At 41.1% G+C, this 72089-nt stretch overlaps 1 protein-coding gene and 1 long non-coding RNA gene across 2 annotated transcripts; one reads left to right on the top strand and one right to left on the bottom strand.

The window, feature by feature from the left end:
* The first annotated feature begins 15224 nt into the window (after positions 1–15224).
* LOC309864683 lies at positions 15225–20858 on the top strand. Its single transcript, XR_014311684.1, has 3 exons — positions 15225–17889; positions 19605–19648; positions 20535–20858. It is a non-coding gene; the product is annotated as an uncharacterized lncRNA (long non-coding RNA).
* Positions 18738–43523, bottom strand: WRNIP1 (WRN helicase interacting protein 1). The gene is made up of 7 exons (XM_082730386.1): positions 41936–43523; positions 39579–39770; positions 38080–38321; positions 25041–25270; positions 20865–21020; positions 20064–20143; positions 18738–19475 (listed from the first exon to the last, which is right to left on the bottom strand). The coding sequence occupies exons 1-7, from the start codon at positions 42755–42757 to the stop codon at positions 19200–19202; spliced, it is 1998 nt and encodes a 665-aa protein (XP_082586512.1). The 5' UTR covers positions 42758–43523; the 3' UTR covers positions 18738–19199.
* Between the last annotated feature and the right edge of the window lie 28566 nt (positions 43524–72089).

Genomic DNA, 72089 nt, shown 5'->3' with positions numbered 1-72089 from the left:
TTACTGAGATGTAATTGAACATAACGTTGTGTTAAATTTAAAGTATACAATGTGTGGATCTGATACAGTTACATATTGTAAAATGGTATGTTAACCAGGAAAGCTGGTTAACATCTCCACCGCATCACATAATTATCATTTCTCTTTTGAGGTGAGAACCATTAAGACCTAGTTTTAGCAATTTTCAAGTATATTATATAGAATTACTAACTATAATCACCAAGTCATTCATTTGATCCCCAGAAATTATGTATCTTATTACTGGAAGCGAGTATCGTTTTTTTTTTTTAAGATTTTATTTATTTATTTGACAGAGAGAAATCACAAGTAGTCGGAGAGGCAGGCAGAGAGAGAGGGAAGCAGGCTCCCTGCCGAGCAGAGAGCCCGATGCGGGACTCCATCCCAGGACCCTGAGATCATGACCTGAGCCGAAGGCAGCGGCTTAACCCACTGAGCCACCCAGGCGCCCCGGAAGCGAGTATCTTTTAAACAGCGTTTCCCACCCCCCAAACCCCAGGTCCTGGTAACAACCTCTCTGCTTTCTGTTTCTATGAGTTGAGCTTTTTTAGGTTCTACATAAAATTGATAAATTTTTTACTTTCCCGGACTTATTTCACTTAGACTAATGTCCTCAAATTCAATCCGTGTTCTCTTAAATGGCAGGATAACTCTTCTTTATCGTGGCTGAATATTATTCCTAGATTGATAGGTAAATAGTCAGATAGAAGATATCTCACATTTTCTTTATCCATTCATCTTTCGACTGACACTTAGGTTGTTTCCATATCTTGGCAATTGTGAATAATTCTACAGTAAACATGGGCATACAGCTATCTCTTCAAGATCCTGTTTTCACTTCCTTTGGATATATACTAAAAAGTGGAATTGCTGGATCATAGGGTAGTTCTATTTTTAATTTTTTTAAGGAAACTCCACACTGTTTTCCAGAGTGGATGCACCAGTTTGCATTCTCAAAAACAGTGCGCAAGTGTTCCTTTTTTTCTACATCCTTACTAACACTTGTTACCTCTTGTCTTTTCGATGAAAGCCATTCTAACAGGTGTGAGGTGATTATCTCCCGGTTTTGATTTGTATTTCCCTGATGATTAAGTGATTCAGCGCAGCTTTTCATGAACCTATTTGGCTGTGTGTGTGTGTGTGTGTGTGTGTGTGTGTGTGTGTTTTAAATGTCTACTCAGGGGCACCTGGGTGGCTCAGTGGGTTAAAGCCTCTGCCTTCAGCTCAGATCATGGTCTCAGGGTCCTGGGATTGAGCCCCGCATCGGGCTCTCTGCTCAACAGGGAGCCTGCTTCTCCCCACACCCCGCCTTCTCTGCCTACCTCTCTGCCTACTTGTGATCCCTGACTGTCAAATAATAAATAAAATCTTTTAAAAAAAATGTCTACTCAGTTTCCCCACCCATTTTTAAATTAGATTGTGTTTGGTATTGAACTGCTTATGTATTTTTTAAAAAGATTTTATTTGAAAAAGCGACCCAGGGCTCCACTTGGGTTTTTAAAATATATTTTAATATATTTTTAATATTGTAATATATTATCGTATATTTTACATATATCAGATTTTCAAACATTGTCTCTCATTCCCCAGGTTGCCTTTCCATTTTGTTGTTTCTTTTTCTGTACAGGCTTTTTACTTCTGTGTAGTTCCACTTATTTATTTTTGCTTTTGTTGCTTGTGCTTTGGTGTCATACCCAGAAAATCTCTGCAGAGGCCAATGTCAAGGAGATTTTCCCCTAAGTTTTCTCCTAGGAGTTTTATGGTTTCAGGTCTTATGTTTAAGTGTTCAAATCTATTCTGAGTTGATTTTTGTGAGTGCTGTAAGTTAGGGATCCAATTTTGTTGTTCTGCCTTTGATTACCCAGTTTTCACAGTACCATTTTTGACTAGACTAGCCTTTTTTCATGGAGTATTCTTGGCTTTCTTGTCAAATACTAGTTGACTGTATATGCAAGGGCTTGTTTCTGGGCTCTTGATTCTGCTTCATTGGTCTATAGGTCTATTTTTATGCCAGTACCATACTGTTTGGATTATTACATCTTTGTAGTATAATTTGAAATCAGGAAGTGTGATATGTCCATATTTGTTCTTATTTGTCAGGACTACTTTGGCAATTCAGGGTCTTTTGTGGTCTCAAACACATTTTTTTTTTTCTGTTTTTTTTCCCCCTATTTCTGTGAAATATGCCATTGGAATATTGAATTTTGATAGCTCCAATGATTAAATCTATGGATGGCTTGGCTAGTATGATCAACCAATTGAACTATATAAATTCTGATCCACGAACATGAATATCTTTCTACTCGTTTGTGTCTCCCATTTTTTTCATTAAAATCCTGTAGTTTTCAGTGTACAGATCTCTCACCTCCTTGATTAAATTTATTCCCAGGTATTTTATTGTTTTTGATGCCACTGTGAGCGGGATTTCCTCTTCAGATACTCTGTTGTTAGTGTATAAAAATGCAGCTGGTTTCTGTATATTGATTTTTTATCCTGTAACTTGATTGTTGTCATTGATTAGTTCTAACAGTATTTTGGTTGAGTCTTTAGGATTTTCTCTATATAAGATCATATCACATACAGACAAGGATAATTTTCCTTCTTCTTTTCTGATTTGGATGACTTTTTTTTTTCTTGTCTTGTTGCTCTGTCTAGGACTTCCAATAATATGTTGAATACAAATGCTGAGAGTGGGTACCCTTGTCTTGTTCCTGATCTTAGAGGAAGATATTTCAACCTTTCACCATTAAGAGTGATGTTAGCTATGGGCTTCCTACATAGTTCTTATTAGTTGAATATCTAAGTGTGTTGAAGATATTAAAGTTGTTGAAATATGTTGAGGTGAAGTTGTGTTCCTTCTATACCCAATTTATTGACTGTCTTTATTATGAAAGGATGCTGTATTTTGTTAAATCCTTTTTTTGCATCTATTGAGATGATCATATGATTTTTTACCTTTGATTCTATTAATGTGGCATATCACATTTGATATGCTGATGTTATCCCTCCTTTATCCCAGACATAAAATCTACCTGATCATAGTGTATGATCCTTTTACTATGATATTGAATTTGGTTTGCTGATATATTGTTAGGATATTCACATCTATGTTCATCAGAAATATTGGTCTGTACTCTTTTCTATAATTAAAAAAAAGATTTTATTTAATTATTTGACAGAAGGAAGTAGCAAGATCACATGGAGGCAGAGCAGCAGAGACAGAGGGAGAAGCAGGCTTGGCACTGAGCAGAAAGCCCATGTTGGGCTTGATCTCAGAACCCTGGATCATGACCTGAACCGAAGGCAGACACTAACTGACTGAGCAACCCAGGCACCCTTGCAGGTCTCCTTTCTTATAGTGTTTTTATCAGGCCGTGGTATTAGGGTAATGCTTGCTCATTAAAATGAGTTTGGGAGCGTCTCCTCTTCTTAAATTTTTTGGGAAGAGTTTCAGAAGAATTTGCTTTAATTCTTTAAATATTTGGTAGAACCCAGCAGTGAAAACTTCCAGTCTCGTCTGTAGGTGATTGTTCTAAGACAGTGTTTTCCAAGGGCTCCTGGGCCATGGCCAAGAAGGGATGGAGGTGGTTCATGGGCCATTTGAGGGTCTGCTGTGGGGACCAAGGTCTTGCTGCCTATTACTTAACTAACAGATTGGTGGAACTTTTCCTGGTCCCTTGAGTATGGTCCTGGATCCCAAAGCTCCAACAAAGCCACTTTTGTTTGTGAATAGATGCTGATTTTTTGTTGTTGAGAGGGGGACAAAATGAGTGTCGGCTTGTGCTGCTATGATGCTAATGTCACTCCTCTCCTATGTAATTAAAAATTTTTTTAAAAATTTATTTGACAGACAAAGATCACAAGTAGGCAGAGAGGCAGGCAGAGAGAGAGGAAGGAAAGCAGGCTCCTCTGTGGAGCAGAGAGCCCGATGCAGGGCCCAATCCCAGGACCCTGGGATCACGACCTGAGCCAAAAGCAGAGGGTTTAACCAACTGAGCCACCCAGGTGCCCCATCTCCTATGTAATTTTAATATGCAAAATTTAATTACAAACAGAAACAGAGACCTGGATGTAAGAGCTTAAAACAAACAAACAAACAAACAAACAAAACAAAACAAAACAAAAAACATCTAGACTAAGATATAGGAGCAAATCTTAGTGATATTGTATGACATTGAGTTTGGTAAAGTATCTTTAAAAATACATAAAAAGATCAAATTATAAAAGAAAAAATTAATATACTGGATCTTACCAAAACAAAACAAAGCAGAAAAATACTTGATTTTCAAAAGCAAGCCACAGACCAGGAGAAAATATTTGTAAGATACATATTTGACAAAAGACATAATCTAGAATATATAAGGAATACTTGGCACATAATAATAAGACAAAAATTCAATTTTTTAAAATAAAAGATTTATATAGATACTGTGCCAAGAAGATATGTGATGCCAAAAAGCACATGAAAAGATGTTCAATGTCATTAGTCATTAGGGAAATGCAGATTTAAACCACAATGAGACACAGATGCAGTAGATTGGTTAAGTGAAAAAGATTCATCATACTAAGTATACACTACTGATGGTGATATAAACATCACACCATTCTGGAAAACAATTTCTCAAAAGGTTAAATATGTACCTAACATAGGACCCAGCCTTTCCACTTCTAGGTATTTACCAGAAAAGAAAGCACATGTCCACACAAAGAGTATATGCAAAAGTCCATTGCAGTTTTATCTGTAATAATCAAAACCTGAAAACAGCCCAAATGTCAATCAACAAACAGATGAACATACAAGTTGTGGCATATCCATATGACAGAATACTACTCAGCAAAAAAGTATCAAATTATCGATACATTCTGTAAGGTGCATGAGTCTCAAAATGACTCTGTTGAATGAAAGAAGCCAGATGAAAATCAAAGCACACTCTGCATGATTCTGTTTCTATAACATTCTAGTAATTGTAAACTGATCAAAAGTGACAGAAAGCAGATCAGTGGTTGCCTGGGGACAGGACTAGGGGTAAGGAGAGAGAGAGATTGCAGAAAGAATGAGGACATTTGGGAGGCGAAGGGATACATTCACTATCTTGATTGTGATGGTGATTTCCCAGGTGTTTATGTGTGTCAAACTCAGCAAATTATACCCTTTATATAAGTGCTGTTTATTGGATGTCAATATAACTCAATAAAGTTGTTTAAAGTCTCTCTCCTACAGCCATTCCTTCTTTCCCACTCCCAGCAACACCACCTATGGTCAGGCCCTTATTATATTTTGCCTGCTCTACAGTTACACCTTCAGAGTTCTCCCTGTTTAGTACCCTCCAACCAACCCATTCTTTGATATTAAAAGATTTAAAAAAAATCAGCTAAGAACCTACCAACTTCTGCTCTAAAATCCCATGACCAACCGACTTAAGGAACAGTAATAACTATGTGCCAAAGACTTGACATACATTATTTAATCCCTAAAATAATCTTTCAATGCAAACATTATTACCTTCATTCCTACTTTCAGACAAGTCAAAGGATGTGACTCAGTTCAAATAGCAGCACAGGATAAAAACTGTAAATGTATGTATGGATGTGTGCATCTGCACGGTATAGAATTTATGTATCAGGATTCTCAACAGAGATGATTTTGCTCCCCATCCCCAGGGATATGTGTCATTATCTGGACACATTCTTGCTTGTCATGACTCGGGGGAGGTGTTACTGGAATGGAGTAGCAGGAGGCCAGTGAGGCTGCCAAACGTCCCAGTCTGCACAGGACAGCCCCCCCACCCCGCAACAAAGAGTTGTCTGACCCCAAACGTCAATAATGCTGAGGTTGAGAATCCCGGAAGCAGAACTGTGAGTGCCCCTTTCTCTTTCTGGAATGCTGATTTTTACTCTATGTACCTGCTGAAATACTACTTAACCTTCAAGTCTCCTGTCACCACTCCCTCTGCCACCTGAACCCTTCCCTGGTGATGCCATGTTCTTGTTCACATCCTCTCTGTTGCTCTTCGTGTGGACCTCCTTTAACACTTACCAGATATATCTTGGAATGATTGCTGGTGCACTGTCTGAAAGCTGCTAATAGACTATAAACGCCTTGAGAGCAAAGACCCGCTTCCTGCTTATTTCTTTATATTTTCTTCAGATCATAGTAATTTGGCTAATACATAAAACAGAACCCAGGAAGCACTATCACACCAAAGATGCTGTACCAGCCCTGTTGGAGTGTGAAGAAGAGAAAGATCAGTTTAGACAGAGACACATCCAGGAGATCAAATCCAACCCAACTTGCCTGTTACTAACAAACTGACTATCAGATACAAAGTATCAACTCTTTTACAGTGATATGTGAAAGTTATTCAATTGCGTGTGTATTTATTCTGCCAGGTTAGCTTTGGAGTTCTCTCACTGACTTTTATATTCCCAACATCCAACCTTTGTTAAATCAGTGAGGGAGGAAATGAATGAATGAATGAGTGAGGGAATGAATGCATACAATCAGGTGCCCGTGTCCAGTGACCAGACAGGGATTTAAATGGAGATGGTACGCTGCTGCCAGGTGGAGATTCTGAAATGATGTGCTGAGCTCCCACTTCTTCCTTTTATGTTCAGTTCAGAGGAAAACTGACTGTTCTCCAGCAAACCTGGAACATGCACAGAAACTGGAGAAATGGAATGATGTCATGGCATTTGTCTAAGTGCACAGAACCTTGCTGGGGTTAACTTGGCCTGTTAAGCACATACTGAAAGGAGTATGTTTCAATAGTAATAGTATGTTCCTCAAGTAAAATTTTCCATAACGACAGCCTGATCTTATTTTTTTTTTTAATGTGCTCTATTTTGTTTGCAGGCACAAGTATTATTAAGATGACTAATTAGGGACTGGTGTTTACTAGGTATGTTAATGGGACAGTTATGATTGAACTGATCCATCAAAATTACTGATTTTGATCTTTTCTTTTTCTGCCACAGTCAAATGTCTGTCACATGGGCTGTAGGACCTGTGTTAAATGACTCAGAAGTTCCTTTACAGTCTTATGATGCTGTGTGAGACAGCATCAATTATCTATAAGTGATCTATCCTTTTTAAAAAAGATATTTTATTTATTTGAGAGAGAGAGAGAGAGAGCACAAAAGGGCAGGAGGGAGGAGGGGTAGAGGAAGAAGCAGTCTCTCTGCTGAGCAGGGAACCTGTCACAGGGCTCGAACCCAGGACCCTGAGATCATGACTAGAGCTGAAGGCAGATGCTTCATGACTGAGCTCCCCCCAGGCGTCCTTATAAGTGACCTATTCTTAGGGCTGAAACAGAGACTGAAATGCAGCTTGACTTATATGTTCTAACAACACAAGGAAAAGGATCCCCAGAAGTAAATCACAGAGGGGATGTTGGGCACACCTGGCTTCACAGGTCAAAGGGAAAATCATATCTGGACTGGTCCCAGCACATGGAAACAATACTGGCCACTTTTGAAAATACCCAGGAGCAGGAAAAAAAAAACCAAAACAAACAAAAAAAAACTTTACTTTCAGAAAGCGTGTTACATAAGGGTTTTTCAAGATTGATAACGAAACACCTTCTATATGCCAGGCATGTTCTAGTCATGACTTTGACTTCTCTCTGGCCATAGAAGTAAGTGTGTCATTAGCTCATTTATACGAGTGAAGAGACCAAGGTCCAGAGTGTAGGTCTAATGAGCCAGGATTCGAACCAAGCTTGACTCCAAACCCCAGGCTCTCCTCACCACCCCTCTGCACCTCTCAGCAAACAACTGTGGTAACAGGGCATAGGGTAGAGACAGATGGACAGGTCTGGGGCGAAGACGGACAGGTGTAAGAGGGGAGTAGCAGACAACCTTGGCTGCTTTTGATCTCAAAGAATTACAAAGGCCAAGGAGTTCCTACCAGAGTTTGGTAGTTCTTGGAAGACACTTTGCCTCCATTTCAAAATAAAGTTGGAGCTTTTTCAATAGGAAATCCGAAATAGCAAGTTACCAATAAAAATGGGTGTGAGATTTCGAGAGCCGCCCTCGACCTACCCGTCACCCACTGCCTTCTGACAGCGACTGAGTCACAGCTGAGTAAGGCCTCCACTCCTCAGTACCTCCTCCCCAGCCCAGCTCTTGAGCCCAAGGTGTCCGTGAGTCACCAGGTTATAGAAGCGCAACCTGAACCGGATGAAAATGAGAGAAAGTGGGGATTACTGGCAGTTTCAACCCCAGAAATGACAGAGGTGTGGCTGCCCTCAGGAACATACTCAACGGGGCTTCCAAGGCTCTGGGCTTGTCCCTTTTCCTGTCTTTCCATGTGTCATTCTGATTTCCTCATACTGAATTTCTTCATAAAGCAGGAAGCCCATTTTCACATCTCTGAGTGTCATGGCCGAGGAAAAACGGGGACTCACCTCTCTGGTCTCTGAGCAGAACCGGGGCCTGGCTGTCAGGCCCTGAAAGTCGGGCACCCAGTGAAGCCAAGTGCACGGAGCTTGGCTCCTGGGCCGGGGCGGGTGTGGAAGCCGTAACCTCTCTTCATGACACATGCTCCAAGCAGAGGAGCAGAATGTCCCCAAAGAAAGTGATGGCTGGTCTGTACACACAAGATTCTAGGTGTCCACCGTCACTGCCCAAGAAAACCTCTGCCAGTGTCTTCTGGGCACCGCTAGGGAGAGGGGGCACATGGTTGGAAATCAGGCGGTAGCTATCCATACTGTAACTCCTTACACTCAAGGATTAAAAGCCAATCCAGGATTTTATAGGAATTTTATGTTCAAAATATTATTTACTTACGCACTATCTCACAAGTGTATCCTTACAGATTTACAAATATCTATTTAAAAGTATCTTTCTGATGCTGAAAAGCTGAACGAGGATATTTAAACAAATTTAGATGCAGAGGAGGGGTTCCTTTGAAGAAAGTGAGACTTGAAACCACAGTGGAATCTGATTTTTTAAAGAAGATTTATTTATTTACTTTTGGGAGAGAGAGAGAGACAGAGAAAGAGAGAATTCTGAAGCAGGCTCCCTGCTGAGCACAGAGCCCAACCCAGGGCTTGATCCCAGGACCCTGAGACCATGACATGAGCAGAAATCAAGAGCTGGCCACTTAACCGACTGAGCCACCCAGCTGCCCCTGGAATCTGATTTTAAAGGAAACACAGGTCCCTCCACTTCTCCCAGAATTGCCTGCAGCAACACGGGAAGGATCAGAAGAGGACATCCTGCCTTTGATAAAATTGAGTGATGACTGGAATGTGCGCCGTGGGTTCAAGTGGATGGCTTCTTTGTGTAAATCTGAGCGAACCCTCCCTGCTCCCTCGGGTATAGATTGTACCCTGGAGGCCTCCAGGGGCGCTGGGCACTAGGGACCGAGCCGTGGAGGGTGCTGCTTGTGGGAACTTCCCTGCTGGCTGCTTGGGGTGGGGAGGGCAGAGGACGGACGAAGAGCTGAGGACACATTCATTCTTGGTTCTAACATGCGGTTCCAGGGATGTGTTTTGGCTCACTCCGTCACTGGGGGCCCATCCCTTCTCTCCCACCCTCACCAGCATAGGGAGCTTCGGGGGGCTTCTGTGACCTAGAGAATGCCCTTGTGGATGAAGGGGGCCAGGTTAAACCATGTCCGCAAAGTTGCCAGACTGGGTTGAGTGTTGAGCTTCTGGGCCTTAGGGCCCGAGAGTCACACCTGGCCTGCCTCCTCTCACCTCCTTTTTTCTCCTCACAGGGACATTTTCTCAATTCACAGATACCACGAATGGCTCCAGCTGGGCTCCCTCTGGTGCTCGGTCCTGCAGACACAGCCAGCCCCATGCCAGCCTCATGGGGCCGGCACGGGCGCTGTCGCATATGGTTCTTTCCTCTGCCTGGGCCTACTGGTGTCTTTCCCCCAAATCTAGAAGGAATGGGGTAATAGGGTGAGCTCTAGACATACCAACATCTGAGTGAGGTTTTTACTGTTGAGGGACATCCAGCCTTGGTGTGGCCCAGACATATCCTTCCTGGAAGAGATTTGAGGTTGTGGAAAAGGAGGGATGAGACGAGAGAGGATCTGCCAGGTTTCCGGCCGGTGACTGGGGGTGGGTGTGGGTGGGCGGTGGAGCCATCTGTCCTCTCCTTCTCCCTGCCCTGAGGGCTTCCAGGGCAGCCCTGCATGCTTTCTGGAACTGTAGACTGAAAAGGGAAGTCCCCTGGAGGTTCCTGAGAAATTAGAGAAGAATTTGGAGAACCTGATTGGCTATTTGATATTACCTGACTGTTCTAAGTCACAGTCCCTTTCTCTAGTATTATGGGACCAAAGTCTCTGAGAATAACTTAGAACATTGTTTCTTAAAATTTAGCGGGCACAAAAATTAGTTGAGATTTTGTTAAAACACAGACTCCTGGACCTTAGCCTTTCTGCTTACACCCTAAATTTCTCGCATGTTTGTGGGGCTGCTGCTGAGTTCAGGGAACCCCATTTTGAGTAGCGCTAAGAAGAAAATGCTCGTTGTCCCGCAGAATCCTACAAGACTCGTCATCCACCCCAGAGTCAGATGGCACTCCCAGTTCAAGCATGACTTGGGAAAATTTGGTAAAGATTTCCTAAACATCAGATGTTGTAACAACAGCTGTTCTGCCCCCTGTGCTGCTGGGACACTCGTAGGACAAGAGAAACTAGAAGAGAGGTTCCTGATACGATGCTCAGGTCTCATCTTCCTGAGTTCCACACCATCACCAGGTTCTGATTCTGGGAAAGGGAAGGTGGAGGCAGATGGGCAAGGAGAGATTCCGCTCATGTTGCCAAGGGAGACAAGGATGAAGAAGAACAGAAATTCATTCCTACCTGTGGCTGCTCAGGGCCGTTAGGGGAGAGGAAGTGGTTGAGACCGCAGGGTGACTGACAAGGAGCCCAGGAGTTGGGAGTGGGGGCATATTTATCAGTTTTCTGGAGTTCCTTCCATTCCTGTGTATTAAGCATGCTGGTGAAAAAACTCTCTCATGGCAATAGATCTCTGAAACTTGCTAATATTTTTTAACACTTTCATCTATAAGTGGACAAAAAAAAATAGTCCCTCAATTTTAGACTTTATTGACAGTTGATAAAGTACCCACGTGAACTGTGTTGTCTTAATGTCTTGTGTAAGAATTGTCCAAAGAAGTCAAAATGAGCACAGCAGCCACTGTTATGCTCACTCTAAAGCTGAGAAAACAGAGGCCCAAAGAATGCATGTGACTTGCCAGAGACTGGACAATGGCTCTGTCTCCAAATCATTTCCCTGCCATTGAAGAATTCTAGAAAGATCTAAAATGTACACTTTGAGGGACTCATCAGCAAAAGAGGGACTTTAAGTGGTTTTATGATGTGGATAACAAGCATGTATCTGCAAACTGCCCGAGTTTTTAGAGATTATTATAACCTACCCTCCTTCCAGAGATAAGGAGACAGAGGTTTAGAGAGGCTGATTGATATTCTGTGATTCCAGAAGTCGTCCAAATGTGTTTTATGAATTACCACCTCAATTGTGTTAGTTTTATAGTTTTATTCTGCCCCACTAAGACGTCACAGAAAGGTCAAGAACACTGACTTTGCAAACAGGTTATTCCTTCAATAATGATATTGCAAAAGGGACATGGACTCTGTTTTTAGTGCAGAAATGGAAAATTCATACCTTATCCTAAAGGACACCATCCCTCCCAGGCATTTACACAAGCCCAGAAAGCCAGATGCATTGCCCTGAGCTAGGACAAGCACCCTTGGTGACGGGAAGATGCCTCCTCTTGGATATCACCATCTTCTCTAGCAAGAAAGTCAATGAAACAGATGCTTGGCAAAAGCCTGCTAGGAGCCGGCCAGATGTGAGGCTAACACGACCAGCGCTGTGACTGCCCTCAGCAGGCTTTTCATCCACCACCCAAAAGACAGACTGTAGGCAGTGTTGGCGGGCGGGTGTGATGTAAGCGGAGGGAGGAGCAGTGGATTCTCACTGGTTGGTTTAGCGAGGACTTCATGTTTTTCATGGCTCTTGGGGCAAGATTTCAAAAATATTAATGGAAGAGATCTACAATTCCAACTCAAAGGCTAGCCGCTTTGGAAAATAATTGTGTGATTGTAGGCTGCCGGTTACATAACTTCCACTCACAGTAAAGCAACACCAGCCCTGGGAGTTTGCAGGTTGCCCAAGCAGATGGCCCCATGGCTGCTGGTTTCCTCAGAGCTGCTTTTAACCAGGGGCACAACCCCACCTGAGGCACAAGGCCCCATCCGCCTGTGCTCACTTCCTATATCCGTGCTCAGTTCTGACTATCTCCATGCTCTTGGCCCAACGAGAGACTCTCTTATCACAATAACTGTTTCAGCTCGTTGTAATAGTGAGGAGGTGCCCGGCTGAGTAGGGAACCTCCTGGCTACAAGATCAAGTCCATACATCTCGTTCCTCAGGAAGGAGCCAAGTCACGGAAAAAAAACGTGTAGAAGCTCAAAGTTTATCAAGATAGGCAAGAAACACAGCAATCATCTTGCTCCCAAATCCATCTTCCCTCAAGAGTCTCGCCAGCCCATGTGGCACCTCCCTGAGAATCGGAATCGGAGGCCCTTTCCTCTGGATTTCGGCTGCCCTGCCCCTGGGCTGCCAGGTTGGCAGGACGCCCAGCAGCCCTGTTTCCCCACTCACGTGCCAATTTCAAGTGTGGAGGACTTCACCCAGCCACGCCGGCTATATGAAGGAGCTGAGGCAAAAGTGGGAAGGGAGGTGGGCCCAGTTGGCATGGGGACTTTGGACAGGCCTCGTGGCTTCGTAAGGCGCTGACTAGAGCAACAAAGTCAAGATAAATGGGTATAGGTTGGGGGAAGACAAACATGGCAATTTTACCCTCAGTTTGAAAAAAGTGTGTTTGCCATTGAAAACCCTCTTTCTAGAGTCTTGATGGCTGGGAACGTGGCATGGTGAGGTGACTGTCCAAGTGTGGCCAGCACAGACCAGCAGCGACAGCTGCTCATTAGAAACAAATCTTAGGGCTCATCGCAGACGGACGGAATTAGAAATTCTAGGGTTTAAACAAGAACAGCAAATGGCTCTTCTGAGGCACACAAGAGTTGAGAAGCTGGCCAGACCACATGGGTTCCAAGCCTAGATCTGTCACTCTGGGACTGTCACTTAAGCACCCAAAGTCCTCTTTTCCTTTCTTCCTTCCTCCCTTCCTTCCTTCCTTCCTTCCTCCCTTCCTTCCTTCCTTCCTTTCCTCTCTTCCCTTCCCTTCCTTTCTGATTTCATTTTTATTTGCAAGGGAGAGGGAACATGAGAAGGAGGAGGGTCAGGGGGAGCAGACTCCCCGCTGAGCAGGGAGCCTGATGTGGGGCTCCATCCCAGGAGCATGGCATCATGACCTGAACTGAAGGCAGATTCTTTTTTTTTTTACCTTTTTATTTTTTATAAACATATATTTTTATCTCCAGGGGTACAGGTCTGTGAATCACCAGGTTTACACACTTCACAGCACTCACCAAAGCACATACCCTCCCCAATGTCCATAATCCCACCCCCTTCTCCCAAACCCCCTCCCCTCTCAGTTTGTTTTGTGAGATTAAGAGTCACTTATGGTTTGTCTCCCTCCCAATCCCATCTTGTTTCATTTATTTGAAGGCAGATTCTTAACTGACTGAGCTACACAGCCCCCCCCACCCAATTCCCCAGCACAATGTCCCCTTCTATATTTAAAATAGATGCAATAACAATAATAGTTCAGATAGTTATTTTGGAAATTGAGATCGTAAACGTAAAAACACTTGGAATAGTGTCCAACACATAGCAGTCAGTACACATGTTTGCAATTATTGACACCAGCCAAAAATAAGTGTCAAGTGTCCTTGGAAGATTGCAACCCTGCACTGCCCCTGGGCTAGTCTCCCTAGCTGAGTGCGGGCCCTTCAGGGAAGGAAATGGAAGAGGATGCCAGTGGCCTGGGCCCAGTCACTCACGTTGCACGCCCAGAGGAACAGAGCAATGTCCAGCTGGCCCGTGGCAGCCCTGGAAAAGCACAAGTGCCCACAGAGCGACAGGTGAAAGTTCCTGGGCAGTGGGAGCATCTCCTAGACCTCACTCACCTGTAGGATCTAAGGGCCTTCCAAAGACAGCGATGTATCAGCTGAGATCAGAATGAGTGACGCTCCTATCTAGCTCTTTGTGACACCCCCCATTGCTCTCAGCAATATGTTGTTAAAATCAGGTGATCCCTGCCCTAATTAGGTAATATTTGCTTCCCTATTTTATAGAGGAGAAAAGTGAAAAGGATGAAAACTCAGGTCACAGAGTGGAGAAGTGGCCCCGGGTAGAATTCGAACCCAAGCAGACAGGACACTGGGCCACGCTCTTCACCCTGTGTTGCTGGTGGAGATGCAGGGTGGGGGCTACTGGGGCAGGATTGTGGGGGAAGTGGAGCTGGGGAGGAGGTCGGGCTCGGACTATGGACTTGTTTTCACACCAGAGCAGAGAAACAGCGCGGCAGGATTGCAAGCACTAGGCAGGAGGGGCTGAGGGCGCGGGAGCAGATGGTTGCCTTCCTTCCTTCCCTCCTCACCGGACCGCACAGCCCGGGGCACAGGGGAAGGAACGTGCTGAGGTCCAGGGAAGGCCCCGGGACAGACAGTCCAGGGCTGGCAAGGGACACCAAGGAAGTGGCTCGAGGCCCAGAGAATAGGTTTCTCTGGTGGTTGTTAGATCCCCATTCTGAGGTGCCCACTGTGTCACAGCCTGTGTGGATGGTACAGCTGGTGTCGTGCGGCGCAAGGCATGTGTGGCCCCCGGGGGCTCTGTGGGCAGCCATGAAAAGTTAGATGCTAAGAGACTAATTTAGGGATGTGAAAAATCATATGGTGAGGTGAGAAAAAGCAAGCTGTAGAGCAGATGGTGTATGTTCCCAGTTCTCACACATGTGCGCAAACACACACACACATACACATACTGGAAAATACCCAGAGGGCGTCTACTAAAATGTTAACACCAATTATCCCTGAGCAAAGATTAAAGTTGATTTTTACAATTTTTTCTCTGTGCCTGTATATGTTTTTTTGTTTGTTTGCTGTTGTTGTCTCTCCTCCTGTATCTTTTTTGCAATGATCCCGGGCTACTTTTATAATCAGACAAATAAGTTCTTTTAAAACCCGTTTATTAGTGTATGAGGCTATTAAACAGTGAGCGCACCCGTCCCAGTCCCAGGGGAGCTGGGAGGAAGTACTGAAACATGGGCTCATCTGTCACAGCTGAAGCCTGACTCCTGGTGGACAGAAGTATCATGGACAGACTTCTAGTTGAAGACACATACATAGTTAGGTGAAAGTTTTTTTATTCACTCATTTATCATTCAACAAATTTGTAGTGATCACATTCTAAATGCCAAGCATGATGGGAATATGAAAACAAGTTTAATTAGTGTTTATAAGTCATATTTATAATAAAATTATGTTGCCGCTCCTATTGTTCAACTTTTCTCAATCTCAATAGTATGGCAGTTTCTTCACTCTGGTCCTGTTCCTCAGAGACTAAGGCTGTTACTGAGAATGGGATATTTTTCTTGGTATCTTTTCTGACTACAGTTAGTTGTCCAGAATCTACAAATTTTCATGTACTGTTAACATTGAACCATTTTCCTAGACTCCATTGTTAATTTTTCAAACTATTCTTTCTGGTTCTCAAGGCATATATATAAAATCATGCAGAATTCTCTTTTCAAATACAGAAGTTATCTCTTATTTCAGAGATCTGGCCGTTCTAAGTTTTCATCACTTATTCCTTTAAATCGACTCTCCACCTGTCTTGCGCTGCTTCTTAACCAGGGAAACTTTGGTAAGTTCGGCCAATGGGAGGCACCAGCAAGAGATCAGAGGGCAGGAGAAGGGTTAAGCTATTCATTTTCCTTTCACGTATTTTGTTCCCCTATGTCTGCCAAGAGGTACAGTAGCTGCCGAGCTCTTCCGCTTCTACGTACAGCCACCATCCTGGTCAGAAGGCAGTCCTAGCGTTTCCCCTGACGTCTCTCCCCTTGCCTCCTCAGGTCTTGAGTTGGAATTGCTTCCTGTGGTTGTAAACTGTAAATAGTTTTATTAAATTTAATATCCAAATATTCATAAAGATGATGGATTAAACCTACATTTAATTTTTTTCTCAAGGACCCCCACTCCCTCCAAAAACTACGGTAATTTTTAAAAGTCATCAGCTGTTAAAATGATAGAGAACAAGTGATAATGGCAACACAATGTTGGAGGTTGTGAAGACAACGGGCAAATGGTAACTGACTTGAGAGATCCTGGTGGGGAAAGGCAAGAACCCACCTGATCCATGTGGCAGATGTTTCAAAAGCTTGGGCAGTGGCAGGTATGCTCTCTTATTCCAGGCGATTGGGGAATCTCTGAACTAGACCCAAAGAGAGTTGGGGGGGGGGTGTTGCTGGCTACTGATTCATATTCAGAGATCAAGGGGACATAGACATACTGATTGCTGTATGATGACTACCTATGTGGCACCCAGAATGCAGGGACCCAATCTCGACCTACTCAGCGGGAGAAGAGAAGAGTTTCTCTGGGGCCCTAACCAGCTTAAAGATGCGGACTTCAACGATTTCCAACAAATAGCTCAGTAAGGATCGAAGTCCACTCCCACCAAGAGCTCAGAGCTTTCAGTCGGAAAGAGACTAAAACAAACAGAAAATAACATGGAAGAGAGTATGTAGGGAGAAAATTAAAAACAAATATCCTTAGGGAGATAAGATAAGCAGTCATCACACGAATGAGTAAGCAAACACAGGCTACTCCCCCCAAAATAAAGGGGAACATTAGAAGTGAGCTCTTGGAGATTTAAAATGTGATGATGGTAAAAATGAAGGGATGAAAGTAAATTTTCGGAATCTCCCAGGAAGTAGAGCAAAAAGACAAAAGGATGAGAAACGAGGGAAGACAAACATCAGTTCAAGAGGGTCAAGCTCAGGGAAAATGGAGGTGAGGAAGTGCACTCTCTCTTCAAGCATATTCCTAATCACACCACTCCTCACCATGCCCGCTCCCACCAATCCTGTCACCTCCTCCACCGGAGCACTGCAAATTCTGATGGCCCTTCTCCTTGCTTTGCCCTGCTTTCCCTCAACAGTGCAGCGAGTGCTATCCTTACAAAATGTAAGTGCCACTGGGACACTCCTTTGCTAGAATCATTGAGTAAAAGCCAATCTTTCCCAGGACTAGGAAGGTGCCACATTAATCCAAACCCCCATCATCTCTTCTCCACTTCCACTACTTCTTCCATCCCAATTAGACTCACCTCCTCTGTAGCACTGAGCCAGCCAGGCACCTTCCTTCAGGGCCTTTGTACTTGCTGTTCCCTCTGCTTGGAACGCTCTCCCTTATCCTTGAATGGCATAATCATGTCCTCTAATTCTTGACTCAAATACTCTCCTCTTGACGAAGTCTACCTTGGCTACTCCAAATAAAATCTTGACTTCTCACCCTTTCTAGCTCAGTTCCCTGATTATTTCTCTCGTGGCACTCATCATCAGCAGACATATTAAAATACGATTTTTCATACTATCTTTTTCATGAGCACAGGATGTTGTTTTTCCTTAGCTGATGTGTTCCCAAGAGTGCTTAGCATGAGGCAAGTACCCAACACTTAGTAAATGAATAAAGAAACTTTCCCCAAACTGAAAGACATGAATTTCTAGACTGAAAGGATCCACTCAGCACCTGGTAAAATCACTGTGAGCTTTTTAAAAACTAGGATCAAAGAGAGAAGATTCTATCAGCTTGCTGAGGTCACAAATCAGAATGTCTTCAAATTTCTCTATAGCAACATGGGAAAGAGGAAGACAACTGACATGTAATTTCCAACCTAGAATTTATTCCCAAACTATCAGGTAAGTCTGAAGGTAGAATAAAGGTATTTTTAGACTCTTAACAGCTAGAAGTATTTTGCCTCCCATGCATCCTTGTTCCATAAAACTCTTAAAGCATGTGGATCCCCTCAGGAGAAAAAGGCAAGCATTGGACCCCACAACTAGAACACGTGAGGCAGGTACAAGGGAGATGCCCAGACAGAGGAGGGGAGTTAACACACCAGGCCTGCTGAGTGCGTCACTGTCGCTCCAGCCTGCTCAAACTAGTAAAGCCTATGTTGTACAGAAATGCTGGGATGAGCCGAGACGGCTGGTATACTGTGGAGAAAACAGGAATCCTTGTGTAGGAGAAAGGCAGCGGAGTCCCTGGACATCAGCTGTGCAGCGGTTGGACAGAAGGAAGTGTGTTCCTGGAGGGATCACACCAGGTTGGGGGAGAGGGAGAAAGAAACAGAGCTGACTGATTACTTGAAGGGACGATTCTTGTGGATGACTATTAAGTAGTTTGGGAAGAATTAGAAACAGCTGCAAAGGAATCAAAGCCGTGTGTGTGCACGCACGTGTGTGGTATTTACGCTTAGGAAATCACAAAAGTAAAACAGGAATGCATCATTTAGAAACACGGAACTGCAAGAAGAAACTGGAGGAAGAAGAAACTACTGGATTCTTTCATAAGCCATTTACAACTCTAGCATATTCCTTTAAAACTTAAAATGGATTTTTACAAAGATCCACAGGCTTCTCATTAAGCTTCCAACCTTCTTACCTACAGGCATTTTTCTTTCACAGTATTTACCTACCAACATGTGAGGGTGACCGATATTGGCAGCTAGGACCCCAGGTGGGAGAGACGTGAAAGAACTGAAGAGTACTTTGAAATAGTTTTATTGGCTCATAAGACCTTTGCATATAAAAAAAATACCCAAAACACTATGCAGTATTAAATCACAATTACATTTTTTTTTTTACCAATTCAAACTACCCTGAATATACATCTTTTAAAGAAAAAAAAATCCTACAGAACTGAATTCTGAAATGACATTATGACTTAAATACTATGACAAAATAGATAATTCCTTATAACATTAATTCATTGCACAAAGCTGCCAGATATTTTCATAAGCATAACCGTTGCACAGAGTGCAAATGAACACAATTTCAATGTTACACATTTAGCTGAAGTACGTGTGCCTCCACCTAAGGAACTCTGACATTTCTGGCACAAAATGTTGGTCTCGTTTAACTTCCACGGGCAACTGACTCCACAACTCTGTTACTCTCGCTCTCCTTAAAAAACAGACACATCCCACTGCTATCAGAGCCTATGAGAGTCAGCACCGCCTTTGCTTAAAGAAGTCGACTCCTCTCAATTCCTCCGGCAGGTATTCCTGATCCACAGGCTCACTGTACATGGGATTGTACTTGTAGCCCTTGCCGTAGCCCAAATCCTTCATCAGCCTGGTGGGCGCGTTCCTCAGGTGCAGTGGGACGGGGGGCAGGGGCCCCTGGTGGTTTCGCAGGCATGCTTTGACGTTGTTGTAGGCGCTGTACACCTCAATGGACTTCGGGGCTCTGGCAAAATAGACTACACACTGGGCCAGAAGCACCTAGGACAAAAAGAAAACATTACTGAAGGTGCCAGAAAGTTTCTGTCCTATAGACTATTTTATGACATCCCTACTTAATTCGGAAACAATTCTCACTATGCTTTTATTATCCTCCTTTTCTACCTACAGCCAAAATAACCAGTTATGATGGAGAGAAGGAATTCCTACAGGAGGTAAGAGGATGAAAAGATTTCTTTCTTTTTTTTTTTTTTTGTTAAAGAGAAGAATTTTTATTAAATGATTTTTTTTCTTAAAACCCCAACATATAAAACATAAATATGAAGCTGCTGGTTATGGGTGAACTTAGAGAAACTTCCTGTTCAGCGCTTTCAATACTTCTGCCCCAGGAAAGGGCTGAGCACTTCCTTTGAAACCACAACTACAGAAAAGTTTCAAAACATGACCTTGTTTATACGTAAGGTCTCCCCTCTAGAGTGTAAGCTTCTAAAAAGGGAGTTGAAAAGCCAAGCAGCTTCTTTGGTGGGCCTGTACATCAAAGGTGATGGCAGGACATATGTTCAAATCCACAAAGGGACATGGCACAAGAGAAAGGAAGTGATTTGCGAAGAACTGGGCTGATTACTTTACCTCACATTCGGGCATGCCTATAAAATGACAGCCTTGGTAGGCAGCAACTGCTTGTGTTAATGCAGAAGGGTCTGCCAGACCTGTCACACACACGGAAAGACAAAGGAAAGTTTAAGTCATAATGCACACTCCCACCCAGACCTGTCTATGAGCTGATGCGACCAGAGATCACCACTGCCTGTAGATGTTACTGACCAGAAAAATCCCATTTATCAGAACAGATTCTCCTCTGATCTCATTAATTTATTTGAGAAATATTTACTGAGTGGTGTCAAGAATGGTTTTTTCATGGATAAAAACTACATCTAGTAGGAAAAATATGAGAATGTGAATGACAAACATGAGGGGCTAAGGCCATACAGACAGTCACAAGGACAGACACATTAAAAACAAAACATTTACTATATCAAAGAAATGTTTTCCTAATGTTTTTCATTACATAGTGTCCAGAATCTTCCCTTTTTATTTCAGGAGCTGTCCAATGAAACCTGAACATGACTGCAAAGCATTTAAAACATTTCTTCTATTTCAATACCCATGTTAGGTAAAGCACTACTGAAGAGGAAACAGATAATGATGACTTCTTCAGAATATAACCACTCAAAAGCACATACACGATGCCAAGAAATAAACCAGTCAGTTCCTATTTATCTTCTCTTCTCCTTACCTGTCCACATGGTCCCATGAAATTCCTAGGCTCCAAAGTGGTCAGCATTTCTGAATGCCCCCTTCCCCGGCTCCCATACATAAAAAGCCACACTCTGGTGAACACCAGGGTCTGGTCCTTCCCAGAACACTCACCTATGTCCTCACTGGCAAACCTCACCAGCCTCCTTGCCACATAGAGCGGGTCCTCTCCTCCTTCAAGCATGCGCGCAAGCCAGTAGAGGGAGGCACTCTGGTCTGAGCCCCGCATGGACTTATGAAGCGCAGAGATGCAGTTGTAATGCTCTTCTCCTAGGTAACACAAAAAGCACGTGCTCGATTATGGGCAGAAGAGGAAATCCACAGAGCCCAAAGGAGGGTCATCTAAGCCATAGGTTTGTTCCACTTGGTTGATTTTAAGGAAGCCTGAATAAGGGACTTAGGAAAGCCTGGGGAAAGGGAGTCTGACTGCTATCCTCAAGCTGCTCAGCAGGAGGCGGCAATGGTACCAGTGCAGGATGCTGGAGACCAGAGGAGCTCCCTCTGGGGTCTGTGGGCTTGTCTCATAACCCGGTCAGCCTCAGCGCAGGAGGCTGCTGGAGTACCTGTGCTGCCCGTGCTGAACACGAGCAGAGGCCTGGGTTGGGGACAAGGAGAGCAGCACATGGAGAGCTGGTTCTCCTGGACCTCCGCGGATTGCCACAATGAGAGGTGCAGGGAACTAATCTGATATTGTTTCCATGTGCCCCCACTGTCACTTTGAGGAAACTGTCCCCAGGCCTGGTTGGAGACATGAGGGTGGAGAGTCAATGACAAGGACAGCTGTTACAGATGGCCCCTTTGTTCCTCAGTGTCCTTTCCAGCTGTCTTTCTGGTATCTAAAGGCTGTGGTCGCTTAAATCTGGTACAGGGACATTCATGTGGCAGGATCTCAGAAGGGCTGAAACATGGACTAAGAGCTCTCACCTTGAAAGCACTATAGCCCCCCACTCACCACTTGGGTTTCCCCCCACTTTTCACCCAGGATTCACATGTAAACAAATCAGTGAAATATGCTTTAAAAAAACAAAAATTAAGAAGAGAATTTTCAGGATTTTCTGACCATCAACTCTTCCCTAAGTGTGAGGAGAGAATAGTCACTTCATAAAAAAGGCAGGGGAATTCTTATTTGCATTAGTCCTTCCAGGGAAGCGCCAAGGTGGACAGAGAATCCATGACCTACTCTGCACAGCATTGGGGCCCCAAGGGCAAGTCCCCCCCCCACCCCAGCTGACCATGCTGGTAGGACCGTCTTTGGCCTTCCTCTGAAGACAGCATGAGACAAGACGCTGGCTTGTCAGGGAGGAAAGACCCAGGAGGCTGACTGTAGGGGCCCAAATACCTCCCATTCAGGCAGAGGGCGGATCAGTGGTTTTTAGTCCAGCCAGCAGATTCCTGTGGACAAATGGACTTGCCATCTATCTCTGGGCTTCCTAGCTAAGTCACATTGTCAAGGAGACTGGTGGGAAAGGGTTCTGGGTGAAAACCACAAGGTCCTGGCCCCAGTCACAGGCCTGGCCACCTTGCAGATACGTGGGAGATGAAAGAAGCTGCTTCGCACCACTTTCTGTGAAACGTAAATGAGGTGGCAATCAATCTCCCTGACAAACTTGCTCACTGACTCAAACCTTTACTGCAGGTCAAAGATGAGAGGCTAATTAACAGGGAAGAGCATGGGCTCTAAAGCCAGGTAGCCTGGATGTGAGCACCAAACTTATTAGCTACGTGACTAAGAACATGTTACTGATCCTCTCTTTGCCTCGGGCAGTTCATTTGTAAAGTGGGGATTAAAGACTAGCTGGCTTTTAGGGTTCTGAGTCTTAAATAATGTACGCCTGGTATGGAGTAAGCACTACAGAAACATGGAAGTGTTAGATGTTACTCTACGCTAGCTTCCATTTTTGCTTTGATCATATAAAATTTTTTAACTTAAAATTTTAACATTATTTATGTAGAACCCTGACCTCAATGCAAGGCAGAGAAACTGTGTTCATTTAGAAATTTCTTCACTCTGATACCTAAATATGTGAGCTAGTTAATGGATCCTAGAAGTGGGTAACTATATACTAGAAGACATGAAATAATTAAAATCTTGGGGCTGGGGATTTTTGTCTCACCAGAGTTATAAAAAGGCCCAGGAGTATAAGCTAGCAGGTTTCCAGGGCAATGCTTCTATCATCCCTATTTATGGAACACAGCTTGGAAAAGAACAATTCTCTAGGATCTGAACTGTATTTATGAGTATCTATAGATTCACGGTTGTGCTGCTACACTCCAGTGGGGTAGCGGCAGGGCGGGCCACAGTCACAGTAAGCGTAGGACTTGTAGAATGTGTGGGTTCTCAAGGCCTGACACCAGGCAGCCTCCACTGTCCCCAGCTCTTCCACGGGTAGTGCAGAGCTGTAGAGAAAGTGATTCCCACGGCGCATGGCTCCCTTGGATGGAATGTGAGCCTCGAGAAGTAGAAATCCTAGGACTAGACATGTCTGATATCCACTGTGTGCATATGGGTGTCTGTGAGTGTACTCACGTAAGTGTGTGTTACTGTGTGTGATGAACATGCTCTAGCGGGAAACTGGTGATGTCAGGCCGGGGCTGGCAAGGAGGCAGCACCGCCAGTGGGGAAGGACGTAGTCCTAGGAACTAGTCTTATACCTGTGATTGAGAATGAACTTTATCACTTGCTTTGTGAACTAAGGCAAGCTTTTTATCTATAAAATGGAGATATTATTAATAACTACCTCCTAAGGTTATTTTAAGACTTAAAAAAAAAGGAACAACATATATAAAATGCTCCAATATTCAATGTTAACTAATGTTATGATAAATGGTACCCTTTTGATTTTTAAATGACAGTCTGATAAAACGTGAAAGAACAGTTCCAGTTCATCTAGTCAAAATGAAGAGTCTCCTTTAGGCCACATATAAGGGAGAACAATACCTGTTGCTGGAACCCCCCAAAACGATGGAGAACCCAGCATGTGGGAATATTTTTACCTCTTAAAATTTTAAATTTTGTTCATATCCCCCATTCTTGTATTTGGCCAAAAGAAAGCAAAGCTCTGTATCTAGAACACTTTACTTTTCAGACTTTCCCAGCATCCCATGACATTCAGGAGCACAGACAGCTGGCCACCGGAGATCTTTGGGTTGTGCTAGGAGAAGTCTTGCCGAGAAGCATGTTCACATCAGAGAGGAGACAGGACTGTTTGTTAAATGCCTCTAATGAGTCCCTAACTAATGTGTCCATAGTACTTATTAGTATTTCCATGCACCCAGCTCCCAATCAGTTGAGGCACACTAAGGCTGAAGAGCTTCTGCCACTTGTCCAAAGTCAGTGTTCTGCTCATCAGGAGGTAATGTCCAGAACCCAAAGTCATTCTTAAGCTCCTCCACCCCACTGCTCTAACCAGTAAGACATATTCTCCATCATCAAAAAGCATTTCAGAATATTGTAGACAAGGTGCTATGTGATATCTGGAATGTTTAATGATCAGCTTCCATTTCTTGCATTACTTTTAGAGGTATGGGATTCCAGTCACTGCAGATTCTCTATCCAGAATCACAAATACTCAAGCCCCAGAGTCCAGCCTAATCTACCATATGCTAATCTTCACCACCCATCCCTTTTATATAAAAAGATACAACTGTGCTGTGCTTATGACATTTAATATTGCTGGATCACAGATCTAGTAAGAGTCTATTTTAAATGTTACCTGTAAACGCAGTTCTACAAAAGTACCGGTGTATGCAGAAAAATTGTTTAAAAAAGCTACCACAACCAAAAACATCACATCCAGGTCCACATAAACTTCATTTTTAGTTGGGACTCTAGAAATTATGGACTTTACTTCTCATTAAACTAATAGAACTAAGTCACTTATTGCAAAAGTCTTGTTATTATTGCCATTATAAATGATCACAAAAATTACTGTCAACTGTGAACGTAGGGGCTTTCAAAATGTTTTTATCTTAAAAGGCACTACAGAGAGTAATGGAAAAAATACCTACCTACCTTACAAAGCAGGTCTGAAGCCTGCAATTTTAACACGAAAACTCCTCTCAGTTATCAGGATAGCTTCTGCTCTGTGCCTCTCATAAGAAAGATCAATCAGGAAGCTAGGTCTTTGAACAGGCTCTGAGTTGGAGGTTTAATTCAATTACCAATATGGAGATCCAACTGAGAATGAGGTTCATGTTCTGAACTCAGCTGAAGCCAGAAGTCTAGGATGGGAATGTGTAGATACAACTTATTTCATTAAAGTTCCCCTCTTTTCACTTTCTGTTACTTACCTGCTCGGTCATATAAAATATGAGATCGCTGGAGACCTTCCTTCACATCATTTTCAGTGATCAGAACTCTACTGGGAGAATAGGTTTGCCCACTTTTCTTACAGAACATCTTCCTAGAGCTTAACCTGGCCAGCACTGCCAGCTGTAGTCCATTCAATCCAGCTCGAGCATCCCCATCACTAAGATAAGCCAGAGTGTCTACTGCTTTATCCTCTATGAACACGGACGGCCTGTAACACAAACAGGGTTAGTTACCTCCACTTTCATATCTGACACTTGTTGTTCTGTAGCACCTTTACAGAGCGGCTCTCAGCAAGGTCACTGTAGGTTCAATGCTTCTACCCTTTCTCCCTAACTCATGTTGTCAATATGGTGAAGCATTATCAAGACTGGGAGTCATAAGATTATTTTGAGAGTCCTGAGATTATTCTGCTGTATAAGCACACACCCATAAGCATGCATGAAGGAGGCATGGAAAGATACATGGCTTATCTGGTTCTATCCTACTAGAGTGAAAACTATAGAAATACTTGGGCTTCATTATAGTATACAGAGAACATATGTCAAACACAGTGCACATCCTGACGAGATAGGTACGCTCAGACCACTTCCCAAACAGGAAAGGGCCAGGATTGCATCATGCAGTTAATGTCCCTCATTTTACAAACAACCTGGGTCCCCAGTTACTCTAGACACATGGGGCCTAGGAGCAAGCCTATGGGATTTTGGCCTGAGGCATGTTTCCAAGAAGGTATTAATCACATAAAGGCTGCACAGAGTAGTGGAGATGTCACTAGTCTGGGTATCCATTAGAAGACTCTGACAAAACTTGGCTGTAAGACCTGAGATAAGTCACCCACCATCACATTTCCAAATGTGGACCTATTAGGATTGTTCTCAAGTCTAATTCAGCAAACTTTTCTATTTCTAGTCTAGTTAGACAAAATATCTCACACATATAGTTACTTAGAGGTGTCTTACTATTCTTGTCTAGCTGCTAGCTGCACATTCGCAAAGCAAAATATAATTCTTCAGAGTTAAGCTCACCATGTCACTGCCAACCTTCAGCTGAAAATGTCTCTATTAATTAATAAGCTGATTGGGACCGTCCTCATCAGCTACCTAGAAAACAAAGCACAGGCACCAATGGTGTTGGGCCAAGGCAGGGCGGTGAGGGTCCAGTCCATGAAGGGGATCCCAGCCTATCTCTGCGTAATTCCATACCATACACCCACCCGCTACTCGGCTTTAGTGAGTAACTTGAACTCACACCAATTTGCTTTTCATTCACTAACAGATTTGTTTCTAACATCTTTCTTTTTTTAAAAAAGATCTTATTTATTTGAGATAGAGAAAGAGCAAGCACAAGAAGGCAGGTGGGGGTGTCAGAGGGAGACAGAGAAACAGACTCCCAGCTGAGCATTAGCCGGACATGGGGCTTGATCCCAGCACCCTGAGATCTTGACCTGAGCTGAAGGCAGAGGCTTAATTGACTGAACCACCCAGGTGCCTCTTGTTTCTAATATCTTAAAGACTGCCTCATCCCGCCCCTTATTTACCAAATCAAGACTTCCAGTTTCTCATCTATCACTACACAAAAGGCACCTGTTTTCTCATAGCCGATAATGAATGATTCTCTTATCACACTCCTCCTGACAGCTGCCTCCCTCCGAAAACTATGGTTACAGTTTAGAAGCCCATCCTCCTCCCTTCTTGACCAGATAGATACTCAAAACACACACCAAACCGACATCACTGGCACTATGTAAAGCTGATGAAGCATTTTGCAAACAGATATTGTTTAGCAGATTCTAGATGATTTGGAAGAAAATGACAGATAACACCTACTCAAGAAAATGTATTAGGAGGGACTAACGTCAGAGGGGGTGCGGTAGCAACCGAAGTGCCTGAAAGGGAAGGGCACTCCGGGGGCTTGGTTACCGTATGTTATTGGAGTTGTGTGCATGCGTGTGCACACATGTATGTGTATGGGGAGGGTGGAAGTGGGTAGAGATGGTGCCTGAACACCTCATTTCAGCTCCAGAACTAATAAAAGCAAAGCCTTCCATCTCCTTGGAAAGCTTCCTAGCAACAAAGACCCTATGGGATCATTTGCAGGAAGAAAAAAGGAGTAAAGTAGGAGACCTAATCAATCCTAACTGACTAAGCCATCACAGGAGTGGGGCCATTTGTTGATCAAATTTGTCATCTCTCCATCCCCACTAAATGTGGAGATCTCAAGAATAGGAATTATGTTTTATTCCTTTTTTATACCCCTAGTGCCTGGGAGAGAATAGGCATTTGATATCTGTACAATGAATGGACTAAATTCAATTCTCCCCACAATCTCAGTGAAATGTTTATTTTTTAATAATTATAACATATGGGAAAACATTAAAAAAACAAAAAGACATCATTTTCTGTGCCACCTAAAGATAACAATAGCTACTGGGTCATTTGTTGAATTTCCTTTATGATCCAACCAACCATGGAACCATCAACCTTACATCTAATTTTTAAAACAAAATTCGGATCGTACTATATAGAGTTGCATCCTTAACAATTAAATAATATTCAGAACTCTCTGACTATTACTTTTCTAAACAAAGTGTGTATTATATAAAAATTGGAAAATAGACACATAGGGGCAAAAATCACCTACTGCTGTACTTCCTTAATGTCAGTACTTTGGCATATATCCCCTTTCTATGAACTTGTCCACTGGTAAGTATTTAGCAGCATGAAGTGCTTTTGGGACAGAAAAAAGACAAGTGTCCTTATACACCCTAGCATTGACTCTATGCCCTCATTTCCGTTGGTCCTCATAAAAAGTCAGTGAGTAGGCTTTAATATCTGAGAGAAGCCAACTAGCAGACCATGCCATAGACTTATAAACAGCACAACGTTTATAAATTTAAGTAAATATAAATTTAAATAAGCCTTTAAGTGGGTATTTTATGGGTCGGAAAATAGAATCTTTCCTTCAGTTTTTAAACTCTTAACCAAGGTATGAATTATTCTATTGTTGTCCTTTTTATCAGGTTTGGAGTCACAGGGAGGGGGAGAGCTGCCACAATAAAACCAGAGCTGAGAGCTTTCACCCAAGTTCCCAATGTTCCATACTTCCTCCCCCTTGATATGATCCACACTCCAAATTTCAACCCTGTCCAGAATTGAGTATTTTTAAACACAGATGAATCTGTCAGCAACTCTGTTCAAGTAATAAAAGGTGACTGCTGATGGCCCTCACAATCGTCACACAAGCAACTTACCAAATGAAATTTTGCTATTAAGGACACTGTACAGAATGTTCAAAAGGTTATCTATTCTCCAATATATCCTGAACCCAAATTTACACTACCTCGGTTCTGAAAAGTAATAAAATGTGTTAAAATATCTTGAGATCTTAGAAGAGGGAGCACATGAGTGTTCACGCCGACAGCAATAAAATAAGGAATATTATATTGGTATTTGCAAAACCCCTCAGGAAACAGTAACTATTGCACAAATAATCTTGGAAGAGCGCTCCTAGTCCAGAGACATTATTTTGAAATTTAAGCATAAACTATAGAAAATAAAAAAATAGATAAAATAAGTGCATTTGAAAAGATCATACTCCCAGTTACTGGATGAAGAAATCAAAGATTTAGTCTTGTTTCTCCAACTGAACAGAAATGCTCTGGTCTTAACAGGAATATGGGAAGCATGCTGTAAAAACAACTTCTTCCTTTCCTTTTTATTTCCAAGGGCCTGAATCCTTCTGCACACTGTTTTTGTGGTGGAGGATACTGGGATTTGGAGAATTCTTTTTATATGGTGAGCTGTTTAAGTTGGAAGAGGAGTGAAAATGTACTTGTTATTTTATAGCAGAATAAAAAAATATGTATGGCTCAATTAAATTCTCTCTCCATAAATTACAAAACTATACTCTATGAATCTCTTTCACTAAAGGAACACTCCATGGTCAGGGTAACAACTGCTTAACAGTGGTCCTCAACCAAGGATATGTATCAGATTACAGAGAATTATCCTAAAATATAGATGTGTATATCTAATCACAGATTTACTGATACTAAAACCTCCAGGGACAGACTCTGGGTACCTGCAGATCTGACCCTTCTACAATGTGGGGTTAGGGGTAATGACCCCCAACACAGTCAAAAATTCACATAAAATTTCTGACTCCCCTAAAATGTGACGATCAATAGCCTACTATTGACAGAACCTTACCAATAACAAGTCAATTAACACATATTTTGTATGTTACCCCTACTACATGCTATAGTCTTAATAAGCTAAAGAAAAGTTATCAAGAAAATAAGAGAATATCCATTTACAGTATTGTTCTGTAAGAAATCTGTATAAGTGGACCCAGCCAGTTCCAACCCATGTTGTTCATGGGTCAACTATATTTTCAAAATGTATTCCTGGTAAAATGTGATGTGCAAATGTGGTTAAAAGGTAATACTGCTATAGATGGGAATCTTTTGTTCCTAATCCTTTACAAATAGAAACACAGAGAAAGAGTCCAATGTTAATCTTTCCCAGTAGCATTTTAACCTGGTTCTAAGTGAAAGTGAATAACTTGCTTAACTTGGTACCTAGATCCCTTCTCAACTGAGAATAGGCACATCTCCCTTACCTTGCTTTGTTTTATTGCAATTCACAGACATTATTATTATTATTTTTTTTTTTTTTTACAAATTGAAGGTCTGTGGCAAGCCTGCAGTACGCAAATCTATCAGGGCCATTTTTCCAATAGCATTTGCTCATTTTGTGTCTCCAGGCCATTGTTTTGGTAATTATTTTTTTGAAAAATATTTTATTTATTTGACAGAGAGAGATACAGAGAGAAAGGGAACACAAGCAAGGAGAGTGAGAAAGGGAGAAGCAGGCTTCCTGCTCTGCAGGAAGGTGCAGAGGCTCGATCCCAGGAACCTGTGATCATGACCTGAGCCGAAGGCAGAACCTTAACTGACTGAGCCACCCAGGCGCCCTGTTTTGGTAATTCTTGAAACACTTTGAACTTTTCATTATTTGTTATGATGAACTATGATCAGTGATCCTTGATGTTACTATTCTAATTGTTTTGGGGCACCACAAACCACAAAACAGAGAACTCTTATTGACTGACAAATATTTGTGTTCTGATTGCTTTACCAACCAACTATTCCCATCTCTCTCCCCACCCCCGCCTCAGGTTCCTCTATTCCCTGAGATACAACCATATTGAAATCAGGCCAATTAATAACCCTACAGTGGTCTCTCAACATTCAAATGAAAAGGAGAGTTGCATGTCTGGCATTTTAAAAACTGGAAATGATTAAGCTTGGTGAGGAAGGCACAGTGAAAGTCAAGACAGGTGAAAAGCCTCTTGCACCGAACAGCCAAGTTAAGAATGCAAAGGAAACTCTCTTCAATTCTGTGAAGGCTGAGAGAAGTAAGGAGGCTGAAGAAGGAAAATCTGAAGCTAGCAGAGGTTGGTTCCTGAGGTTTAAGGCATGAAGCCATCTCCATGACATCAGGGCACAAGATGAAGCAGCCAGTGCTGATGAAGCTGCAGCAAACCATCCAGAACATCTAGCTAGGGTCACTGACGAAGGAGGAGGCACTGAACAGCGTATTTTCAATGTAAACAAAACCATTTTCTATTAGAAGAGGGTATCATCTAGGACTTTTGTTGCTAGAGAGAAGCCAAAGCCTGCCTTTAAAACCAGGGTGATTTGACTCGCCTGGTAGGGGCCAATGCAGCGGAAGTTGAAGGCAATGGTCCTTTATTCTTTTGAAAATCCCAGGGCCCTTAAGAATTACGCTAAATCTGCTCTGCCTGTGCTTCATACATGGAAGAACAAAGCCTAAATGACCACATGTCTGTTGACAATTTGGTTTACTGAGTATTTTAAGCCCACTGTGGAGACTTACTGCTCAGAAAAAAAGATTCTTTTCAAAATATTCCTGCTTGTTGACAATGCACCTGGTCTTCCTAAAGTTATGATGGAGATGTATAAAGAGATTAATGCCTGCCAACACAATATCCATTCTGTGACTAATGGATCAAGGAGTCATTTCAACATTTCAGGTCTTATTATTTCAGAAATAAATCTTTATAAGATTTATGGCTAGATGCCATTAAGAACATCTGTGATTCATGGGAAGAGATGAAAATATCAACATGAACAGGACACTGGGAGAAGCTGATTCCAGTCCTTGCGGATGACTTTGAGTGGTTCAGGACTTCACTGGGGGAACTGCAGATGTGGTGGCAATAACAAGAGAACTAGACTTAAAAGTGGGGTTTAAAGATGTGACTAAATTGTTGCAGCCTTGAGATAAAACTTGAATGCTGAGGAGTTCCTTCTTTTGAGTGAGCAAAGAAAGTGGTTTCCTGAGATGGCACCTACCGGTGAAGAGACCATGAAGACTGTTGAGATGACAACAGAGGATACAGAATATGACATAACTTAGTTGATCAAGCAGTGGCAGGGGGTAAGAGGATGGACTCTAGTTTTGGAAGAAGTTCTACTGTAGGTAAAATGCTATCAGACAGCATCACAAGCTACAGAGAAATTGTGAAAAGAACAACTGATTGTGGCAAACTTCACTGTTATTTTAACAAGGTTGCCACAGCAACTCAACCTTTAGCAACCACAGCCCTGATCAGTCAGCAGCCATCAATATCAAGGCAAGACCATCCACCAGCAAAAAGATCAAGACTTGCAGACGTTCAAATGATGGTTAGCATTTTTTAACAGTAAAGTTATTTTTAAATTAAGGTATGCACGTTGATTTTTTAGACATAATGCTGTTGCATATTTAACACACTACAGTGTAAACCTAATTTTTATATTCACTGGGAAACCAAAAACTCTTATGACTCACTTTATTGCAATGGTGGAAAACCAAACCCAAATTATGTCTGAGGTATGCCTGTGGCTAGAAACGTGCCTCAGAATCCAGCCCTCCTACAGTCAAGCTGGGTGGGCTTGAACATACTGTTATACCTTTTTGTGCCTCAGATTTCCTCATCTAATACAAGTAGGTAGGGATACCTATATTGAAGAGAATCATCCTAATTAGCCTCTTCAGCAGCATACTCTCTAGAACTGCAAATCTTCAAGGCAGAGCCCTCAACTCTATTGCTTCCAGGATAACCAGACTAAAAATAATACAAACCCAAACAAAACTATTTTCCCCAAAAAGAGAGAACATCAGCTTCACAGATGATGCCCTGTTTGTGCTTAATCCCATGGCAGCACACATCTTTTCCAATTACACCATACCTTATACCTGGTAGAGAATGGTAGGGTGAACATTGGCCTCCAAAGATGTACCTAAATCCTAGTCCCGGAACCTGTGAATTTAGCCACATTAAGGATTTCAAGATGAGATCACCCTGGATTTAGTGTGAACCTTAATCCTAAATGTTCTCATAGGAGACAGTAAGAGAAAACAGAGGCACAGAGACAGCCATGTGAAGACGGAGGCAGACACTGGAGTGATCCTGCCACAAACCAAGGAATGCCAGAAGCCACCAGAAGCTCCAGCTGCAAATAGAGGGTTCCCTTAAAACCTTTTGCAAGCCAAAATAGCATAACGTGAAAAGGCAGTTAACATTAATTAATTTACAATGGAGTTTTTTTGTTTGTTTCTTTTTTTTAAGTGTTCCCAGATCTAAAAAGTGACCTCTCTCAGGCTTTTCTGAGATCTTAGGAGACATCTTGCTAACAGGTGCACAAAATAAATTAAGATAAAAAGCATATGCTCACAGACATGGTCCAAAGCTATGGTGGCCTGATTTGAGAGGCTGAATGTAGTTCCTGGGGAAGGAGCTGGGTGGTGGCACTCTACTTGCTAGGTGGTACTGCCTCTTTAAAGGACTCACTGAAAAACAAGTGCAGAATGCTGTTTTTGCTTTTTGCCTTTCCCCCCCTTTGGTAAGAGGGAAAATCCTCTTCTGATTTCTTTCATGACCTACTAATGTAGGTCTACTGTGAATGTGAAGTGGTATAATGTGGATTTCAAAAAGTAGGGATACCCATAATTTGTGACGGCAGTAACAGGAAACATACAAGATCAATGAGATTGATCGGTGTTTCTGGTTGCCATTATTTTAATTATTTTTTTCATCATTTCCATAACATATGCTTATATACCTCTTTTTCTTTACACCAAACCATTTTTAAGGAGAATTATTAAAATCCACTCTTAACTAAATCCACAACTCATTCTGATCAATACTTTCTATTCTGTGGTCCACTACCTTTCTCTCATTCAGTGTTAGAAAAAGATTATTTATGAAAGGCAGGTAATAATATTAATAATATTAAGTAATAAAACCTAGCCCAACAAACCTACAGCCAGCTTGTGCGGGCTCTCTTCTCCTGGTAATTACAGAAAAGTCCCAGTCTCAGAGTCAAGCCATAGCACCCTCAATTCAGAAGGACAGAGCCATTTAAACTTCGAAGCAACTGTCGGAACTGCCTCATTAGACAGTGACAGGGCAATCATGGCTCCTCACTTTATTCTCCTCATACCCACAAATAAATGCACTGTTATCTAGCCCACAAACAATAGATTCTTTAGGGGGTTTCTAAACACGCATATGTCTTATCTGGAATCTATAATCCTTCAAAGCAGCAAGTTCTCAGAATGACAACACTAGTTCACTTTCTCATCCCCAGCAGCACAAGTTCATTGGATGACAGACCATGGATTTTTCCCCCGCTTGGTCTACAAAATTAACCCAGGGCACAGAAAACACACTTCACTGTTTGTACCATGTGACCATGGTACTTAGTAAAATACAATAAAACTGCTGATTACCCAAACAGACCAAAAGAACTATGGTATGGATAATTCAACATAAATCACCAGCTTACCTCTATCTTTCTCTTCACAATAAAATCACAATTGAGTACAGAGTATTACACTTTGCAAATGTCTCACTAAAGCTGTGAAGTGGAAAATAGGGGAGTGGGGATGGGGAAGATGCTCTTCTTTGACTCTTCTTCCTTCCTGTTTCCTGCAAGGCAAATATGATGGCTAGAGCTCCAGTAGCCACCTTGGGGCATGAGGTAGAAGCCATGCAGTGAAGGTGGTAGAGCAGAAAGATAAGGGTCTGGGTCCCTGATGATACCATGAGGCTGACTAGCAGCTGCATTTTTTATACTTGTCTATCTTCGGACTCTAACATGAAAAGGAAAGTTCTATCTTGTTTATGGCAGTTAATTTGATTTTTTTCCCAATATATGCAGCCAAACTGAATCCTAAGTTTGGCTCAAAAGCGTTGAATACTCCTGGCTTGCTGAAGCTCTTCTCTGCAGAGCATCCTTCTGGTTTTCCTACCTTTCTAAACTTTTGTCTTTCTCCTACACAACAAATGCTGACAGGTCTCCAACTTACTACCCTTACTTCCTGGCTCCATTCAGTTCTCCTACTCAAACAAATGGACTGTATGTTCTCTGAAGTGCTGGTGGCTTCCAAATCTCAGACTCAAACAACTCTGCTACTCTCCTGAGTTCTTTATCTAACTGCCTAGAAAACCTCTTCATATGAATCATCCAGAGGCCCTACAAGCTGAATAAGTCCCGAACTGAACTCCGCACCTCCTCTGCTCCTCTTCCTCATACCATTCTTGCCAGAAGTGTAATTATTTGCCTAGTTACCTGGTATGAGAGTCATCTTAGACAATCCTTTTTCCTCCCTCCTCACACCCAGGCCTATCAACCTGACTTTCCAACTTCTCTGAGCAGCTTTGGCTTTTGTTCAAGTCACTTGCATTTGTCACTTATCTTCGGCACCACTGTAACAGCTTCCTAACTGATCTTCCTGATCTCTGGTGAGGGGCAGGGAAGCCCCTCCAACCTACCATCTCTCCAATGCTATTCTCAATCTTCCTAAAATGTAGAGCTGATATGTCACTCTCTTGCTTAAAATCTTTCTATGGTTTCCCATAGCGCTCCACATCACTTACCTTACCTTAGCACACAGGTCTTTCATAATCTGGCTCTGCCTTCCTCCCTGGCTTCACTGCCCACCACTTCCTCATGCCCACTCTTCCACTCAGCTATAATGAGTGGATCATACTATTTATTACCACCTTGACTTGCAGGTGCTATATTCCCTTGTCAAATGAACTTTCCATTTCATCTAGTTAAATTCTGCTTATTCAAAATTCAACTCAGCATCCCCTCATGTATCAGGTGAGATATCTGATTTCACATATTCTAGATGCCTCTTCTCTATCCCCTATTACTCTTTGGTCATAATTCAATCGTAGCACGTCCCTGGAAGCCCACTTATCTCCTTATCATATACTAAGCTCTCTAAACGGACAGGAATGCACTTTTCAACACTCAGCCAATGCCTGGTATATGTGGGGCCTTCAATTAATGCTCAAGAAATAAATACGGAAAGAAAAATTTAAAAAGAACACTTCTATCTCACTCTCACAAGAATCTGTCATGTACAAACATATACTAGATGAGAATTCACAATTCAAGAAAAACCAACAATGGTCTAGCAATCAGCTCTACTAGTTTCCAGACCAGTACTTGCTCAGCTACTCTCATGCACAGTGGTAGTCTAGATTTCTCCGTAAACTAGGGCACCAAAACACAAGACTACAAATGCACTCAGGGCTTTCCAGAGAAGTAATTATTTGGGGTTTAAAGTCGTTCCTTCCAGCTAGATTAGTGTTACCAAACCCAATTTATGTTCACAAGAATGTATATACATTTGAAGCCAGTCAATAGATGTGGAAGTACAATTTTACCTAAAATTGAAAGAAAACACCTGTTTTTAATTCTCCACTGGAGTGATCAGGTGCTTCAGTTAGGAAATCACTTATAATATAAGAGTTCTTTCTGTGGCCTATGGCATCTCCCAACTTAACTTTCTTTTCAGAATTGCTAACAAGTAAATCAATTAACTAAGCTTAATAATCTTTAATTTCATTGTTTGCTGAGGCAGTAGTATTAAATAAAAAGGTTCTTGACATCCAGGCTGTGAGGCAATCATCCTTTATGCTGGATGATCCAAAAATTAAAAATTAAACTATTTCTCTCAAATTGAAAGTTAGAATTTATTCATTCACAAACCATTTACTAAGCATGTATATAATACTAGGCACTATGCTGGGAATATGAACAAGGAGGACAAGTTCTTATGCTCTTAGCCCTCCCAGGAAGGGGAAGGATGGGAATTAGAAAGGAAACAAGTGAATAAAAATAAGCTAAGAATAATAATAAGTGAATAAAAATAATTAATAAAAATAATAATAAAAATAAGTGAATAAAAATAATTAGGATCAACTCCAAATGAGTGATGGTGGAAAAAGCAAACAATCTATTGTACATGGCAGGTTTTCTTTGACTGAAATATAGTTTTAGCAGATTAAGAATCATTGGCTCACTTTTGTATCAGGCTCGCAGTCTCAGTAATAGAGAAATCTTAATTCTTTCACTTATCATCTCAAATTTTAATATGCATGCAAATGATTCGGAGATCTGGTTAAAATGCGGAAATCCTTTTTAAAATGAGCTCCACGATTCTTCCACTGTCTTTCTCATTTCACCTAATTTTGGCATGGTAGTGATTGGAGAGAAAAAACCTGAGGATATCTGAATAACAATTCCATGAAATCATGACCTGAATGAAATCAATAAAACTACCCTAATTAATAAAAATGCAGAATACGTAGTAGATATATTATGATAACTAGTACACAGAAATAAAAATACACAGAAATATACTCTCTCTTTCCATTTTTATCACTTGGTTATATGAGCTTTGTAGTGAAAATGTTGTTTACAGGACAGTTATACTAAATGTGAGGGCTGGCTGTATGTAGCCCCTTTTGACCCCGACAAGTGCCCAGCACACAAAGGGTTCTAAGTATGAATATACTTAACTGATACCAGCAGGTTCTGTGTTTCTTTTAAGCCACGATTTTGATGGCTATGCCATCACAACTCTACCCTAAACTGATGTGACTCCATTGCACCTGGGAGTACTTGGCCATGTTTCAAGGCTTTCATGAGCCACAGCATAATTCCTCCTACATGAGACAGGGGCAAATGGGAGAGGCCAGACACACAGGGAGAGAATTTTGAAACCTAAACCCTGAACCTAAAACTATGTCTTGTACTTTAATCCTCACAGAAGAGTGGCTCCAGAACTTGGCCTTGGGGCAGGCACCAGCAGCTGTGGGGTCCACAGCATGAAGAAGCAGGCATTAGTCTCTCATCACACCAGATTATGTTCCACTGCGTTACTTCAGTTGACATATGAATAAACAATATCTGAAGAATATATTCGAATATAAAGAAAACCTCTAACCCAAGTAAACTAATTGATTACATATAACTTCATATATACTCTGGTATTAATGAACTTACACAGTATTCATGATACAGAAACAGAATGCCAAAAGGAATGAGAGCTTTTAATATGTCATTTTCAGGTAAAGTTTCTTTACTTTTATAGAATTGAGCTTGACTTTTAAAATGTGCAAAATAATTTTAAAAAGATTTAAAAAAATGGTAACATTCACATTAATTTATAGTTAATATTTCTAAAAGAGGAGTAAACTTCAGGAAAAAAAAATTGGGAATCTGAATATAAATTTCGAGAAAGATTTGTAGGTCAAGCCTATTTGATGAAAGAAAATAATCAGTAAGGCTTCCCATAGTCTTCCAAGTCTTATTAAAAAAAAAAAGTGTGTTAGGAAAAAAAAAAATCCCTAAGCACAAATGAAAATACCCAAGGACTGAAAAAACACGCAAAACAATGTTAAAGCTTGAAAAATTAGATGCACCCCTTACAGGGCTATAAAATCCATCTTAAAAGAAAGGAAACATTTGCAGAGATACACTTGGTACAATTGAGGACTTTCTTCCACTCCTATTTTCGTTACTAGATCAACATTTCTTCTCTGTCCCTGCCCTCTCCTTACTGCCGTCCAGCCCTTTCTGGCTCTCTGCCAGGGGATTCTCTGAGAGGTGTGTGCCCCCCGGGATACTGCCCACAGTCAACTTACTCTGAACTGCTGTTACTGCTGTGGCTCAGAGGGTCAGTGGGACGGCTGGAGTCTAGGACGTGGATTCCCAGTGAGTTGATTGCTCGCATTAAAATAGTCACCATTGCCTCTACAGGAAGCTTCTCAAGAACAATAACCCGACAGCGGCTTAGGAGAGCAGCATTGACCTGAAAGGAAGGGTTCTCCGTGGTAGCCCCAATCAGAGTGATCGTCCCACATTCCACGTGAGGAAGGAAAGTGTCCTAATCATGGGAGGAAAACAGAAGAAATTGATTCCAGTCAACAACCTGCAGAATCCTATGTAAGTTGGCCATTCCTTCCTTTTCCTAGTTTTGAGTTCAGGAACAACAGCTTTATGTGGATGCACTGTTGGGTGAGTGCAACTCACGCTTTTTAAGCCAAAAACACACCTTTTGCAATGTGAATGTCTGAACCTGGCCCCTTGCTGGTACACTAAACCTCAAAGTACAATTCTAATGTAGTTTCAAGATAAATGATATTTTTACTTAGAAAATTATCTTCTATCCTAAGGCTTCTATCCCAACGGGCAGGTGGCTATTCGAGTTTGAGAAAACACAACAACATTAGTATTTGTAAAATTTTCCTCTGGAGTACTCGGTCATAACAGCCATTCTTCCTAACAAACTTGGTAAATATGCATTGGTGAATATGTAACCACTGGACATTGTCTTATAGGGAAGAAATGCTAAGATGAGTTAATAGTCTAATGAAACTGAAAGCGATAACATCCTGTCAGAACTCTGAAGAGTCTATTTAAAAAGAGATTCAGATAAAAAAAAAAATTAAAAAATAAGAGATTCAGATCAGGAACAAGAGCTTAGTAAGGTTTTATAAAATATTTCTGTCTCTGATTAAAAAGCTTTAACAAAATATATCAGAGAAAAAAGTACTGCAAGAAAAAAGTTAATGTTTATTTACAAAAATACAACAGTGGCTTGACATTTTTTATACAAATAAACTGTAATTTTACTTTTATCTCAGAAAGCCATTAAATAAGTAGTAGTGATTAGATCTTGTAACATTCACCCGGCTGAAACTCTGAGGTCACAGAAAACGCTCTTTAATTTTAAAAATAAAAAAGTAACACTATACAGGAAAAAACTTTAAAAATATTAAAATAAGGATCTTAAAATCAAGTTAAATTTCTTAAGGACTCTTAATATTGAGATCCAAAAATCTGTAAAAATGAGGAACTTGGTAAGCTGTTTTTCTGATACAGTATAACTCAGGACCATATTAATAATTTCATTTATCAGACAGAAAGCATTTTCTTGTCACCAAAAAACACTAAGAAAAAGTGGGGAAAAAGGCTCAAAGGAGATGGGCTGACAATCTATACCTCTTTATGCACAGAAAATTAATGATAACAGTAATTCTTATATTTGCAATAGCGCTTTATGTTTTTCAAAGTAATCTCACATACTTTATATTCACTGTAATGTTCACAATGACCAAGAGGTAGAAGGAAGTTAATATACCTGCTGAGATTTATTGAACCGATGAATCTCATCAATAAAAAGGATGGTTTTCCTTTTGAAAAAGCTCTTTTCATTTTGAGCTTGTTTTATGACATCTCGCACATCATTTGTCTTGGCATTTGTTGCAGACAATGTCACAAATCTTATGCTATGTTTCTTGCTGTTGTTGGCTATGATGTGAGCCAGAGTGGTCTAGAAAATATGACACAGAGTTTGGAAAGCTGATCAGACACAGAGAGAAAAGCACCCATGGGCACTAACACAAGCAGCATCAGCACTATTTACCAAGCAACTTGAACTCTAAAGAATGCTCAGCAGCACAGATGCAATCTGAAATACCAGAGCACATTTTTAAAAATTAAAAAAAAAAAAAGACAGTTAAAAATAAAACAGGAAAGTAGCTAAACCTTAGGCTAATCCTGACCTTTTCTCCTTTATACCTAACCCTGTTTGATTCCTTTTTTGGGGACTCTAAGATCTTTGGAATCCCCATAAAGAGCGGCTGTCTTGATTTAGCAGAGCCCGAGTGACAGCTGTGACCTCTTCCAGCCAAGAAAGCACTGCTATTGAAGGACTAGTTGTAGAAATGGAGTGCTGAACCACAGAATCACTCAATTCTACAACTGGAAGCTCATCAGTGCAGCTTGGAAAAGGAGTGAGCCTTTGAACTGAAAGACCAATGACAACTACCTAGCATTAACGATGACTGCATACTGCCACCTCTGAATGTCTGCTCTGGAAGTAGACTAAACAATAGCACTTTGACCATGTTAGTAGTTATGAGAAGACAATGGTGAGATCCAAGGAAACCACAGCTTAGTGCCTGGTACGTACCAGGTGTTCCAAAAAATTGCATATACTGTTATTAATATCATTTATTGTTTACAGAAAAGTAAAATAATAAGAATGAAAATAAAGAAAAAGTGTTTAATGAGAGGGACAAATTCGATACTGAATGAATGGGAAGGTACATTTTATTTTCTAAAATTTGTAGTGTATCATTAAATTACTGTGGCTGCTGTTTCATCAAATCCCAGCCTATGGGCTTCCACACCACATATGCCTAGGCTTGTGACCACCAACCACGATGCTGAGCAGCCCATCACATCTTCTGCATGGCATCTTTTATTAGTTCACCCTACTCATTTTCCTCTGGAGGTTTTTCTTGCCATCTAGTCTGCCAACAGCTGATTAGCCATTCTCATGACCTTATGTAAAGATTTCACAAACAATTATTAATAATGCTCTTGCTCAATCTCCTAAATAGGGTAGCAACTAAATCTCCCTCTGGGTAAATTATTTGGGATAGAAGTGAACAATAAGGCACAAAATGAGCCAGATGCATTCCAGGAACCGTAGCAAAGGAAGGTGTGATTAAGTTGGAGACGAAGTCAGAAAGAAAAACTGGGAAAAAAATCATTAAAGCCCTTGCATACTAACTAAGGAGTGTGAATCACAAAGCTAAGAGGGTTCCTTTACATTCTGATACTGAATTTTGCCTTTCACTCACTGCTGCTCATCCTCCTCTCTCTTCCTGTGGATAGGAAAAAAAAATCATATATTTAAACACCTCTTAGTCTTCTGTTTTGCTTAACTCTGCCTCTGTTTCTCAAGTGTTCTCCAATGACACCTTTTCTAGACCCCAATATCTGAACCACCTTCCTCTGGACATAAGCCAATTTCTAACAAGGTACATATAACTGGACATCAAAATGCATTGATGTTTCTTCTCTAAAGCAGAAAGCATGGTGAGGACAGTTATGGAAATGCTAGATAAAACGACTTGGAAAGGGAAAAGGGTTTTCATATTAGACTTGGTAAATAAGTACATTCTCAAGGATAAATAAACACCAGTCTGTTAAAAATAAACCAACAGCTAGAGGGCGGGAAGAGAAACACAATTGAAACAGAAAAATTTTTGACACCCCCCCCCCCCCAAAGCTAAACCCATATACCTACAAATCGAATATACAAATGTTCCTTTGCAATTTGCAGCATGTCATTTGCTTGAGAATTGGGTTATTAATGGGAGGGTCGAGGCACACCTGGAACACAGAGATAGCTCAAATCTAAGAGTCCAAATATTTTTGCAAACCTATGAATTCGGACATCTTCATTTGGCAATGACCGGAAAACGCGTCTTACAAATCTGGCGCGGTGTGGCTTTTTCACACCCATCACTAACTCCACCTGTGGACCAGGCGCGGCCCCGGCTCAGATAGTATCTGAGGCCCTGCCCTCAGGCCTCAACATCCAGGGTGGACGCGCGGGTTCTTCGGCGACCGCCTCTGACCGTTAGATCCACGCCCGACCCGTAGAGATCGACACTCGGAACCCTCCTCCAAGGCGGCACTCACCTTGCCGCAGCCCGGCGGTCCCCACAGGATGAGGGAGGGGATTTCGTTCGTCTCCAGGAGGGACCGGAGCAGCGTCTCCTGCCCCACGGCTCTGCTCTGCCCGATGTAGTCCTGCAGCGTGTCGGGACGCATCTTGTCGGCCAGCGGCTTGCCCTCCAGCATCTGCCGAATCTCCTCCGCCGCCAGCGCCCGGGCGTGCGGGCGGCCCCCACCGCTGGCCCCGAAGGCGGCGGCGTCGGCGGCGTCGGCATCCCAGTGGCCCGGGTCGTCCTCGCCGTCCGCATCGGCGTCCCCGTCGCCATCGCCGTCGCCCACCGCCTCTTCCTCCTCTTGCGCCTCCGCCTCGTCCCAGCTCCGCGGAGACGCGCTGCCCGCCGCCGCGGCCGCGGCCGCCGGCCTCTTTCCCGAGCCCTTCCTCCCGGGACTGCTGGAGCGGGCCACTGGGAAGTCGGGGATGAGGCGGGCGCCGCTGGGCGTGGGCGGCGCGTCGTAGCTCTCCCGGCTCTCGGTCTCGCCGCCGTCGTCGCCCTCCTCGCCCTCGCCCTCGCTGCTCTCCGCCGCCGTCGGGGTGGCCGGCTGCTTCAGCGCCGAGCTCTCGGAGAGCCGCCGCCTCTTGGCGCTGGGCGGCGAGAGCCCCTTGGCCCGCTCGCCGGCGCGGTGCGGCCCGGCCGAGGGCTCCGCGTGCCCCGCGGGGTTGAGCAGCAGACAGCGGTCCAGGTGCGAGTTGATGTGCGCGGCGGGCATCATCTGCTGGCACACGGGGCACTGCACCTGGTGCAGCTGCGACAGGAAGGGGTCGTCTTCCGGCCCGCTCACCTCCATGGTGGCCGCCGCCCTCGCCGGCGCCCGGCGCGGCCGCAGCAGCCCCTGCGCTCGCCGAGGGCTCGAGATGCCCGCCGCTAGGCCCCGCGCCGCGCGACCCTCGCTCGGGGAGGCAGCAGGACGCGCGCGGGCCGGGGGAGGGCGCCGCTCATGCCTCACGTCCGGAGCTTCCCGCGTCGGCCCGCCCTCGGCCGGCCGCCGGCGGCGCCTCGCGCGGCGCGTCGGGAAGAGTAGTCCGCAGCCGTTTACCTCAGCCGCCGCTGGCAACGCCTCGCGTGTCGCGTCGGGAAGTGTAGTCCGCGGCGGTTCAACCTAGCCACCGCTGGCATCGCGCCCCTTAGCCTTTCGGGAAATGTAGTGCACACTACCCAGCCCTGGCCGCGGCGCGTCCACTTCCGGCCGGCCCCGAGAGCCACCTTTGTGAGGCCGTGAGTCCGGCGGGTTGCGCGTGCGCAGGAGCCGCGGAGGTGAAAACGGCGCACCTCCAGCGCCCTTGCAGGCTGGTGACATCTAGGAGGAGTCCGAGACAACGTGCAGAGATTGCACCTGGGAAAGTGGCTTTTCACACCCAGGGAACTCAGCGGGCGTGTGGGGAAGAGAGGAGGCCCATGGCAGGTTGTTTCTAATTAAAGGAAAATGGGGAAACCCTCAAACCCTGCAGAAGAAAACTGGACAAAGGGCCTGAACAAAAGAAAACAATGCAAGCAACTGCATGTCTGAAAAAACTGTTTACATCAGAAAATGCAAATAAAGAGAAAATACCCCCACCTCATCCCGTCTTAGCTTTTTGACCTTTTCACCCAAGGGCTTTTTACTTAACACACTTAGATGCTTGTCTCAGTCTGCTGTTTAATAGTTCAAAAGCAGACTTAATTCTAAATGAGGGTAATCCAAGTCGGGTGTATTTATCCCCATAGCAATAAAATATTAGGGAATCAGTCAAACTTAGCGTTATAGGCAGTAACAGATAATGCTCGCCATAAATGGAAAAACAAATGAGATTTAAAAGTGTGGTATTATATGTCTTCGAATGATAGGATTACTATTGTCTGCAATTTTATTTTCTACTTTTCTGTAAACCTCTCCTTCAAAAATGTAAGGATGCATTATTATTACTATTACTATTATTTTTTTTGGTAATTTGGAAGAAAATTGAGGGAGAGTGAAGAATGAAAAAACAATGAATTTTAGGAAAGAACGAATTTTTCTAAAAGTTGACAAGAATGATATTTTTATTTAATCTGTACAAGAACATCTCCATGAAACTTATCCCAAAGCAAATGCTGAGGATTTTGTAAGTCTCTTTATTAAGATGATTTTACAAAAGGGGAAAGACTCACAAGGAAGTAGAGTTAGATAAACAATAGTAATCAAAAGCTCAGGTAAAGGAAGCATTGTTTCAGTTGATAACTGGATGTGAAGTGTGTGTCCCAGCCTCCTGGAAGTTGTGAAAAAATGTGAGATGTGGTTTTTTTTCATGATTTTCTGACTAGATATGTCAGGCTCAAAAAGAAAATTAATAGAAAAAATATGTAAAAATGAGATAAAAATCTTTATTCTTTGGTCATCATAATCTGAAATTGTGCAAAAATGAAGGAGCATGACTTTCTATAGCCTTTTACCTATCCCCCAGAGCAACCATCGCAGAACATCACAGAAGCAAGTACTTAGAGAAGAGGTTTGTTAGGGAGAGAAAAAGTCTTTTACCCCTACCCATCTTAAGTTTATTGGTCCCCGTCAATCAAATTTGCAAAAGACAGACTAAAAGAGAAAACAGGTTAAAAAAAAAAAAAGAAAGAAAAACATTAACACGTAAAGCACTCATACACATGGAAGTGCTTAGTGATGAGCGTGGGCTTACTACATCTTAACAGAAGAATGATAAATCTGTAGAGGAGTGATAAGACAAAGGAAAAAGCCTGAGTTTCAAGAGTGACAAATTGTGGAAAGGTAAATATATGGGAAACAAATGGAAGATAAGGGCCAGTTAAGTTCGTGATTCCTCTGGTACCAACTGGGGGCTGATAAGGGTTTAGAGCTGTCTCTGGTAACTAACTTCTTTTTAAAAAAGATTTTATTTTATTTTATTTATTTAGTGAGCGCAAGCAGGGGAGGGGGAGAAGGGGAGAGAGAGGAAGAATCTCAAGCAGACTCCATGATGAATGTGGAGCCTGATGTGGGATTTGATCTCACTACCCTGAGATCATGACCTGAACTGAAATCAAGAATCAGATGCTTGACCTGAGTTGAGATCAGAGAGAGTCAGAGGCTTAACAGACTGAGCCACCCAGGCTTCCCCTGGGTAATTAACTTCTGTCCTTTCTGGTAGTGAGGGGAGGAGGGACGTCTTTACAAATTTATGTTCTCCTTTTAGGCAAATTGGGGAGAGCAGAGAGCTTTTATTATATCTATTGCTTCTTAATTGTCTTCAGCTCAAAATACAGTTAGTTGACCCTCAATCAACTGTGGTGTTAGGAGCAGTGATCTCTTCCCAACACTCAGTTGAAAACCCATATATAACATTTGACTCTCCCCAAAATTAACTACTAATAGCCTGCTGTTGATGGGAAGCTTTACCCATTACATAAGCAGTTTATTAGTACATATTTTATATGTTGTATATGTTATATACTGTGTTTAAAGTAAGTTAGAAAAAAGAAAATGTTATTGAGAAAAATCATATGGAAGAGGAAATCCATTTACAGCATAGCACTGTTTTTATTTTTATTTTTTAGCAGTCTTAAATATTTTATTTTTAAGTTTTTATTTAAATTCCAGTTAGTTAACATACAGTATGATATTAGTTTCAAGTGTACAATATAGTGATTCAACACTTCCATATGCCATCCGGCGCTCCTCCAGAAAAGTACACTGCTTAATCCCCATCACCTATTTAACACTTCGCCCCACCTGCCTCCCCTCTGGTAACCACCAGTTTGTTTAGTTAAGAGGCTGTTTTTGGCTTGCTTTTCTCTGTTGTTTTTTCCCCTTCGTTTTTTTTTTTTGTTTGTTTGTTTCTTAAATTCCACATATCAGTATTGTTTGTTTGTTTTAGATTTTATTTATTATTTATGTGAGAGAGAGAATGAAAGAGAGAGAGAGAGCGTGAGAGGGGAGAAGGTCAGAGGGAGAAGCAGACTCCCTGCTGAGCAGGGAGCCTGATGTGGGACTCCATCCTGAGACTCCAGGATCATGACCTGAGCTGAAGGCAGGTAATTGAGCCAACCAGGTGCCCAGTACTGTTTTGTTTTTTAAGATTTTATTTATTTGATAGAGAGGTCACAACGAGGTAGTGATGCAGGCAGAGAGAGGCGGGGAAGCAGGCTCCCCTGATCAGAGAGCCTGATGTGGGGGCTCCATCCCAGGACCCTAAGATTATGACCTGAGGCCAAAGGAAGAGGCTTAACCCACTAAGCCAACCAGGTACTCCAACCCAGGACTGTATTTATCGATAAAAATTCATATGTAAATGGACTTACCCAGTTCAAATTGGTGTTGTTTAAGGATCAATTTTAATCCTTATGCAAAAGTGGTATATTTTGGTGTGGTAAATTCTGGTACTCTTCAGGTTCTAGGACTGCCCTTAAAACAGGCTGTGAAGGAAAATGTTACTAAACATGGGAATGTAATGTACTATATTAATTTAAACTATTATAGAAGTAGAAGGACATATGATCACCCCAACACAAACGAATTATTTTTAAATAATTACAACAAATCAGACAATGGCAAAGTTTCTTGAATGTCTATTCATTTGGTAAATATAAGACTTAAAATATATTTATTTTTAGAAATAATACATGTTATTATGGAAAATCTACTCAGATCAGCATAGTTTATATTTTAGCAGCTTCTTCAAGTTTTTCAAAATGCATTTTGGGATTACACTATATTTACATATAAATGTAATTTTATAGCTGTCTTCATTGTTACCTAATATGTATATGTATATATGAGTAAATCAAAAGTATTTATTGTAATGGGAAAGTATTTATGTAATATGGAGTAAAAATTAGAATACAAAACTATACAATATTTCTTTTCAATACATGTGCTTTGCTCATATATATAATATGTAAGAAATAATAAGAAAAAGGGAAAAATATAAAAAGAAAGAAAAATCTTCACACATGTATGTATACGGCATCCATAGTCATATTTATGAATAAAGTTGAGGTATTTCGATATACTGTGAGGCGTTTGACATGGACTTCAGGAATCTGGATTTGAGTTGGCCACAGTGTGACCTTGGGCAAGACACCCAACTTCTCAGACTCACTTTCCCAAACTTAAAAGAGGAACAACAGTGCCTACCTCCATGAGGCACTACTTGATCTGCTGTGAGAAGCCAATGACCTTATAAATGTAACGTGTGTAGCGTAGTGCCCGACCCAACAATGCCTTTATTTTATTTCTGAACCCTACCTCGTTCTGCCTGAAGTTTGAAGTTTTCTCCACTAGATGGTGATGGTAGAAAAATAAACTGAATCTACCATACTGATTTTTCTAACCAAATTTAATCTTTCTTTTAAAAATCAGCTAAATACAAATAAATTTAAACCATATGATAAGGTTGCAGGAAATGAGACTATTGTAAAGCAGTAAAATCCAGGCTTAAATTTTCTCTTTAAATAACCCACTGATTGTTTTCAACTGGCCCTGCAGTTTACTCTTAGCTGCCTAACTATCTTCTCTGTCCTCCTTCCCCAGAGTCAGTTTGGGAATGATGTACTCGGTGGGTAACTCAAATAAGCCCTGTGGTCAAGTATTATTGAACCTCCAGATATCATCTTGCTGCCTCATATTTATACCCAGTTATGTTGGACATTTTGAGTCCATTTAATCCCTGACATCTTTAGTCACCATCCTAGAAGTGAGCCCTATGATTATCTGTTCTCCTTTCGGCTTTGTGATTCCTCTCCCTAACCTAACCTCATGTTCCTTTCTTTCCTGATGTTCCCCTGTATCTTCTGGAATCTATGCCACATTTTTTATTCAGTTTATTCTAATAGGTTGTGTACATTTTCTTGATATTATAATAACATCTTCTGAGTGTTCTATTTTCTTATTGGTTTTATTGGTATAAAAGAAATGCATTGACTTTTTATTAATTTATTTCATATTTGGCTTTTTTAGAACTCTTTTATTGGTTTTAAATGATTTTCTATTGATATACTATAAAAATAATGTATCTGAACTTTGTCCCTGGTTCCTGACTCAGAGCTTCAGAAACCAGTGGACTCTATTGAGTGACAGTAGAGTATTATGCCAATCAGGTTGCCTCTGATAGGTTCTTAACATAGCCTCAAAAAGGTGGTTGGTCACCAGAAAGACCACCCACACAATTAGAACTTCATACCAACCTGGGGGTGAGAGGGACATTAAAGATTGAGCTTAATCACTTGGCTAGTGATCTAATTAAGCATGCCTACATAATGAAACTCCAGTGAAAACTTTGGATACCAAGGCCCAGTTGAGCTTCTTTATGCTTGGTTGGTGAGCATACTGATGGGCAGAGAAAGGAATGAGCCTTGTCTCCAAGGGAGAGGGCATGGAAGCTCTGCATCTGGTACCCTCCCAGACATCGCATTCTGTGTATTCCTCGCTAAAAAAATTGTAATTGTATGTAGAGTGCTTTCAGTGAATTTTGTGATTTGTTCTAGTGAATTAATCAAAAAATGAGAGGGTCATGAGAACCCCTCACGAGTGCAGCTGGCCCCTCAGACTTGAGGATGGTGTGGGGGCAGTCTTGTGGAGGATTTTTCCCTTAGCCTGTGGTGTCTGATACTAATCCTGGTTAGTTGGTGTCAGAATTGAATTAATTACAGGACACCGAGCAGGTGTCAAAGAATTGTTGTCAGAACTCTTGTCTTTTCCTTTTCAGTGCATTTATCTATTATTTTGTTTTCTTTTTGAATTGTGTTAACCTGTACTAGGTATTATTAAATTGTTGGAGAGAGCAGGTCTCTTAATATTCTAAAGTGAAATTTGAAGTGGTGTAGAAAAAATTTTAATTCAATCCCTGATTTTAAAAAAAATTTAGTATAATAGTAAAATAGGAGAAAGATGTCTTCTTAAGGTAATTTTTTTTTTTTGCCACAAACTAGCAGCCATTGTTATATTTCATGGCAAAACCACTAAAGATAATCATTATATTTTCACACATATGCATCTTACTTTCTTGCCCTAGAGTTTCCTTCTAGTCCTTTGCTATGTCTGGATTACTATTTACTCTTCAGTTTAGGTAAGTCCTGCTTACCTGCCTCTAGGCTGCTTTGGCACCCTTTGCCATATGCTCTGGTGCCTTTTGACACCTTGTCTATTCTTTTTTTTTTTTTTTTTAAGATTTTATTTATTTGACAGATCACAAGTAGGCAGAGAGGCAGGCAGAGGGAGAGGAGGAAGCAGGCTCCCCGCTGAGCAGAGAGCCCGATGCGGGACTCGATCCCAGGACCCTGGGATCATGACCCGAGCCGAAGGCAGAGGCTTTAACCCACTGAGCCAACCAGGCGCCCCCCTTGTCTATTCTTTATCATGGATATCTTCATAGGATTATACCTGTCCATTTACAGGTCTATTTGCACTCCTGCCTCCACTTCCATCATAGGATAGAGTTTGTCACCTTGCTTGCGCAGGGCCAGACCACAGGCTTGCCATGTAGTGGACAGTAGGAATGTACTTGAGTGGAATCCATGAAGAAAAGCAATCAGGCAGACTTCAAGTACAGACTTAACACTTTTCTCCTAAGGTTCACATCTGGAGCATTCTATTTCTTCGTAAAAGTCATCTGACTGGGTTTTCATTTATGGAAAGGCTTGGCAAAGACTTACTGCTGACACAGAGGTATTTAGACAACATTCCATAAAGAAAAAAAGGTATCTTTTTTTTCCCCCATCAGGTGAGAGTAAGGTGGTCATCTAGGACAATGGAGAATTGACCCTGGGAAGTCAGACTGAGTTGCTTTGGGGAGACATGGATTTTAACTGAAGGTGGCAGAAGATGTAGAGGGCTTACCAGGACATCTGTTTCTTTCTTGCCAATCAAACTGCATTTGAAAACTCATGTTGAGAGGGCTGAAGACCAGAAGATGAACAAACTGTGAGAAACTGGATGTTCTGGGTGTAAATGGTGCTGCTTTGGGAGCTAGAAGACCCAGCAGCACTGAGTTGGAGAGGATGCCATATTCTCTCGCTCTGCTCTGGCTCCTGAGCACTTGTGGACAGCACCTGTGGAGAGCAGCCCCGGAACAGAGGTTGATGTTTGCTCCATGGACACCATGAGCTGCAGCAACAGTCAGGCTTCTTCGAGGAGGCTCTTGAGCATTGACCTTCACTTTGTGTAGAGCCCTGCAGACATGACATGATGACTGCAGCCCACAGAATAGTTGGTAATACAAATGAAGCAACTCTTTGAGGAATTTCCAGAAATAAGTTAGGGATACATTGGGAGCTGCTAGGTGACTGGTTGTTAGAGTGAGGCATTGCAAAGGAGAATCTTAGACACCTTTTTTAAAAAGGCATTTAAAATTAATGTGAAGGTCACAAATGATCTTGTCAAAAACTGAATAAACAAAAGAGAAAAATGAACTTTGGCTTCTACCTTACATCACAGGCAAGAATTAATTCAAGATGGATCACAGACCTTGATGTAAAAGCTAAAAGTATAAAGTTTCTACAATAAAATGTAGAAGAGTATCTTCATGACTTTGGGGCAATGGTTTTTTGGGAAAACACAAACAGCATTAGTTATTAAAAATATAGGTATATATAAATTGGACTTCATCAGAATTTAAAAATACCTGCTCTTCAAAAGATATCTTTAGGAAAATAAAAACACACACAATAGATTGAGAGAAAATATTTCAATACCTTTGTCTACATTGGACTTACATCCAGAATATATAAAGAATAATTGCAATTCAATAATAAAGCAGAATGGGGAAAAGGTATAAAATATTATTTCATGAAGGAGATACACGAATAGCCAAAAACCACAGGAAACATGTACAGGGAGATGCAGATTAAAAGTACAATGAGGGCGCCTGGGTGGCTCAGTGGGTTAGGCCACTGCCTTCGGCTCAGGTCATGATCTCAGGGTCCTGGGATCGAGTCCCGCATCGGGCTCTCTGCTAGGCAGGGAGCCTGCTTCCCTCTCTCTCTCTGCCTGCCTCTCCATCTACTTGTGATTTCTCTCTGTCAAATAAATAAATAAAATCTTAAAAAAAAAAAAAAAGTACAATGAGGGGTACCTGAGTTCACTCAGTTAAGCATCTGCCTTTGGGTCAGGTCATGATCTCAGGGTCTTGGTATTAAGCTCCATGTCAGGCTCCCTGCTCTGTGGGGAGTCTGCTTTTCGCTCTCCCCCAATCCCCCAACTTGTTCTCTCTCTCTCTTCAATAAATAAAATCTTAAAAAGAAAAACAATGAAATTCCACTACATTCCTGCTAGAATGACTGGAAAGAAAAAAATGACTGACAATATTAAACATCGGAAGATAAGAAACAGTTGGTGCTCTAACTCATTGCTCATACACCAAATTGGTATAACCATTTTGGAAAATCATTTAGCAATTTTCTTAAAAAGTGAAACATACCCTTGCTGCATAACCCAGTGATTCTATTCCTAAGGAAGCTACCCAAAAGAAATGAAAACATGTCTACAACATCCAACACAACATCACTTGTATGCAAATGGTTATAGTAGATTTATTCATAATAACCCCAAATTGGAAACATTCCAAAAGCCCATCAACAGATGAATGGAAAAACAAATTTTGGATTGGTCATACAATGCAATTATACTCAGTAAAAAATAAACTGCCAATATATACTGCAAGATAAATAAATCTCAGAAGCATTATGTTGAATGAAAGAAACCAGACACAAAAGAGTCTATTTTGTATGATTCTAATTATGTGACATTCTAGATTAGGCAGAACTAATCTCTAGTGTAAAAACTCATGTCAGTGGCTATCTGGGGCAGAAGGGTGGGCATTATTGGTGGTGACAGAGTATTAGGGATTTGGCGAGGTAGCGACAGCAATATGGTGTGTATTGATTGAGGAAATGGTTACATAGTTATATATATTTATAAAAATATCAAACTGAAAAAAACCCCACATCAAACTCTACCCTTAAAATGAGTGCAGTTTACTATCTGCACTCATTTTTTATCTGAACAATATTGATTTTTAAAGATACAGTGAGGTCCTATTTCATACCCAAGCAAATGATTTAAAATTCAAATGACTAGCAATACCAAATGTCAGTGAGGATGTAGAGCGACAGGAACTTCCATACGTTGCTAGTATGTTGCTGGTGGAAGTATAAATGGTGCAAACACTTTGAAAAACTTCTTGTAAAATTAAACGTGCATCTACCTACCCTATGACCTAGCACTTGTACTCCTAAGTGTTTACGCAAGAGAGATGAAAACATGTCTACAAAAATTTTGTTGAATAATGTTTATAGAAGCTTTATTCTTAACAGCAAAAACCCCCAAACCAAACCAAAACAAAACAAGAAAACACCTGGAAACAATGTAAATCAGTAGGTGAAGGGATCAACTGTGGTCTATTCCCACAGTGAAATACTGCCTTGCAATATAACAGGATGAACTGTGTATGTATGCAACAACATGAAAGATTTACACAAATATTAAGTGGAAGAAGACAAACACAAAACAGCATAGATTATGATTTTTTAAAAAAGATTTTATTTATTTATTTGACAGACAGAGATCACAAGTAGGCAGAGAGGCAGGCAGAGAGAGAGAGAGAGAGGAGGAAGCAGGCTCCCTGCTGAGCAGAGAGCCCGATGTGGGGCTCGATCCCAGGACCCTGGGATCATGACCTGAGCTGAAGGCAGAGGCCTTAACCCACTGAGCCACCCAGTCGCCCCAGATTATTATTTTTTAATAGGAAGTTCAAGAAAAGGTAAGAGCAGGAGAAATATATTGTTTGAAATTAGAAGGATGGGGGCACCTGGTGGCTTAGTAGGTTAAGCATCTGAGTCTTGATTTTGGCTCAAGTCATGATCTTAGAGTTGTGAGATCAAGCCCTGCATCAGCTCCACACTCAGCAGGGAATCTGCTTGGGATTCTCTCTCCCTCTCCCTCTGCCTCCCAACCCCTTAAAATAAATAAATAAATCTTAAAAAAAAAAAAAAAAGGAATTAGAAGATGGTTGTCTCTGGGGTAATTGACTGAAAGGGGGCATAATGGAAATGTTCTATATCCTGATTGGTTTCTTGGTTTTTGGGTATACACATCTCTCAAAACCCACAGTATAGTATTTTAGACTTCCACATTTCACCATAAGCAAATTTTATCTTGATTAAAAAAAATGAATGTGAGGGGCTTTCATTTTTTTAAAAAATTAATTTATTTATTTTCAGCAGAACAGTATTCATTATTTTTTCACCACACCCAGTGCTCCATGCAAGGGACTTTCATTTTTAATAATGACAGCTGGGAAATTCAGTTGGAAACAACTGAAGATGCTGGTAAAATATTTTCAAAATATTTAAAGTATCAAAGGCCTGATAAAATAAACAAAACTTCAAGGGAAGTCCAAATCCAGAAACAAGAGGGACCTGCACAGGAAAGATCTTACCCTGCAGGATTCAGCAATTCTGTCAGACGTGGGCTTGGGTTTTGGTGGCCTTATGGGATGGGGAGGACAGTAGTCCAGCTTGGGGTCTACCCAGGTCGAGGGGTCTACTATACCTTCCTGTGCTAAGCTGGTACACCCAAAGGGCAATACCCTGATGGTAAGAGTGAGCTGGAAGTAAACCCAAAGCCATAACTGCTCCTGTGAGATCATGGGAAAGATTGCTTTGGCACTGAGCAATATGTTAAGAGTGCCTATCTTTGATCAGTGTGGCTACAGGCTCAGCTCTGTGTGATTTTGTAGCCTGGCCTTGCAGTTTCCTGAATTGAGCCTCAAGACAAAAATTTGTTAGGTCCTGAATTTCTGAGAAGTGCTCCCAGTATTTGGCAGAGGGACAGGGAGACCCTCTATACAGAAAGAAACACATTTTGGATAACCCATTAGTCAAGAATTCAGAATGGAAATAAGAACATATTTTGAGGGGCATCTGTGTGACTCAGTCGATTAAGTGGCTGCCTTCAACTCAGGTCGTGATCCCAGGATCCTGAGATCCAGCCTGCTGGGCGGGGAGCCTGCTTCTCCTCCCTCTGCCTGCCGCTCTGCCTACTTGTGATCTCTCTCTAACTCTCTGTCAAATAAATAAATAAATAAAATCTTAAAAGCAGAACATGTTTTAAGTTCAATGATACAAAAATACTACATTTCAAAACTAGAGAGATGTACTTAAAACAATAGAGATAAATTTAAAATTGTAACATTAATGCATGTGTTATAACAGAAAGAAGGCTGAAAACCCCATAAGGACTTTTTTAAAAGGAAAAACTATAGGCTAATCTTACTCAAGAAATATAGATGGAGAAATGTCAAAAACAAAATATTAACACATCTCATTAAGTAATATGTGAAAGATAGTAGGGAATAACAAGTTGAGTTTTTCTAGAAACTCAAGGTTGATTTTTACACTAAAAGATTCAATAACGTAATTAACCACATTAATGGATCTATATTGGTGTATACATTGAAAATACACATCATGCATGCACAACAATTTCATACAAGTCCCAAGCTGAAAAGAGCCAAAAGATTCATCAATAGTAGGGTATAAGCATAAATTTTATAATATTTGTAGAATGAAATATTGCATGATAATGAAAAATGACAGAGACAACTATGCCCAATAATATGATGAATCAAAGACAGATTTAACAGAAAAACAAGATAAAAAATAATGCAAATAGTATGAATACATCTACACACACACAAATCCAAAGCTGGCAAAACAAAACTGTATATTGGGACACCTGTGTGGTTCAGTGGGTAGAGCCTCTGCCTTTGGCTCAGGTCATGATCTCGGGGTCCTGGGACTGATCCCTGCATCAGTGGGGAGCCTGATTCCCCCCACCCCCCGCCTGCTGCTCTGCCTACTTGTGATTTCTTTCTCTCTGTCAAATAGATGGATAAAATCTTAAACAAACAAAAAACCCCCTGTATATCTAGTGTGCACATATAAGTGGTAAAACTACAAAGAAAATCAAAGAAATTGTTATAAGATTTCAAATTAGTGGTTAATTTAAGGGGGAGGACAAAGGAATGGGATTTTGGGGTGCTGGCAGTATTCTAGTAGCTTTATGGGTGTTTCTAATTATTTCTTAGCTGTACATACAGTTGTATGTCCTTTCTAAATATGTATATTCCATGAAAGAAAAATATATTTCGAGTTAGCATGACTGCATTTTGCAGCCATAGACTGGTGAGGCCCTGATGTACAGTAATAGTAAGTGATCTTGCACTGTCATTAAGAAAATTGAGGTACTTGGGAGTATTTTTCCTTCTTAGAATTTGAGCTTTATGTTTTTCAATTGATACCTTTTATTTTTTATAAAAATACTACCAATGTATATATTGGTAATATTATATTACCAATGAAAATAACCATGTAGGCTGACATTTATCAAGTCCCTCTGATGCATTAGCCATTCTTATCTCCTTTGTTATATTTAAATGACCATATAAGGTAAATGTCGTCTTCATTTAAGAGATGAAAAAAGCCTAGGCTCAGGAAAATGGAGCAACTTTGCTGACTTCAGACAACAAGCAATCCTCAAATGCATGTCTAAATGTTTCCAAAGCCCATGCTTTATCCACTAGGCTAGTCTCCTTAGTATGGCATTTATGATTTTAATGGCATTTTTTCAGATTAAGAGGAAAATACATGTTTATTTTAGAAAAACTGATAATTCTTGAAAAGAACAAACCATAATTTCCATCTCTACTCTAGAGTTACCCATTGTTAATATTTGGTGTAGCAACCTTATCCATTTTCCTAATAGTGTATCTATCTGATTACCATTCATCTATATATTTACTGTGCATCTTTTTTTAGTCAAATTTGGAATCTTATTGCATACACTATTCTATAACCTGTCCCTTTCCTCCTAACTACCACAGCCATCTTTTCTCATGTTGTTAAACATTCTTTTACATGGGACTTAATGGAAGCCTAATTTTCTTTTTTCTAGAAGTACCATATCCATTCAACCATCTTGAACTTAGGTTCTCTTACAGGGTTTTAAATATAATAAATAATGTCATCGTGGATGACTTCAAATATAATATTTTGTGTGTAACTCTATTTGGGGAGAGGCAAAATTTTTAGGAATGCACTTGAGAGTCAAAAGGTATGTCTGAATTGCCTTTCATAAAGATTAGAACAATTTACATTCCAACGAGAAGTATATGAGAGTGTCCCTTGCCCTATGCCCACCCAAGCTTCATTTACACTGAGAGTATTTCCGTATAAGGCCACTCTACCAGCTCCTATAGTCCTTTCTGTGTAATGCCTTTTTGCCAGTTCCTATGGTCCTTCTGTAAACCCCCCCAAAATCAATGCTTTCAAGTATATAGCATAAAACCCAAGAACATACTGTGAACCATTACATAAAGCCAGATTTATCATCTACGTAAAAATACCACTTTTACCTTTATCAGGGAATAACACATCTCTAAAAGTAGGTGAAGTATTCACCCATCTCCTCATCAGCCACTAATACCCTCTCCACTGCAGTGTTTTTCCCCATGGAAAATTTCTCCCTTGAACCTTACCCTCTTGGGAAGAGCAGGCCAACATTTGGTCAGAAGAGCGTGACTTGGGCTTTGCACTTCTGTAATTTCATGCCTTGTTACTATCATAAGCTTCTTCTAGCTCCTGAAATTCACTTCTAATTTAGAAGGTAGAAAAGCATTCCCAAGAATGTAAATGTAAATATACCCTTCCTCCAATTCCCAAAACTAAGGAAAAGATGATTCATGCTGTAGAATGGAATTTTTAAAAATTTGGTAGTGAACACTTTTAGACTTTGCTCCCTTGGTTGAAGTAGGTAGTCACAGAGAAGCACGGATTTTACCATATAGCAAGCATTTTATTATGTTTTTTTATTTTTATGGGAGGGAGATATATATACAGGATGGGGGAAGGAGAAGAAAGAATCCTATGGTGTTAGGTTAGAATTAGAAATTTACAAGTATGAACTCATGATTTAAAAAAAAAACTATATTTCTTAGTTTTGTCCATGAAGGAGCTAGAAGCAATGACACCCTAGTAACAAAGAACACTCCTATTACCCTTGTCTTAATTTTTAAATACCATTCTTCTCTAAAAGGAACCAGGGCTCCTTTGAGAAATGGCAGATTCTAGAAATAGAGCTGGAAAGGTACAACATGAGCTATGAACATCTTGTTATGCCATAGAAGTAAGGAAGTACTCAATAAATAATGGCGGCATGTCAAAAGTACACAGGAGCATGCTCAAAAGTGCTCCCATGGATCAAATCTAGAAGAAATTGAGCATCAAAATGAATAATATAGGGAATGCATATTCATTTTAAAAATCCACCAGTTCGTGGTGATACTAAAAAGCAAAGGAGGCCAGGATGTCCCGATGCTGGCCTCCTTTCTTTTACAGATGAATACCCGTTAATAAATGGAGAAGAAATGATACAATTAGAAAATCATTGCTTTGAGTGCTGTGAAATGTGTAAGCCTGATGATCCACAGATCTGTACCCCTGGGGCAAATAATACATTATGTTAATAAAAAAAATAAATACAAAAGGAGAGAAAAAAAAAGAAAATCACCGCTTAAGAATGGCTCTGGTAATAATTGATTCAGGCAAGAATAGATACTAAAATCATAGGGTGATAGATTGTTGGGGAAGGGGATACCATAAATTCACAGAGCTGCTTATTAATTCCAAAAAGAAAAAGGGTAACTTTACATTGGAAAACTTAATCAGATCATCAAATTTCACATGACTGATCATACTACAAACTACACCATGTACCACCTCTTGTGACATTTGGAAAGACACGATATCACTTACATGGTTTTCATACCCAATGGTTTGCTCAGTTCTAAACATGAAGAGACAAGGAGACAATTCAAATTGAGAGATATTTTGTGAAAATATAGGTCTGGAGTCTCCAACACTATCAATGTCATGAAGATGACTGGGTTATTGTTCCCCAAATATGTAAAAGTAGACTAAAAAGACATGCCAACTAAGTGTGCTGTGTGATTTGTGTTTGGATCCTGTTAGGTGGGAACGTTATCTTTATTCTCAGGAGATATACACTAACGTATTTAGGGATGAAGTTTCATGAGGTCTGTGACTTACTCTCAGAGAAGACAGCAAATACAGGAAACATTAACGTTTGGTGAATCTCTGTAAAGGGTATATGCATAGCCATTGTTCTATCCATGCAAATTCTCTGTAGGTTTTAAGTTTAAGAAATAAATCAGAGGACGGATACCTGCGTGGTTCAGGTGGTTGAGAGCAGGACTTTTGGTTTCAGCTCTCAGGTCAGGATCTCAGGGTCTTGAGATCAAGCCCCATGTGACCTCTGCATTCAGCGGGGAGTCAGCTTGGGAATCTCTCCCTCTACCCCCTTTCCTGGCGCCTGCCTCTATATATAAAACAAATTAAAAAATCTTTAAAAAAAAGAAAAACGTCAGAGGAAAGGAAAAATATTTAACAAAAATTATATGAAAGTCATATGAGGTTTGGAAATTTATTTATGTACAATATTTATACAATGTTCTGTCTTCCAATTAAATATTACATGTATTGTTTAAGCCATACCATATTTACTCAGTGACATGTATTTACATTTTATAAGAAAGTAAAAAGGGATATAACTAGTCAAACAAATTGTTCAACCATTATAGAAGTAATGAACTAGAACATTATTTAATTTTTCTGAAGATTAATTTTTAAATGGTCCCATCTATATTTTTATCTGCTTTTTTTAAACCCTCCTGTTTTTATTTTAATTTTTTAATTACACAGAATTTAGCTACTTACAAAAAGTCACTTGGGAATAATAAGGGTCTAATGTAAATTCAACTGTACTTTCTGCAGAATCATTATCCTTGCTCTGAGAAGAAATGTCTCTGTCTCTGAGAAGAAAATGAGATAGAATTTAGTTTTAAGTTGCCACTAATTTTTCTATTAGTTACAAATCATGCACTATGTAGTGTTCATACCAGAAGAAAAGAGTGAGAGTCTTGACTTTTCCCCACTCACTGTTTTCTTCTCCTTTTCTTTGGCCCCAGGTGACCCAACAAGTAACAGGTATAATTTATGTCTCCTTGGATCCCAGCCTTGGTCACCTGGAAAAGCTGTCCATAAATGTTCAGTAGTGCTTTGTTCCTTTGTTTTCTTTTAACAAGCTTACTCTTTGTCTATCATATTATTAGGTTTTCTTTTTTCTTAATTACATTACTGAAGTATAATTTACATATGAAATTCACTCACTCTATACAATTCAACAATGTTTTAGGAAGCTGAATGAGTTGCACACTTATCACAAAAGAACAGTTTAAAAAAATTTATTTATTTATTAGACAGAGATCACAACTAGGCAGAGAGGCAGGCAGAGAAAGAGAGAGGGAGGCAGGTTCCCTGCTGAGCAGAGAGCCTGATGCGGGGCTCGATCCCAGGACCCTGAGACCATGACCTGAGCAGAAGGCAGAGGTTTATTAACCCACTGAGCCACCCAGGTGTCCCACAGTACAGTTTTTTTTTTTTTTTTTAACATTTCCACCACCTCAATAAGATTTTATTTACAGTTAATCCCTGTTCCTGCTCTCAGCCCCAGGAAACCACGAATCTACTTTTTGTGTCTGTGGATTTGCCTTTTATGGACATTTCAAACAAATGGAACTCTATAATATGTGGTCTTTATTTCTGGCTTTTTTCACCTAGCACAATGATTTTTTAATCCAAGTTGTAGCAGGGATCAGTACTTCTTTCCTTTTTATTATTGAGCAGTATTCCAGTTGAATGGACACATCACATTCTCTCTTTCTTTTTACCAAACCAATGATGGACATTTATGGTGTTGCCAATTTTAGGCTCTTGTGAATAATTCTGCCAAGAACATCCATGTGCCAAGCTCTGAGTGTTCATGTTTTCATTTCTCTTGGGTAAGATACCTAGAAAAAAAATTGTTAGGTCACACAGGAAATAACTTTTTAAGAAACTGCCAAGCTGTTTTCCAAAACCTGTACCATTTTACATTCCCATGAACATACATGATGAGGGTTCCAGTCACTCCACGTCCTCGCCATTTACTCTTGTCTGTCTTGTTAATTACAGCTCTTCAAGTGGGTGTAAGAGGCTATTTCATTGTGATTTAATTTACATCTTCCCTAATGACTGACTTTGAACAATTTTTCTTGTGCTTTGTAACCACTTGTTTATGTCTCTTCTTTGCTGAGATGTCCTTAAAATCTGTTGTCCCTTTTAAAAATTAGGTCGTTATTATATTGCTGATCTGTAAGAGTTGGTTATATTATTTAGGACACAAATCCTTTATCAAATGTATAACTTCATTGTATTTTCTCCAGGTCTGTAGCTTGTCTTTTCATTTTCCTATGCTGCCATTTGAAGAGCAAATTTTGAATTTCTGTGAAGAGCAATTTATAAGTTTTTGCTTTTATGGCTCATTTTAGCGGTGATTTTTGAAAGGAAGAAAATTCAATAATTATGTGGATATCAGGGATGTCTTTGATTTGCATTTTGGTACTTGTGAAGATTGCTCCACTTTTGTGAATAAATGTTCGAGAGGTTTGCTGTTCTGGAAATATTCAGAATGCTGTGCCCAAATAGAAATTATAAGCACTATTCAGCTTTGTTTGAATGCCAACCAGCACATGGTCCTTGGCCATCCCTGCTTTTATGGCTTTTTTGACATTACAGTCTCTTGTTAATTAGTGAAAATGTCCCCTGAAATGAACTGCAATTCCCATGGCTTTGTGGAATGTGGTTTTTCTGAGGTTAGTACTTAAAAAAAAAAAAAAAGGATTTGTATCTTCATAATATCAGGGATAGCCAGGAAAAGTATCACCGAGTCTGTTTATAGCTTCATTGTCAACTTTTCCAAGCATAGGAGCATCTTTAAGACATTCCAATTATTTTGGGGGTATGGACTTAGGATGCTGAGGCTATGTAGACAGATCATAATGGACATGCATATGTTATATAGTTTTTTGTTTTGTTTGGTGGTCAAGTATTGTACCAGGCTGCTTGTCCTCTGTGCTATCAGAAGCTGAAAATAATACAACATAGCAGGAACTGGACTGTCATCTAATTTTAGAAGACAAGTAGCAGAGATTATTTTAATTGAGTTTTCCTTTTTTATGATAGACATAATTTAAAAGCTTCTCTCTAGTTATTAATCAACAAATATCTATCAAATACATATTGTGCATAGAACTATCTACATATGATGACCTCCAAATTTATATCTCCAATCTGGACTTCTTCCCTGAAGTCGAGATTTCCATTTCACAACCTATTCAACTTAAATGTCCAATGGACCTGTCAAAAGCTGAGCTCCTGATCATCCACCCCCGAAATTGTCCCCCCCCGCCATGCCCTTCTCCATCTTAGTTAATGTCTACTCTGACCTTCAAATGCTCAGGAAAAAAATGGAAAAGTCATCCTTGTCTATCATCTTCCTTTCCCACCCCAGATCCAATCCATCACGAATTCTGGTGGCTTTAAATGGAATAAAAATTCCTAGATGAGATTCTGACACAGAAAAGGGACATTGGGGAAAACCTCATTAACTCTGAATGAAACATGCAGTTTCATATCAGCATTGGTTCACTAACTGTGACAGGTGTCGGATGTTAACAATAGGGGAAATTGCGTATACAAGAGGGCATGTGGAATCTCTCCGTGCTATCTTTTCACTTTTCACCTTTTCTGTAGATCTCAAACTACCCTAAAATAAAACAACTTATTAAAAGAAAAAGCAAAGGAGCAGATCTTGCTGTTTTCTGGTTCATTGGAGCCTGTACCTGGTTTGCTGGACTGAGGGGATGGAAGGCCATGAGCAGAAGGCCATACACGTTGCCTTTGGGCAGGGGATTTGTCATTTTATCACTTTATCACTTTTTTTTTTCGCGATTTAACTATTGCAAAATTGGTAACCTCAAATTAGTTCACTCTTTTCGTAACAGTTTTGTTAAATAATTTACCTTTAGCAAATACCTAGTTTTGTTTAGTTACTCCTCCTAAAGAACAAAGTTCTCTAATCCTAGAAAAACACCTAAAGTTTTCCTTTTTAAATGTTTTGCTACAATTCCTTATATGCTACTCAAAATGGAAATGTATTTTTATATTATATGGAGCACAATGATCTGAGTTAAGAATAAGAAATTTTTTTCTTTTGGAAAAACAAGAGAACTCTAGAGGCTGATGTTGGTGTGGGGAGTGCAGGGGTCAGCTAAGGCTCCAAAGAGGAAGATGATTTCTGGGTCTTGAAGAATTGTATGATTGTCTGTATTACGAGCTCGGGTAGTTGAGGTTTTATGCCACTTAACTAAATCCAGAGATATGCTCCTACATGTAGGTGGGATCATGTAGGTGGGCTGGATCATGCAGGTGGGTTGTTTGCCCTAGATTCCCTCTTCTTAACCTGTGACAGACAATAGGGGGTAAAGTCACAGTGTTCTTTGTAAGGAGAATTTATGAAAATTCATTCTTGTTTTTGCAACTCTGTGGATGCCTAAACAGTTGACCTTTCCTAGAGCTGGAAACAGTTGGAGATATGGCAAATCAATTTAAGCACTGAGAAAACCAAAACTTGCTGTGTTTTCAAAAGATGTCTCCTATTCCAGTTATGTATGTTCTTTGTGTCACATGCGCAAATAAAGGTGGCTGTAGGATTCTCACACCCAGAATCCTCTTGGCTGGGAATGAGCACTTAAATCATCATGAGTCTAAAAGGGGCATGAGAGCAGGGCATCTGATCGCCAAAGCAAATGGTCCTTGGTAATTCTGAGAGTATTGCCACACTGATGAGAAGAAAAGGTGAAGGTGATATTTCATCCACTGTTCCCAGTACATCCTCTCCTTACCTGACCTCTGAAATGGAGCCATTGGCCTTGAAAAGCCTGGTGTCTAAAATTAATGTTCTTCCCCTTCTGACTAAGAAGGCAACAGCTGAGCAACATGAGATCAAGGACCATATTAGTTTAAACGGGCTCAAAGTGGCATTTGAGAGAGAGGATACTTCCTTTCAGAGTGGACACTTGTCTTTTCAGAAGACTTACACCAACTGAGAGTAAAGACTTTTACCAGAGAATTGCGTAGTCATCTTGAACTCTGCAAAACTTCCTTTTATCTGCCGGAAATTGTACTCTGCACTTGGAGTGGTCCAGACCCTAGGATGTCCTCCTATACATGGTAATTACTGTATTTTAAGTAATTGTTATAACCTCTTGCATCTCCTCTTTCCATATTGCCTTAAACAACAGGTTGTACCAAATTTCAGGTAGAGCTTAGCATTTATTATTTCTTTGCAAAATTATTATATCTTGGACCTGTTTTCTTTTTAATATGTTAGTTTTTATGTGGCTTCCTGATTCAACCTGAGAACCATCTACAGCTACTTATTGTATATAAGTCATAGTTTGCCTTAGAAATAGCCATGCATCTGCCTCCTTATTTTAATAATTTTTTTTTCAGGGCAATTTGAAGGAATGCTAGTATTGATCTATAATGTATTGTAGAGAACTCTGGTTGGTACTACTTACATTTCAGAGTGTTTGAAGTAAGGTCTTTGTGTCTAAGAAGAATTTCACAGAGCATTGGATTTTTAATAATTTGGAACTCAAGGTATATATGAATTTTACTATCTGAGTTCAGAGAATGAAATATGAAGTTTTGTGGAGATAATTGCAGGTGATTTTAAATTTGAGAAAAAGCTGGAAGTAATTTTCAGAAAACGGCCAGCAGGGGGCCTCAGCAGTCAGCGGTGAGAACCCGCTGCGAATTCCAACCAATCTCTCCCCAAACCCCCATACATCAAGTATGTGGACACATACTGTGTGTAGATCTCTAGTATCAGAGCGGTATTATGTGTATTACTTAATTTGTAATGAAATTATTTCAAGGAAAGCACAACGATTTGCATTCCTTGATACCTAGCAGTTAATGACAATGCGAAGAAAACTATCTAGGTATCTTATCTGTGTGAGAAGGCTGTAAGGAAACTTCATTTTTAAAATAAGCAGTTCTGGTGTAAACAGAGAAGAGCTCTGGAATTGAGACATCTGGTGGAGATCACTCCCCAGATGGACAAAAGTCCCCCAGGGAAAGGATGAGAGAACCCCTCACACAGGAAGAAGCCCTTCCCGCCGGAATGGGAGGAGGGAAATCTGCAATCCCAGTTAGCCCCAAAGAAATTTTATATTCTATATTTAAATTGGTCGCTTGATATAAATCTTATTTTATATAATGAGGGACACAGTCACCCAGGGAAACTGAAGGTTGCCTTTTACTGTTCGCTTTTGTAGGAAAAGGTGGGGGAAAAAAAACCCTTTTTTTTCTTTCAAAGTTCCAGCATTTGAAACTTGATATTAACATTGGCATTTCTCTTCCTAATTTTGGATTTTCTTTTCAGTTTAAATAGAAGGGACTTCAAAATTCTCACTGGTCATTTTCTTCAAAAGTCCAATATGTGAGTAAGTGATGAGAACTTTGTTTCCTTTTTTTTTTTTTTTTTTTTTAAACAGTCAAGAGGAAGGCACGCTCAAAGCTCATGATTGCGTCTTAATTTACAAATCAGAGACAGAGGGAGATGAAAACCACACTCCAGACAGTAACTTAATCGGACTTACCACCAAGATGTTAAAAGTGAAGAGGCTGGAAGAAATCAACACATGTTATAACAGTAACGAACTGGAGAAAATGGCCTTCTTCCACTGCATGGAAAAGGTTGAGAAAGTGAAATGTTTTCTGGAAGAAAGTTCTAGTGAACAGGACACAAGATCTGGAAAGAATGAGGTAATTATGTGGTAAATTAGTCTTGTAAAAAGTATCAATTCTACTTTATCTATTTTTTACATGAATCAGTAAATGTAGCCATTTAACAGACTCATCAAATTCTATTTTTGTCGCTTGTGTGAAGAATTAAGGAAATTTTATGGTTAAAACATTTTTCGTTGTGTTTCCCTGAGGATTACGTGTTGTAGATTATACACCTGAGGTTGGCAAGTAGATGCCTTTGAATGTGCATCTTTACCAGCAGGCTTCTCTTCATTGTGGTTAGTGGCTTAGACATTATGAATGAGAACTTCTGGAAACACACATTTCTTGAGCAGGATCAATTGCAAGGATGGATCTGGGTGTGAAATTCAGAGAAGCACTATGAGGGGCACAATTGCTCTGTAGAAGAGTTTCTAATTTTCTCAAGCCTTTGAGTTCCTCACAGCATGGGTGGCATAACTGTTGACAGTGACGGTCAGTGATGGGGACAAGCAAACCTTCCCTGAAGGCTATGCCTGGGTCCTCAGATGTGCACAATGAGGTCCTGAGCCTGATTTTGACTACTTGATCTTTGGCAAGTTCCTAACCTCAGCCAAGATGCTGCCTCATCAGAATAATGGGTTGATGACTGTTGAGGAAGCTAAGTGTGATAATGTATATAAAGCACTTAGCACAGTGTCTGTCATCATGATAAGCATTTGAGAAATGTCATCCAGCAGCAGTCTCCTCTCCTCTCTTGGCTCAGTCAGTCCCACTCATGGATCCCTGGAAGTGCAGTTTCTGGCCCAGGGTTGGCCTCACAGCATGGTGCGTGTGCCTTTCTTTAGCATATGCTATTGTTTTGAATGTCTGTCACCTTTCTCTCAACAGTGCTCTTCAAGGTCAAGACCTTGAATCACTTGTGCTAGGACTTTCCTGGTAACTAGCACAGAAGAGGTCCCCAAAATGTCTGTGGAATGAACAGATCTGTGGAAGTGAATTCTGCATTCTGGCTGAAGGCTAGGAATGAGTATTTTAGATCAGAACAGGTGGTTCTTATAGGTAGGATTGGGAAACATCCTTTGTCCAACTACTGTTCTTAAGAGCACTGTTCAGATAGGGAGGGCATTTCTAACTGTGTCACGGACAATGAAGCAGGGCCATTAAGTAACTAGGGCAGAAAAGTCTTCTCACTGTCAGTGAGTATGGAATGATAAAATGTGCTGGAGAAAAGAAATGAGTTGGGTTGAAACTTAGGTCTCTTGAGAAAAGAAATTTCCACGGACTAAATGTAAGTCCCATATGAAGGACTTCCTCCTTAGGGCTGTTTTGATGCAAAATGAATAAACAGAAGGCTTCCTTTTTCTGTTCATTAATTTCTCTAGGACAGAGAAGACAAAACAATCTTATTGGATAACTTTGAAATAACCAGCTACTGGTAATAGTTTATATGAATTCGATTATTTTTCTAGAACTGTTTTTCTCTGGGTTCTGTGGTGTAATTTTTAGAAATAGGAATTATCTTTGAAGAGTGAGGGGGTGCTAAACTGGAACAGAAATGTTTTAAGGAAGAATTGTTTTCATGATAAACTGCTTCAGGATATTTGAAATCAAATGATCGGGGCATTAAATATTTTAGGATATTTTTGAGGAAGAGCTTGAGAATGTTGCTCCTCAGAAAGGAGCGTCCTTAGCACTTGGTCTGATGTCCTGCATCTCACCTGGGCTTCCTGGCCTCAATCCTGCAGTCAACGCCACGCAGAAGGTGGAAAGGAGTGGCTGGAAGCTCCATAGGTCCCATTCAGCTTCTTCTTTGTTAATGGCGAAGGGCCCAGAGATGTCAGCAATAAATTTCCCTGTCTCTCTCTCTCTCTGGCCCTTTGGCAGTGGGATGGAACATGAAGGGGAGACACAGAGCTCTTCTTTCTGTGGCTGCCAAGGTCATAGTCCTGGAGGCCCTGGCCGGCCCAGTCAGTGGGTGCCAGGATAGGCAGCGGGCCCTGGCCGTGGGTGGGTGGAGAAGGGCTTGCCAGCAGCTCAGATGTCTGCAGGTCTGCAGACAGAGCTACACTGACATGTCTCCATCTTCTGCTGGGGCCACAGTAAATCTTTACAATATCAGTTGTCACTCTTCAGGGATGGTCTAAAAAAAATGCTTGCCATAATGTACCGTCAGTGAAGAAAATTTATTCTCCTTTCTCTTTTTATTCCTTCTCTTTTTGAGAAGATTAGCATTGCTAATCACAGTAGAAAATGTCACTGTGATGCACTGGAAATAATTTACTCTGAATTTCGAATACTCTAGTGATGTGGAAGCTTTGTTTGGAAGGCGTGAAGTACAACTTCTTTCTGGAAAGGTCTTTGCTCCCTAGTCCAGGCTGGTTTCACTCAGATTCCTTTATTTCCCCCTTATCTTAACCAAGTTTTTCTATTTCACTTACTTCTCCTCCACTAGATTAATTTTAACTATCTTTTTTCTTTTCCTCTACTTTATTTTTTGTTGAATTCGTCAAATGCCACATATTTTACTTTTCTCCTATGGTTTGCTTACTTTCTTTTTCTACTTCCCTTTTTATTCTGTTCTCTAGTGACTTTTCTCGTTGCATTATTTCTAGAGGATGGTTCAAAATCAACTAAATAATGCAGAACTTTTAAAAAGCTTATAGCAGAGATGCCATAACAAACAAGGTCTAAACCTACATAATATGGTGTTGAAATAAAGTAAAACACACAAAAATTAATCTGCTCCATACAAGGGATGAGCTCAGTAGCAAATGTTATATTATACTGTTATATTATACTATATGATACTATTAACTCGTAGATGGTAAATGACTCTCATAACTGTAATTAGCATCATTTTTGTAGAATCAAGTCCAAGTTTTCTTCTTTGGTTAGTTTCTTATTACCTAGATGAATAGCCCCTTGCTGTACTTGTCTTAGATATAACTTACTGTTTAATACACAAACTTCTCTTGGATATAATTTACTGTTGAATACACACACACACACACACACACACACACACACGTGCGTGCACACACTTGTTTAATAAAAGACAAAAGGGCCAGACAAGCAGGGTTCTAATCTCCCAGTTGGTTCTGTCCGCCTCCCTTTGCCTACTCCCGCTTATGAAACATGTATCTACTTTCTCTGCCCAAGGTTATCTATGTTTCCTTCCTTGTCCTTGGCTCTCCCTCCCACCCTCCGCCTTTCTGTAGAACCCTGTTCCCATCCTCCATCTGAAAGGCACGGTCCCAGCCAGGGGAGTGAGGCAGAGCTGTGGAGGTAGAAATAAGGATGACTCTACCAGAGGCAGCATCTTAAATGCCTGCTACAAAGGCTCCAAAGGCCAAACGAAAAATATTTACCGACAGGATGTGAATAGCACTGAGTGGGTTGGAGCAAAGCGTGGATCTCCCTATGTTGATTGCAGTTGGTGTGCTTAATAGCAGATGGCATTTCCTGACTAACCACTGTGAAATTATACCACCAGCGGTGCTCAGAATGACTGACGTGGATATCAAAATACCACGGCCGAGGGCGGACGTTTTGTGATTTTTAAAATTGCTTTTCCCCACCCGCATCTCTTTGCTCCTTTGCTCTGAAGGGCAGGAGAACGGAGAACGCTCCCTGGCGGTGGCCCAGCCAGTGGGCCAGAGGCCCGTTTCTGTGGTGTTAAATCGTCCTTGAACTGGGGACAAGTGCATTCGAGTGGGTGTACCTTGTCACCGGCGTGTCTGTCCCTGCCTCTACACCTGTTTCAGATCTGTCATGCAGGCCATCCTATTTTTCCTTTTCAAGAGACAGATTGTCTGTTGATCGTGTAGCTGGAAACACAGATCGCAGGGCCCTGCGAGAACCCTCTGCCATCGGGCAACGCCTGCTCCTCAGGAACAGGCATGTAAACAAGCGTGTGCTTGAGAACGTGCTCGTCGTGCTAGATCAGGCAAGGGAAGGAGCATATAAGCCAAGTGGCTTCCATAGCCTCTCCCCGAGAATGGACTTAGCACTTAGAAGAAAAGACATCTGGATTGTAGGTAGCGCGTGTCTTATCTCGTCTTCCTTACTCTGGCGTGTGTTCCAGTCCGTGATGACACGGGGAGGCCACAGACAGGCTCCTGCTCTGGAGGAGACGCAGGTAGTAACATCGCTTTTCACTAAGATTCATTTTACTGTTCTATTTACTGTGCTATTTCCAACCAGGGAGCGGTGCTTGCCAAAGGAGACGGAATGCATGCCCCGTCTTAATCCTTGCCTAAGACTACCGCCTTCGGAGGGGTTGGGATAATAATAGTGGCATGTGGCACATTTCAACATTCCACACACTTGCACCAACTTTCGGGGAACCTCAAAGCAGCCGTTCCTGCTGCATGTTCAAATCGGTGAGCTATTTTGGTTTTCAGAGCTAAATAATGTCAATGGCTCTCCATTCCCATACTACACATATGACTTAATTATGAAAATAAAATGACATGAGAGCAAAACTCTGTCCCCATTATCATGTCTATGGTGAAAGCTGCACATGAAGGGTGGCCACCTCCCCTGGGGGAGCCCCCTGGGGGAGCCCGCTTGCCCAGCCTATATGCTCTTTCTTTGGAACCTTGCCAGATAATGCCTCTCACGTGATGCCGCAGCTATTCCAGGAATGGAATTCAGTCAGGAGAATAGCCCAATTCTGAAAGAAGAGAAATAATTCAGATTCTAAGGATTTTAGCACCTCCCAAGAGAGGGTATTTGCGTCTGGGAAAACAGCTCTTTCCACAAATTTAATTCTTTTATCAATTCGCATAAGATACATTATTTTAATGACAGTATAAAACTGTTTGGAAGAGACTACAGAAACAAATCTGGTTCCCAGGAAGGGGATGCACAGCAATGTCCCTCCACTTTGCCTGATCACCATCTACTCTCTGTACAGAGCTTTTAGGTTTTTCTCCCCCTAGTGAAACCCCTCCCATTAAATCTTTTTTTTTTTAAATTATTTTATTTATTTGACAGAGAGAGAGAGAGAGAGAGAGAGAGAGATCACAAGTAGGCAGAAAGGCAGGCGGTGGTGGGGCGGGGGAAGCAGGTTTCCCACTGAGCAGAGATCCTGATGCGGGGCTCAATCTCAGGACCCTGAGATCATGACCTGGGTTGAAGGCAGAGGCTTAACCCACTGAGCCACCCAGGAGCACCCCCTCCCATGAAATCTTAACACCACCGATATACAGTATAACTGCTTACGTATTACAGGTATGTCTGTGCTTTATACTTAAAAGGAATACTTTTTTTCCACCCCACCTAAAGAAACAATTTTACCCCTTTGGGGGGTGATACTGTCCTTGTTGAGAATGCATGATTTATAGTTAAAAAATTTTCTTCAGGGGAGTTGGGCATATATCCCTGTCCCTATACGTGCATGTAGATGGCTTCTTTATATTTACTCAACAAGGAACTGCCCCCTCAGCATCCTGATGGTGTTGGAGGACTGAGAGCTCCAGGCATTGGACTTTCATAACAGCTCCCTTTCCAGGGAACCCTGACACAGTCAGTATTTCGGGGACTGTTAAGTTCACTTTCAGAGGAATTGCCAAACCTTGGAATGGTTTATTATCTGATCTATCTTTGTTGAGGACAAGGTAAAAGAGATGGGAGAAAGATAGATAGGCAGGAACAGACTTCTTCTTCTTCTTTTTTTTTTTTTTTTAGTGAGAGCATAAAACATTCTAAGTCTCTTTGGGTCTGACCTATTGTCACCATTAGGTCTGTGTTTTCAGACTCGGTCATTGTTGTCCAAGCATTACTCATTTTTGGCTGCTTAACACATCTCCTGTGGGAAATACCATGAGTGTTTTCATCTTCTATATGGAAAAAAATGAGTTATTCACCCAAGCTCTCAGAATGTAGCCTTCTTACTATTTCCCAATGACAAGGTCAGCAAGATATATGTGCTAATTGGGAATGTTGTGGGAATGTATTTCAAGGAGTTTTTGCAACTTTTTAGTTGTAAAGAAAATGTCTCTTAAATTAGATTTTTATAACGTATCTTACTGCTTTTCTCTCCCCATTGCTAATGGTTATTTAGAAATATGGACAACCTATTGTCTTAGAAATATCTAAAAGCACAGAAGTTTTAGGAACTGCCTTTTCCAAAGGCATCAGGAGATCATACTAGTGATGTTAGTGTACTCTGTATCCATAGGACATAAAACATAGCATTGGCATACAGGTATAGGGATATCCATAGAACATAAAGGAGTTGAAAGATTTTTCTAATACATTGGGTACAAATGCTTGCCTATGTAAAGCTCTGGGTGTCCTAAACCAAACACACAGAGGAGTCATATTGTTTGTGTCATTTCAGGTTCTCAGAATAATTAAAATGATAAGAGTTTTATGTTATTCAGTGTAATATGAGAAAAAAATCTTATTTTCTTTAAAAGTTAAAGCAATATAATAAAAAATATAAATATTGCAAATCAAGTCTTTGCTCTTAAGTAAGAACATGCTTAACATACTTGCTAATGAAATTCACCTCAAACATTAGAGTTGGGAAAGCATGTTGAGCTCTTAGGGTTTCTCAGACTTCAGGTTTTCAGTCCATCTTCATGGGTTTCACTACTTCAACCCTTATCGATTACTATTTTCACATATCAAGTCATTTAAAAAATTTTAGTGAAAGCAATAGCAGAGTGAGATCATGGTTTTGATATGTTTATTCTAGATTTTCAAAGACATAATAACACACACATACACTTTTAAAAATGGCTTATTAGTGTACAATCTAAAATCACCCCATATCCCTAATGATGAGGTGATCTCACATTAGCCTCTGGACCCCTAGACTCAGAGGCTAGTTCCGGTTTTTTGCCCTGTGCTACTTGGTACTTTCAAATCTATTTCTCATTTTCTGCTCACTGTGTAGTGACAATAAAAAAGACCAGGGAAACTTGTGATAAGCAGATAGCCTTGGAGAGCAGAGAAATTCAAAGTGTTCCTTCAAGACAGTGGGTATACACAGAAAACTGATAATAGGTAAAGTCTACGTAGCGCTTCTTACACGCCTAGACCCGTGTTCTCCCTATTGTTGCTCTTTAGGTCCCACCAGAAGGCAGAGCTGAGACAAAAGCATGTGGGTAGATGGTTTGTTTTTGGAATTCACCTCAACAAGGATGAGTAGGGGCTTGGGGAGTGTGAGGTAGAGAAGGAAAGAAGCCCCAACAAGCTCACATTGTGAGGCTCACCACTGCTGCGTAGGATGACCTCAGAGCTGTCCACCCAGATGACTGAGGCGGGCAACAGTGATGCATTGGGTCATCACCACTGGTCAAGAGCCGTCCCATCCATCGGGTGACTAATCCCCTGGCCCTTTCAGTTGCATATAGGTGACTGTCGGTTCCCAGGGGCATCCCATGCACTTC

Source organism: Mustela nivalis (assembly GCF_964662115.1).
Source record: "Mustela nivalis genome assembly, chromosome: 5".
Taxonomy (NCBI): Eukaryota; Metazoa; Chordata; class Mammalia; order Carnivora; family Mustelidae; genus Mustela; species Mustela nivalis.
The sequence above is the reverse complement of the archived record's forward strand: the minus strand, read 5'-3'. Positions and strand labels throughout refer to the sequence as shown.

Coding starts and splice junctions, on each gene's coding strand:
- WRNIP1 (XM_082730386.1), bottom strand. CDS start 42,757: ATGGAGGTGAGCGGGCCGGAAGACGACCCCTTCCTGTCGCAGCTGCAC. Junction 20,144..20,864: donor GTTTGCCAGTGAGGACATAG/GTGAGTGTTCTG, acceptor TGTGTGTGACAG/GTCTGGCAGACCCTTCTGCA. Junction 19,476..20,063: donor TAGGCATGCCCGAATGTGAG/GTAAAGTAATCA, acceptor TTTTTGTCCTAG/GTGCTTCTGGCCCAGTGTGT.